Genomic DNA, 72,089 nt, shown 5'->3' with positions numbered 1-72,089 from the left:
TGAAATATGCGTACATACTGATTTAGCAATTTATTCTAAGTAAGGTGTGAAAAAAGATGTCAAAATATGTTCATGGCACTAAGGTCTATAATAGTAAAAATTTGGAAACAACGTAAGTGTCCAGCAATAAGGAAACTGGACAAATTAATTATAACTCATGCATAATGGGACATTACGCAGCTGCTTAACATTACAGAGATTTATTTTATTCAAGTGGATGTCAAAGACATATTTTTGAGTGAAGTAATATGATCGTATCACAAGAAAGCATGGCTAAATCCGTTAATTGATAGACGACTGGAATGACAGTTTACGGCATGTTGAGAGTGATCTCCCATGGATGGTGATATGGAACTCTTAGCAGATGCAGTCAGTGCTCCTTCCATACTTCTTAGATTTGTTTTCCTGTACAAGCTTCACAGTGTTCTGGCTGAAAATGCCTGAAACTCTGCCTTCCATCTTTCTCTAATCCATGTGGAGCAATCTGGAATTAAGGTAAAGTGAAGGCTTGGAGGATAGCCCTCAGCCAGTGATAAGTGGTATTTAGAGAATAAACATTTCAGCTTACTCCCCTTGGGGTAGAGTAGTTATGACTCTGAGGCACAGTCCTTACTCTCAGAGATCTCTAGCAAATCAAGGTCTAGCTGCTCTCAGCAGTCACGTTTCTCATTAAGTCTCTCTTACCGAATGCGTCTCTTTGTCTCGATTCCACACTCCCCTGAGAGTGCTTCCTGTAGTCACCTTCCATGTAAGTCAGTTACACTCAAGTCCTTGCCATAGCTGCTGCTTGGAGAAGCCCAAGAAATGAGCTATTTGCACTTCTTTTCTTCATACTATTTTTTACTGGTAACATCTTTTTCTGTAGGGGTGTGTGTGTGTGTGTGTGTGTGTTTATATGCACTCATATAAAGATTCTGTAGTTCTCAAAATGAGGGACTCACTCTCTTAGGTTTGCATTGGACATTCTTGTCTTATAAACACCCTACCTATGAATGAACTGTTCATATCACACTGCCCTGAAATTCTTCTGGGTCCTCAACTACTACTTCCTAGGAACTGCCTGTATCTGCACTGAGATGCTAGAAAGACATATCTAGAAGCTCCTAAATGTGCTTCCTGGGTGACAACAGGCTTTGTTTCATTTGCCTATTTAAATCTCTCTCTCTCTTTCCCTCCCTCCCTCCCCCTGCCCCATCTCTCCTGTTTGTTTTGGCCTCTATGCCTGTCTTTCTATTTTCTCCTTCCCCAAAACTTCAATCAATATTACCACAGTGCTTGGTGTGCAGGCAACACTTAGTAGTGCTTGGTAACTGTAGGAATGAATGAATGAATGATGCCAAAGCTAGAAACTGCAACCTCTAAACATCTGCTTCTGGAATCTCCTGCATCCATGGAGTAATAAAATTATGCTTTGGGTAGGATATCCTTCATCAAGCTATCTTTCATCAAATGTCTACCTGATCAGTTGGTTGTTGTTAAACACCTGGGTTGTTGTGTGACCCGAGCAAGCTGTTTAAACTCTCCAAGACTCCATTTCCCATGCTTTAGAATGAGGTAGTGTTTACATGAGAGTTACAGGGGTCCCCTATGTTAAACACAGGGCATAGTAGTGTGAGTTCCTGGAGGAGAGAGGTTCATGGATATCCAGTTTTTAAGGGATGTATCTGGACATATGCAGCCTTTGAAGACTGGCCAGTTCTATATTGCACTATATGATGTAGTTCTTTGTTAGGAAAGTGTTCTGGCAAAGCCTAGGTTGGAATTCAGGATCACTGATAATCTGGGAACTGCCTCTGTAGTCTGACAACTAATATAGAAATCTAGAGGCTTTTTGTTCTTTGAATACACTAAAGATGGATTCCCCAAGTTCTCAGGTTCCAAACTCTCTATTCTGTTTCTGTGGTATTCTTACTGTCCTTGTACTCCATTTTTAAAAGAAGAGTTTTTCAAAAAATGTCAGAATGTCCCCTTTGCCTTGAACTATAAGAGACCAAACTTTTAATTATTTTGTGTCATAAAATCCTGTTAAGGAGCTACAAATATGTGTATGTCACATAATTTCAAGAAGCTTATAAAACCGTGTTTATCCACACTTAGAAAAGGCAGAAGCATCTCTTCTCTACTACATAAAATTACCATCAAATAAGTTATTAAATGCCGTCCTTCTCCCTGCAGTGTGTTTAAACTGCTAGATATGTCTTCCATAATATTAAAGGCATCTCGAACTAGCTTGTCTAGAGGCTTACATTATTTGAGAAGCCCCATTGATGGAAGAAGTTCCACATACATAAAAATAAATTGGAGCTCCTAAACATACTTCCTTAGTGACAATAGGATTTGTTTCATTTGCCTTTTTGAATCTTTGTCTCCCTTTCATTTCTTCTTCTCCTATTTGTTTGGTCTCTGTGCCTGTCTTTCTATTGTCGCTTATTTTGACCTCTCTGTTTGGAAATGAAAACTTCTTTGTCACTGCAGATGTATGACCTTTAGAATTGGCGCACTAAGCTTTTTTTAAAATTGACTCTAACTGCATCTTTCAATATTCTTCTCCATTGTCTCTATTTCTGTTGAATATATATATATATATATATATATATATATATATATACACACACACACACACATACCTGAAAATGCTATCTTCATTTCATGGAGTATTGATTTAAACATAGACTAGATGATTCTTTAAGACAGAGAACAAAAATAAAATTATATGTAAGAGGAAAAGCTAGCAAAAACCTTATAAAGCACAATTACATAGCTCTATACAATGATAAAGCGATTTTTATTTTAGGCTTGCAAGATATTCCTGCACTTCATAATTAATTCCATATCTGTGTCCCAGAAATATGGAGGAGCACAAAAGGTTTGGAAAGGATTCAGAGGAGATTATTAAGATGAGCTGAATTTGCAGAAAAGAAGCCAGATGGCTAATCTAATATTGGCAGTGGGTATGTAGAGCGTGGCGAGTGATGGGAAACAGGGGTCACCGTACCTCCAGCTTCACTATTGACATAGTGGAGACATATTCAGGAAGAGGAAGAAAGCAATATTCTGATATTGGTAATTCTAAGTCTTTAAATCTAATTAAATATAAAATTTTAAAAATTTAAAGTTTATTTTATTAGGAAACTAGTATGTTTAGGCCTGCTGAAAGGCAGAGGGACAGACTAGTTAACACCTTAGCAAATTTCCCAGTTCTTTGAACTTGTAGCTGGTTTGTTAAAACCTTGAGAAAGTACGAACACCACTATATATAGATGGCAAATACACAGGGCAGCCACAGGGCCTGAAATGTGCTATTATTTACCTTATTGCCAAATAAGTAAATGACTTTCTTCTTTACCTTCTCTCTTTATGTACTGAGCCCCTGGGGAACCACACCTATTTTAGATCAAGGTTCAAAAAGAAATATAATTAGTGAATTTCATGGTATTTCATGTGGCTTGAATGCAGCAAGTAAAATGCCTGTGTCCATGGTACCTTGCTAAAGGCAGAGCCACCTGGTCTGGAAGTTATATTCCAAGTTCATCTAGGCGGATTTTGTCTTCGTGTGTGACTGAGACAAATTAAATAGCAATTGTATGAGACAGTCTTTTGTCTTCATGGAAAACTGAGATCTCTTTTATGCATGAACTTCTCTTTTATCTTCTGCTCTTGCACTTTAAATTAATGGCCTAGTTAATTATGGTTGAATGCAAGTCAAATTTCTATACAAGTGCTGGTGAGTGGCATCTATATTAATGCTAAAGAGTTCATCAGGATGTGTTTTCTTAAATACCAAGAAAATTAATTATGATTGGGCCATTATTTTAAGGTGTCCTAACTTCAACATTTTTCTCTTCTGAATAGGTGTTTTATAATAATTGGCTAATTCGGATATATTGGATAGGGTCTTGTAATCATAAATTAATAAAATACTAGCAAAGGGTATGGAGATTTCCAAGTTGGCTGACGATCCAAGATACATGTTTTAGGAATAGCTGAGGTCTGAATAGCATTAGGTCACTTTAATTGAAATACCCATGGATTTAAAGCATTCTTGAATGGAATTCCACATCCTCCAAGTTAGAATCACTGTTGGCTGGGGTACAGACAATGGCCATGAGGAAGAGGACGTAAGAAACAGTGTGATTGCTACAGAAACAGATCTTATATTTATTATTATAAGTCCCCCCAGGGCTAACTCGGGATCAGATTGCTGAACTTGGCCTTTCCTGTAAAGAGCATCTGGAACCACCACTTTTAATAGCGTCAAGAGGAAGCTAAATACTGATCCTCCCACTAATATTTTTATAAAGACTGCTTGTGAGTGTCCATCAGTCAAGTGTGCATTTAGCATTGATTTTATGTGCGTAGGCAACAATGGGAATGACATAAATTCAGCTTTCCATGCCATGACTCTCATTGCTTAGTGCTCTCTATAGCTACACACTTTACTTTTGCTCTCCTAATGTGGAAAGCGGCCACCAAGAGAGATGTGTACACTGTGAGAGGATGAGAGAAGGAAGCCAAGATCCTTTCCTACTGTGAAGAGGATAGCTTCACTCATCTATTTAATGCCTCATCATTCTGTATAAAATTGCATTTGGAAAAAAAATTGAAGCTAATTATAATGGTATTTCATGTATAGTACATAAAGTCATTATTTTATTTATAATAATAATATAGCAAAAATTTTGTATGTATTTAAAATATTTATGTATTTAAAGTATAGTATAATATGGTATAAAATAAATTGCATATTATACTATATTGTTTCATTATTTCAAATTATTTATAAATACAAACATATTCATTAATGTGGAGGTTGGTAGACTCAATACAAATGGTTTCATTCACCCAACACAAGCAACTTAAAATAGCAGATTTAAAAAAAGGTATTTAAAAATAATTCAGCCGTAACACCATGGGTGGGAGGGGGTCAGAATGTCATCAGTAGAGCAGAAATTGTGAGAAATTTTCGTAAGACAGAGGCAAATTGGTAAACTTATCCCACCAGTAATCTTACTTGAATTCTTGCTAGTCTAATGCTTTTTCGTCTTTTACTCTCTTGGCTCACCTAATAGAAAAAATATGATGTATCATTGTTATTTTACTTTGCAGAATTTTTTGCTATTAATTTGTATTTCCTATTCATTGTCCCTTTTAAAAATTGGAATCTTTGGGGTTTTCTTATTAATGCATCATAAAATTGTCATTGTCTGTCAATGATATTTGACCTTATTTTCCAACTATTTCCCCGTTTCAGTTGGCATTTAAATTTTACTTGTGGAATTTGTGTTTTTAATCTGTAAGTTGGGAGAAACAGTTTTAAACATATACTGTATCCCTATTGTCTGTGGTTTTAAAACACCTGAAAAAAAAATAAAAGCTGTGAAAAGCATTCACAACTTCAGGGTGGGACAGTATATTCTAAATTCATAGTGCACATAGTTATTATATCAATAATGTCAGTGAATTCCAATAATACTTCTTATTGCATTTGATTCCTAAATTGTATAGAAAGATTAAATTGATCATCCCCTCTTTCAACATTTTTAATTGCATGTTACTATCTAGATTTTGAATACCCCATATATCATAAAGAAATAGATTTAACACTTTAGATTTTTCAAACCTTCAATTTGACAGTATCTTTCATTTTTTAAATGAATATAATTATCTTTGGCTATGAAGTGTGATAATTCACTCATACTGTACTTTGGAATTAAAGGCATTTCAAGACAGTTTTGGGCAGCTCATTGGTTGTAAGTGGGATGCTGATATGAGGAGTAGCTTAATTTAATCATTATTACTTGAATTACCACATGTAGATTGTATAATTTTTCTATGGAAAGAGCTATAAAATTCCTTCAGTTTTTTAGGGAGTTCTGGAGGAAATATGAAAAGCACATTTTTATGTTAAGAGAAACTTTTCACATGTTTAACTATAGTAGATAATCTTACTGAGCTTTGCAGTCACAACTGATATTGATGACCAATAATTTGGGTGGAATCTATGCTGGAATCCACCCTAAATAATAATAATAATAATAGTGATGACAAGAATAGTAATTTATATATTATATTATACATTATATATAATTACATATTGTATAATTATTTTATATTATGTAATATATAATAATTGTGTAATAATATATATTACATAAATTATTATTATTATTATTATGTGTGAATTTTGAAGAACTGTCTGCCAGATAAGTGAATTTAATTTTTGGCCATAACATGGCTATTATGAAGCTTTGGATAAATCAATTCGGCAAACTGTATTTTGCTCAAATCTTTATTTATAAGTGAGATTGGATAATGTCATGTTTTATTTTTTCATAAGATTTTGATCCAATTGGAAATCTTTTCTTTACACTTAGATTTTCTTTATATATATATTAGTTGACTTAGGTATCAGATACTTATAGCTAAAATAATCCAGGCTACCTTAAATAAAAATGAAATTCATTTGTTCACAAATTTCATTTGAATTCTCACTGAATATCACAAAGTGGACCTTTTCTATTTCTTCACTATGCTTTCTTGTTTTTCTGTGTGCTGGCTTTATTTTCAGACAATCAAGGTGGCCACAGTAGCTCCAGGCTTATATCTAACCTTTTAAGCAATCCAGTGGAAAGCACCTCAATTTGGAACTTCTGGGAAAACATCTCAGGAGTAGCTCTGAGCCACCTGCCTGTCCTAAGCCATCACTGTGGCCAAGCGGTTGTGCTGCTTTGATTGGCAAAACCTATACCTTTGACCATGTCTGAAACCAAGAAATGACTGCATGCGCAGAGTAAGTGCTCTAAAGGAAACCTGAGGTCCTGATATCAGAATGGGAAATAGATTCTGAGGAAACAAAATCACCAGATAGTCTCAATAATCAATCAGGAGACTCCCACTAGGTACCGTGCGCTTTATTTAATTTTACTTGCCCTTCCACAGATTGATGAGAAAATGTATCGAGATAACCTGCCCAGGACTAAAGTTACACACACACGTGTGTCAGAGATTACGTGATTTATCTTCTGTGAAAGTCTCAATAAATAGTATTACAGACACATTCTAGAATGCCTCGGTATAAATAGGATCAGGTAACTATGGCATGAATGATGCTATACTGCAGAAATCAGAGGCTCCAAAGATGTGGGTTTGCTTAGATGAGAGGAGACCAGGTTCTTGTTGATGCCATTCACAGCTTTAAGCTGGTCTGAAAACTAAATGACTTGAAGCTGGGTAACCAGTCTAGACCAGAAAGGGAAAGATTGGCAAGAGAATACTAGGTACAATCATTTGTTAGATTATTATATAATCATTGAAAATATATGATCTAATATGTAAAAATTCTGTGAGAAAATATTTGAATTGGTCTTTGATTTTCAAAAACTGGAATTTCAATCTGAAGGGACTTTGAGACTCTAAATGTCTCTAGTTCTTGAGCTGAGTCTTCCATTCCCTCCCGGGCTAGTCTAGCTGGGCTGTTTCCCTTTCACTAAAGTTATCCACCCAGTGAACCCTTTTCCTGCAGATCACTGATTCTGAGCTTTACTTTTTCTCTTTTTGCTATTGGTGGCATTGTATTTGTAGGTGTTATTTACATCATATATGACACTGCCCGGATAATATGCACACCTTCTCTGGTGACTTCAAGAACCTATCTAACCTCCTACCTCTGCCCCATATACACCCTCTCCATCAGACAGTCTAATGTACTTACTTACACCGAACCGCCCCCCCCCGCCAAATATCTTTTATTTCTCAGAGTAGAGCTTTCTGGGGGTGAAGAGGAACCCACTGGACTTCCTTTTAAGAACATTGAATTAATTCATCATTTAAGTCAGAACCCCTCCCCCGCCAGGTTTACCAGCATTTGAGTGTTGACTTTAATGATGAAATTTGTTCTCAGAGCAGTCAGGGCACATTAACCCCTCTTTATGGGCCACATTATTACTTTCCATTGTGACATAAAGACCTGGTTTTCTTGCACTTTTCCCCAGTGATATTTGTATTTTTATCTGTTGTAAAATTTTAAGTGTAAATATTTTTCTTTCCATAATGAGGCTCACAGATTTCAGGAATCTAAGTGACCCAGGGGAAAATCAATCATTCCAATTTAGTTTAACAAGAACTACCTTTATTGCCTATTGATTTTCATCTTTCCCATCAGCTTCATATGGGGAAGGGGGATTGGACTCCAAATGGTGCCGATCACTGCTGATTTCTTCAGCCTCTGGAAAAATCTATACTGCACACCTTAAAAAGAAAATATTACAGAACAGACCTTACCTTCACGTCCTCTTCAACCTGACCCTGGTCTTCCTTTTCAGTCACATCTCCTATGCTTGCCCTACGTGGACCCTCTCCTTCAATCATTCTGACCAACATACTGCAACGCAAGAAAACCATATTTATTTCTCAGAGCAGAGACTTCTTGAAATAGAAAAGAAACTTTGAAGTGAGACTTGAAAGATGGATTGGATTTTGATGTTCCAGCATTGCCCATCTCAAGCCTTTCCTGAGTATTCCAAGTAGCATCAATATCCTGCCCTTGACCTTCTAAACCAGACACAACAATATACCTGTGAGACACCAGTCCCAACTCCAAACATCTTATTGCCAAACTAAAATATATTTATTACATAACCTGTTGTGGGTATTTATTGGCTTATTGACTCTCTCACTAGAATGAAGGCAGGGCTTTTTGACTTTTTTGTTCACAGCTATATCCATAGCATTTAGAATAGTATCTCACATATAGGAGGCACTCAGTAAACGTTTGGCAAAGGAACATGGCTCAGAATCTTTCTCAAGCCGGAACTACTGTCTAGTACTGTCAGTTAATGAGCATTAGAATTGAAGATGGAATTCTATTTTCCACCTGCATTTGCTACTTATCTTAGGCTATGATGTATTTCATTGATTGTCATGAATGTGTCTTATCTGCCCCCCCCCCATTACTAGAGAACTAGAAAAGCTCCATAACTAAATAGCATTACCTATAATTAATTTTTTAAAAAGGGTGGGTGCATCATGAATGATGCAGATGCCGATAGCTATTCAGTTAATGGGTTTCTGCTGTGGAGGTTTTGTAATGTATCAACTTAGCTAGGCTGAAGTACATCTCCAGATTGTACAAGCATTCCCTTTTTTGCATGTTTCGGGTTTGGGGGGACAACATAGAGATTCTCTTGTGAGATTTGGAGGGAAGGCACAAAGCAGTAGCTATTTGATGGTCACTCACATGGCCATTTATCTGTTTGCTTACCTCACTGGCCTGAGGCAGAGACAGGCTGAAACAGTGTCAATTTCCTCACCATTCCCTCTCATTGAACTCTGGGTCAGATATATGAGTTTAGCTGCATGACAAGAGGGCCTAGCTTCTGCAGGACACCTACACTACCAAGGCCATAGCCAATAAGAACTAATACAGGACTTAGTTTGTTCTCCTAGTTCCAGCTCTTGCTTGTGGATGGTAGTATGTTCTTGTTCTCCAAAACTTTACATGTGTTTACTCTTCCTGCCTGCCTGCTGTATGGGCTTCAAGCTCCAGCACCAGTCATGGGGACAGCAGCCTTGCAGAGAGTGTTTAACCAGTTCCTACAGTTGCCTAAAGGCAAATCCTTGTCCAATCACCTATCTATCTATCTACCCAGTTGGACCCTTACTGATACACCTACTATATGCCAGTTTGGCAACTTATCTTCATTTCTTTCAAGGACACTATATGTTATAATTATCCCCCTGTTTCAGAAGATTCAAAATCACATCTGCTTGGTTCCCAAATCTGTTATCTTTTCGTACACCATACAATCTTCTTTAACTGCAGAGTCTTTTCTCAAAATATTTATAAAATAAAACTTTTCTGCAGCATAAATATATTAACAGGATTCCACTAGCTCCTGCCAAAGCATTTTATATTTTGGAGCAAAAAAAAAAAGTTGATGAAAAACAAAACACAAACAGCAGAATGTTTCCCTTCACTTAGGTCCATCTAGGAACTTTTCCAATGTGAGCTTTGAGAGCTTGGATGAATTTTGGTTGAAGCACCAATTTTAACATCAGCTCGGGCTCTTAAAATTGAAAGGCTGATATAGGATTGCCCTTGACTGTATAAAACAAATAAAAATCCTAACTGAATAAGTTCACTATTTATACTTGTACCATGGCTTTTAACCTGAATGTATCCTACTTGGTTTCTAGGAAGTATTTATTTCGGAGTCTTCACTTCAAGAATAAAATAACATCTCTCTTTTGAAGGTGATGGTCTAAAATTGATGGCAAACAACACATTCTATTTTTTTTGTTATTGTTATGAAACTGAACAATGGCTTCTTTCCTACCACAGCACCCACCCTAGATTATAGTCTATTATCAGCCACAGAAAAATCTCCTCAATAGGAAAATGCATGTAAAGTATTTTAAAATCATGCTTGGAACACAGTTTTAACCAATATTAGCTATTATTATTTTCATGTTAAGTATTGTTTTCTACCATTTTTTGTCAGCAGGTAAGAGACTCTTCACTCAATCTCAAGCAAATAAATTCTGTATCCCAAAGGTCCCAGTTGATTTCCATGTTAAGACCATTAAGAATAATGAGATTTACAAGGTGTGTGTTGTACTCCATAGGGCCAGCAGAGGGAGCAAGAAGCTCTTTATAGAAGTAACCTTCCTTTCTGTCTCAAATGGGCAGATTACAGGTCAAGTGCTCCTCCTTGGGGTGGGTCAGCATCACACAGACTAGGATCACAAAGAACTAGTGTTTTCCATTTCCAATCGTGGAATGAAAAAAAAATGGTGTTTCCTTTTGTCTTCCAATTTTATGGACCAATGCTTCCTTTCCATAGAAATTATTGAAAAAGTTAGTTCACCGTGAATAGTTCATTGCTTCAGTAGCAAGCTCATTCAGCTTGCAGATAAGTTATTCACTTACTCATTTATTCATTGATTCATACAGACAGATGTTTAGCTAAGACTTACGAGACCCTAACTCTGGTTGAAAATGTGAGCCATGTTTGGAGGGGTAAAAGGGGGATTAAGTCAAATAACAAAAGATAACAGAAATTAGAGAGGTTTGGATGTATCTTTTGGATGCCAGCCTAAAGCCTTCTCCAGTATGGCGCTAACAAGCCATTTAATGATATGACTTCTCATTGGTGATAATTCATTAGCTTGTCAATATTATACATGTCTGTTAATCACCTCCTGGATACGGCTCCCTCCGGAGGACCACAAAATGAGATTTTCAACTTTTCAAAACAGTTTTTCCCCCTTTCCCCTTGAATTTACCTAATGTTTTATGCTTTTCAAGGAGAATTGACACAGATAATCAGATTTGCTCCATGCGATAGACATAAGAGTCCCCAAGAGTCATTATCGTTAACTTTATTTACACATGAGTCGTCTGTTATCCATCAAGTAGAGGGAGGCTAAGACAGGTAGTTATGAAAGAAACTGGAAGAGGAATTCAGGATCCTGATTTCCAGTGCCATTTGATATCATGGTAGAACTATCCAAAGCAGGTATTTAGTAAATACCTGCTGGTTGCATGGTCTGCCACTGTGATACTTGCTGATTGTCAGTTAGAGAGATGTGGGGTCTGGTATTGAGTCATAAAGATTCTGGCTTTAAAAACAAATGAGATAATGAAAAAGTTCTGGGACTAGATAGTGGTGATTGTTACACAACATTGTGAATGTAACTGACAGCACTGAATTGTACAGTCTAAAGTTGTTAAAATGGTAACTTTTATGTTATGTGTATCTTACCACAATTTAAAAAAAATGGTATCAATAGAGGGTCATTTGCATCTGGGCACAGAAACCACCAAAGAGAGGGAAGGGTACCGGTATCCCAGAAGTCTCTATAAGGAGGAGTTCAACTGTGAAGAAGAGGTGGCCGAACGATTCCTCATAGGCCCTGTCAAAGCTTGCATTCTGTGTTTCTGATATTCCAGCTAATCAGCATCTTGCTATAGGGTGGCATTTCTTCCGAGAGAAAATTTCTTTTCATTCCACTCAAATAGTTTTTGTCAAAAAACTGTTAAAACATGGACTTGATTCTCAAAGAGGTTATAGTCCTTTGGGACTGAGAATATATTCCTATATAATAAGTGTTTAAGTAAAAACAAAACCAAAAACAGAACCCATCAGGAGTGAGGCATTTATTCAGTGAAGACTTCAAGGGGTTTTCCTTGAAAACTGGCTCCTAACTTTGGTGAGAGAAATCCCCATATAGGGCTCCAAACAATCCTGACAACCATATCAGAAGTTACCACATTTGTGTTGAAATAATCTCCATTCAAGTGTTCAGAATATTTCTCTACAGCCAGTTAGGAAGAACCCTTCTTTTTCCTCACCATACTTTCATTCTCAGCTTTCTTCTGCACTCTTTTGCCATAATATACCACACATCACATAGTTTCCAACCTATAATCTGCTTTCTCTGGATTGAAAAAGAAAAATTATGCCACAAGGTAAGGAATCAACATTTGCTGTGTTATTTAATTTTCATCATTGATGAGATTTCCTGCTTTAAGGATGCAGAGGCCTTGGAGCAACTTCCCTGTAGGGTGTTTGAAATGTTTAATGTTTTAGGTGCGTAGCTGTCTGTGCACTGCTCCTGCGGTGAGGTCTGTTCACACACATGGCCCGACTCATTCAGAAAGTCCACCCTTGGTCGGGGGCAGAGAATGGCTTCCCTTTCTTAGACTCACCTGTGACTCTAACTGTGAGAAGTCAGCCAGAATGAATTAGACAGAAACGGACTGATTTAACTTTATTTCATTAGCAATCTGTTTAACGCTCTAGCTTTGCTCTTTTATTTCTCATGGAGAAGTATTGCTATTTTGCATACGGTACATTTGGAGAACCCATATACATTTAATGTCACATACTATTAAAAATCCTTGCAGTCTCCAATGAGGATAGACAGCCTGCTGGCCTAGTAGAAAGTACATTCCTAGAAGGGAAGGTATTTAAATTCATTTTCTGCATCTCTACATTTTGAGCCAATACGTGCTCATTTCCTAGGATGCTTGTGTGCTGAGGTACTTAGCAACAGATGGAGTCTACCAGTGGACTTCAGGTTGCCTGCTAGGTTTCCCATGGTCCTTCAGGAGTTTAACTGTCACTCTCAGCCTGGTTCGTGCAAACACTGGCGTCTCTTTTTGCAGCAGGTCCCCTAAGATTCAACCGCAGACCCAGCAACTCATTAGCCATGTGAAAATGCCTTTCTTCTTCCCATACATTTAGTTACAGCATTTTTACTGGATTAAATGAGAGGAGAGGAGAGGAGTAAGTTGAGGGTAATAAATCCTGACAAACTTATAGATGAGCTAGTCCGCCTGAGCAAAAATGTCTAGGAGGATGTGAGGTGAGCAGATTATAGACACACATAATGTGAAGCTGGTGTTCCTGCTCTGAGCACCATCACAGAATCGCAGTGGCCAGAGCTTATTCTGACTGGTTGGTGCCTTTGTCATCGGATTGGTTACTTTTTTTTTCTATTTTTAAAAATTCTTAACTCCTTTTAATTTATTTTTTGCAGCTTTATTGAGATATAGTTGACATATATAACATTGTATGTATTTAATGTGTACAATATAATGATTCAGTATATGTATATATTGTGAAAGAATTATCACAATAAGTTTAGTTAATATCCATCACTTCAATAGTGATATTTTTTCCTGTGATAAGAATTTTAAGATCTATTCTTTTAGCAACTTTCAAAAACGTAATACAGTATTATTAACTATAGTCACCATGCTGTGCATTAAATTTCCAGAGCTTATTTATCTTATAACCAGAAGTCTACACCTTTTGACCACCTTTACCTATTGCCCTTCCTCCCTTCATCCACCTCTGCCTCTGGTAACCACCAATCTGTTCTATGAGTTGTTTTATTTTTAGATTCCACGTGTAAATAAGATCTTACAGTATTTGTCCTTCTATGGCATATTTTACTTAGCATAATGACCTCAAGGTTAATCCATGTTGTTGCAAGTTGCACGATTTCCCTTTTTTATGGCTGAATAATATTTGTGTGTTTGTATGTGTATCAGTGGACCCTCAGATTGTTTCCATGTCTTTGCTTTTGTAAATAATGCTGCAAAGAACATGGGGGTTTTTGATTCACAAACTTGGGAATTTCCTGGGTTAAATCTGAAACAATCCCCTTTATGTGGAAAACAAGGAGAGACTGAAGAGGCAGACAACTCCAGATTGGCAGGTGTCAGGTTTAATAAGTGAATTTACATATGAGCCTTATCTTAGGTGAGCATAAGATGAGTAGATCTCCGTATCTGCCTGCCGGAAGCTTAAAGTTTGTATAGAGTTCTTAACTGGATTCAGTCAAGTATTCAGTCCAGGTGGCCTCAACAACACATTATGCTCTCAAGGCTACATATTTAAAACAGCTCCAGGTATGGGAATGGTGGGAGGAGCATACATTCCAAGGACAGGGGAGGAGGTGAGAGGCCTCTGATTGCCTGTGTCCAGCTTGCAGGTTAACTGGCAGTCACATCCTATTGATTATCTCCTCCAACAGGGGTATAGATATCCAGTCTGAGGTCGTGATTTTATTTCCTTAGGATATACACCCCAAAGTTGAATTGGATCTTATGGTTATTCTATTTTTAATTTTTTCAAGAACCTCAATACTTTTTTCCATACTGGCTATACCAATTTACATTCCCAGCAACAGTGCACAAAGTTCCCCTTTCTCTATATTGAAATTAAAAAAAAAGTCAACCCAGAATATTATACCTAGCAAAGCTGTCCTTCAGAAAAAAAAGGAAAGAAAAAGACTTTCCCAAACAAACAAAAGGTGAGGGATTTCACCACCACTAGACCTGCCATATAAGAAATGCTTTAAGTTGGACGTTCTTTAAGTGGAAAGCAAAGTTAAATGTTAAATGATAATTAACATTGTAAAAACATATGAGTGTATCTGCAAAACTCACTGGTAATGCTAAATATATAGTCAAAGTCAGATTCTCCAATATTGTAATAGTTTTGCCTAATTCATTTACAACTCTAGTTTAAATGTTAAAAAAACAAATGTATTAAAAATAACTATAACTACAATAATTTGTTCTTGGTTAAATATTTTGAGTGGTCACCTTAACTACTATGGTTTGGTTGAAGTTTTGCCTATCATTTTGTCATCTTCAATAGCCACAGGAAACCTTCTCTAAATGAAGCTGAACAACCTGGAATCAAACTTTGCTCTGGTTTTTAATTAGTTATGAGCCTTGGGACAAGTCATTTTCTCTCTGTGTTGTCTAGTTTCCTAAACTGAAATATAAGAGGGAAGATCAGATAACATTGAATCCAGGTCTAAAGCAGTGTTTCTCTGGTCATGTGTTTACCAAATACAAAAACACAATCTACTTCTAATTACGGAGGGTCAGTCATAATTGAAAGGCACTGTGCCCCCCACCCCCAGAAGGAGATGCAGGTGTAGAGAAGCGTTCATTCCTTGCACAGCTAGGTGAGTTAGGTGACAGAACTTAACAGTGGGCAAAAGCAATCTATGAACCAAATTTAGTTGAGTTCAGAAGATACTGGGTAGATTCATACTCTGAAAGAGACTGTGGGCTTTGGGGTCAAATAGATCTGGTTCTGAATTTCAGGTCCCCCTTACTAATTGCCATTTAGACCTTGGCACCGTGCAAGGTTTACAGGGTATTATTCAGTGTGTTTGGAGGAATAAGATTCTGCACATGTGGCTGTAATAAGACACTTGTTCATTTGTATCTTTCAAAGAAACTCTTCCAGTGAGGAATTTTCATTACTAGTCTCTTCCCCATGAGAAGAATCACCCATTAGTTCTTGTAAATTGGTAATTGTATTATGCCTTTAAGCAGAATAAGTAAGTTAAATGCATTTTTGACTTGTGGAATTATTAACATTTAAGTCCTGGTTAATTTGAGCACATTTTAAAACTAGTATTAGAAGAACAAAGGAAAAACAAGAGAAAGGAGGCCTGTTTGTGAGCATGTGGTAGGAGCAGGTAAGAAGGAGCATGAGATTGAATCTATAAGGAACAAATACTCCTCTTAATTGTGTATTAACCAGACAGCTTTATTATTCGATGAAATAACTTACCCCTTTATATCCCTGTCTTCTGGTATTTAATAACTGATCTGATTGTTGATTTAGTGGTAAACTGTGTCAGGAAACTGTGGTCCCAGAATTTCAAGAACTCATCTTTGAAGGGTTTAGAATAACCAAGAATAGGGACCCCATGTTCTAGGGCATCTCTCAGCAGTGATCTCTCCTCAGGCAGTAGAGGTGAGTAGGAACAGGGGAATGGTGGACAAAAGGAAGAGAAGAGGAAAAAAGCAAGCATTTATGTTCTAAAATATTAACACATAGAAATTTATGGCTGAGGGGAGCAGGGAGGGAGAGGGAGAAAGACAGAGAGAACTCTAATGGTCCAAGATAAATTAAAATAACTATAATGCAGCCTGGATCCTAAAGAAGACCAGAGGTTTTGTTTGTTCTTTGTTTTTGTTTTTAATTTTTATTTTATTATGGTAAGAACACTTGACATGAGATCTACCTTCTAAACAAATTTTAACTGTAAAACACATTCTTGTTAGCTGTAGTAAATAACAACGTCATATGGCAGAACTTTAGAACTTATTCATCACTGTGTTACTGAAACTTTATGCTCATTGATTAGTAGTTTCGCTTTTCCCCTTTCCTCAGCCTCTGGCATCTAGAATTTTACTCTTTCATTCTATGGATTTAACTATTTTATGTTGTGTAAGTGGAATCATGCAGTATTTGTCTTTCTGTCACTGGTTTATTTCAGTGTATTGTTCTCAAGGTGCATCCTTGTTGTTGTGTATTGAAGAATTTCCTTCAATTTTAAGGCTGAATAATATTCCATTTTATGTATGTATATACCACATTTTCGTTATTCACTCATCTCTCTTTGGAAATTTAGTTTGTTTCTGGAACTGAGCTGTTGTGCTTAGTGCAGCAGTGAACACAGGAATGCTAATATGTATTCAAGTTCCTGATTTTCATTTTTCTGGATAAATATCCAGAACTGAGATGGTAGAATCATATGACAGTTCTATATGTATACTTTGAGGAAATTCTATACTGTTCTCAATAACAGCTGCCCCATTCTGCATTCCCAGCAATAGTGTGCAAGAGTTCCAATTTCTCTGCATGCTGGCCAACATTTGTTGTCTTTTGTCTAAGATGTTATCTCATTGTGATTTTGATTTTCAATTCCCTGATGATTAGCCTATTTTCTAATCAGATGATGATGATTCTACTATTAAGTTGTAGGAGTTCCTTGTATATTTTGAAGACTAACTCGTTATCAGATATAGGTTCGCAGTTTTGTTTTCCTGGCTCTATAGATTGCCTTTCCACTCTTTTGTTTCCTTTATTGTGCAAAAGTTTTTCAGTTTTAAGTAGTCCCACTTGTTTATTTTTTATTTTTATTTTTTGCTTTGTTGCAATACCCATGGAACCATCATCATGATCGACATTGTGAAGCTTTCTTTCCCCTTTGTTTTCTTCTACGAGTTCTATGATTTCAGGTTTTACATTTAATTATTTAAACTATTTTGAATTGATTTTTGTATATAAGGGTCCATTTTCAGTTTTTTTGCTTGTAGATATCCAGTTTCCTCAACACCATTTGCTAAAGAGACTATCCTTTCCCCGCTGTGTGTTTTTGACACCCTTGTTGAAAATAAGTTGTCTGCATATGCATGGAGGTACTTCTGGACTCTCCATTTTGTTCTATTTCCAAAGAAAAAAAAGAAGATGCCACTGGGACTTTGATAGGCATTGCATTGAATCTGTAGATTGCTTTGGGTAGTGTGGGTATTCTAACAATATTAAGTATTCCTGTTCATAAATGCTAGGTGTATTTTCATTTATTTACATCTTATTTGATTTTTTTTTTTTGCCTATGTTTTATAGGTTTCAGTGTACAGATCTTTCACTTCCTTAGTTAAGTTTATTCTTAAGTATTTTTGATGCTGTTATAAAAGGAATTGTTTTTCTAATTTTCTTTTAGGATTGTTTTTTGTTGGTGTATAGAAACACACCAGCATTTCATATGTTTATTTTGTATCCTGAAACTTTCCTAAATTTGTTGATTAGTTCTAATAATTTTTGTTGGAATCTTTAGTGTTTTCTCTATATATGATCTTATTATCTATAAACAGAGAACATTTTGCTTCTTACTTTCTGATTGGATGTCTTTTATTGTTTTTTCTTGCCTAATTTCTCTGTCCAGAAATTCTAGTACTATGTTGAATAAAATTGGCATCCTTGCCTTGTTTCTAATCTTAAAGAAAACACTTTTATATTTTCAAAGTTGATATTAGTTATTAATTATGTTAACTGTGGGCTTTTCATATAAAGCCTTTATAATAGTAAAGTGATATACTTGTATTCCTAGTTTATTTACAGGTTTTTTCATGACAATGAATTTTGTCAAAATTTTTCTGCAGCTGTTGAGACAATAATATGATTTTTAATCCTTTATTTTGTTAATATGGTATATCACAATAATTGACTTTCGTACGTTGAATCATCTTTGCATCCCATAGATAAATCCCACTTGATCATAGTGTATGATCCTTTTAATGTGCTGTTGAATTTGGTTTGCTATTATTGTGTTGAGGATTTTTGTATCTATATTCATCAGGGACATTGGTCTGCAGTTTTCTTTTCTTGTGATGTCTGGCTTTCATATCAAGGTGATGCTGGCCTCATAAATTAGGTTTGGACATGTTCCATCCTCTTCAATTATTTGGAAGAGTTTGAGAAGGACTGACAATTAATTCTTTTTAAATGTTTGGTAGAATTCACCAGTGCAGCCATCTGGTTCTGGGCTTCTCTCTGTTGGGAGGTTTTTGAAAACTGATTCAATCAGTTTTGTTTTGTTTTGTTTTCTTAAGCACTTTGAAAATGCCTAGACAAATAGAGCCTGGGGATACATAAATGTGTATCCGGGTGAAATCCCTATAGGAACATTAAAGGAGTATTTTGGAGTTAAATATTAGTGTATGTTCAGAAGAATGGCTAATGGGTAGTTCTAGCATTGCCCTCTGACCTTCTCAGAGGTCACACTCACATACCACAAACATACCTACTACCTTATTTAACATAGAAGGTGAAACCTTATGCTGACACTTCAAGGCCCTCTCTTCCAGTTAATCCTCAGGCACTTAAGCGCCTAGTACAAGGCTCCTGTTATTCTCTATTCCTAGAGTAGTCACTGACTCAGTGTGATAAAGCAGGACATACACACCTAGAAAAGCTTGTGGCTCTGGAGAAATTTGCACCCATCCTAGATGGAAACATTCATTTTTGCTTCTTTAGAGCAGATGTAAGAAAATGCCTCAGCCTGTCTGGGAGGAGCCTTCATGGTTTTCTTCAAAGGAGAATAGAGTATGTGGTCTGGAGTAGGTGCAAGTGACCTAAAAACCTAGGAAGCACTCCTCCTTGTTCCCCATCATTATTGTAGAAGAGGTGAAAGAGTGAGATTAAGCCACTTGTTCAAGGCCACACAGCAAGAGCGTAGAGCTGGACTCAGTCCTTTTGACTTCAAACCCTGTTTTGGTTTTTCCATTATGTCATTCTCAAACCACAGAGAATTAAGTGATGTGGGCCCGAGCCCCTAAGCTGCCTACATATGAGGAACTTTAGCTCTCAAATGTGTTGACATGCCCAGTATTCTTATCATTCATGCAGCCTTCACATGCAAAGAGTCCATTACTGATCACAGGCATGTAGAAGCACAACTTGAAATGTTGTCTAGTGGTTATAAGATAGCTACATAACGCTGTCTGTAATTGTTCAATCTCTAGAGTGGAGACAGATCCTGGCTGCAGATTAGCCAACGAGAGGGAGGGGTCATGATACACAGAAGGGCTCTGCAATGAGTTCAGGGCCTCACCTGGGAGTTAAAACATCCCTCCTTGTCATTAGTTAAATGTTTTTCAGTGTAGGTTTTGGAAATCACTGCAAACTGTAGGCAATACCAGAGAAACATAACTGCATCTAGTGTACTACTACATCAAAAGAATGTCACAGAAAGGTCTAAGGGTCAAAATTGAATGGGAAATGGGAAGAGAGCAGAGATTTAGCCAGCTACTCAGGAAGCAGTCAGCACAGGTCTGGATTTAGATTGCCTGAGCTACAATTGTGCCTCTGCCAATGCTTTAGATAAATTGCCTGGGAATCAGACTCTGATACAGGGAGATGATTGCACTGTTGAAATAAGATCTGTAGGAGAATGTAGGAGTAGGGTAAAGCAGAAGGAGTTGAATAGATATAATGCCAACACAACAAAGGGTCCCATAGGTTGCTCTGGAGTCAGAATGGTCTATTGGAATCACTCCATGAAGTAGGGGTGCAAGCCTTTACATCCCTGTACCAGTCTGTCATTTGACACAGCAATTCCTAGAGAGGAGCATACCTTGGGTTAGGTGTTCACTTCCCTGCTCAGGAAAATCCCCAAGAAGGTCTCAGCTGACAGCTGTCAGTTGTCAACCCTTCCAACAATTGGAGAAAGAATACCTCAGTCTTCAAAAGGGAATCTTGGTGATGGACACACTGTCCTCTATCATTCACCACTAGTGCCACTCAGATCCTATTGTTCCATATAAATTGTGGGAATAGCACCATTAGGATTCTGTTATTCTCACACTATCGCACCTGCTGCTACAGCTGAACTTGAAGTCAAAACTGAAACTCATCATGACTCTCCCCTGCTATCTATTCTGAATTCTTTGCACCCTCAGTGAGCACTTCCGTTGGTATCAGCAGCTCGTTTGGTGACGTAATACCTTCATCAGATTGGAAGGATCTGAGTCTGATTTTAGCCACCCTGCTTTCCTTAAGCCATGGCTGCTGCCCTTGTATATATTTATAATCAAAATTAGTAACAGACATTCTAGTGGATGATATGGTGGCAAACATTTTCTTCCCTGACCATCACGTGTAACAGCTATGCTACCTCATGTCAATGACCGGAATCAGGTACTCCAACCCCTTCCCCTTTCCTGCGGCTCTCTTGGCATGAGGAGACCAAAATAACATGCAACAACCATGACTTGAAATTTATTAAAACTTTTTCTTTGTCCCATGGTGAAAGCATTTCCCTCTGGGAACTAGGATCTCTAAACCTGCAAAGCCCAGAGTTGTGAGGCTGAGAAGCATATATTCTCCAAAAGTGTCACCCAGAATGATGGGGAACACCACTGCAGTGCCACTTCTTGATTCCTAGCCTGATGTGTTTACCTGCTGGAGAAAAGAACTATAAAATGGTTGTTGATTTTGTGTGCACTCTGCATCTTTGATAGTGGTGCTTTATCTCCAAATGGACACCTTTAAGAAGCATCCCAGATGCTTCTGGGTGGTATGGTATGTGATAGGGCCAAGGGATTCCACTATCATGTGCCAACTGCCATATCTTCTTTGCCATAAAGTGGGATTGTTGGCCTGATGTAATGTTATACAGGGTCCTGTATCAGCAAAGGAAGGACTTTGTATCCCAAGAGATCATGGTTCTGGTTGGGAACCTGAGAGCAGGACAGGCAAATTTATAACCAGCTTATGTGTTTGTTCTAGTCAGGATGAATTCTTGTGCTTTCTAGGGTGAAAAAAGTCCAGTTGTAATCAACTTGCCATCAAGTGGCTGGTTGGTCTTCTTGAGAGATGGTGCCAAATTGGGGACTCGGTATTGGTCTCTATTGGTGGAGGTGTGGACTTTTGACATTCATAGTAGCTGATTCAGCTTATGCTGTTGGACCTTTGCATATTCTCCATTTCTACTACCTTTTCCACCTTGTTTGTAAATCCGTTGTGCCAGCACAAAAGTGGCCAGTGACAGAGACACTGATATTAACTGGCCAAGTTATTCTGTCTATTTAGTTGTTCATTGTCTTGTTTGCAATAGATGCCCTCTGGTGAGTGTTGGCGTTAGCACGCGATAGCAGGAAGTTTACACTTTGTGTCTGCTCTCGTAGGTCCACCCACATTCCTTTTACGTGAACCCATTTTTACCAACCTTTCAGTCCTTCTTCTTCAAAGTCGTAAGCAACTAACCAAGCTATTTGTCACTGTGCGTGAGTGTGTATTTATTCCTCTGCCAGGCCACTTCTTTCTTCATACAAAGAGGAAAAGGCACACTGGCCAAACCTTTGCCCACTGGGAGTATTTCACCTCACTGTTACCTTTTAACGTCACTGCTGGCTATGGCTGCAGCTTAGCTTCGTTCCTCATCTGTCAGGAGGTCATAAGTGATTCCCCCCATGTAGCCACTGGGGTGACCTAAAGGAGAGACCTCCATTTAACAGCAGCGGTTGATATGGGGTCTGAATGGTCTGCATACTCAGCTTCCTTGTGCCCTCTCCCAGGTGTATTACTTCTCCCCCCACCCCCATGGAAAGGCATTTTATTTTAAATATAGCACTGTGTGCATGTCAGTCCCAAGCTCCCTAACTATCCCTTCCCCAAAGCCTTCCCCACAGTAACCATAAGTTCATTCTCTAAGTCAGTGAGTCTGTTTCTGTTTCATAGATGAGTTCTTTTGTGTCCTGTTTTAGATTCCACATATAAGTGATATCATATGGTATTTGTCTTTCTCTTTCTGATTACTTCACTTAGTATGGTAATCTCCAGGTCCATCCATGTTGCTGCAAATGGCATTATTTCATTCTTTTTAATGGCTGAGTAATAGTCCATTGTATATATGTACCACATCTTTATTCATTCATCTGTCGATGTAGACGTATTAGTTCTATCTTATGACATGGTGGCTTTGATAGAGCCCAACTCATGGTAGATAATTATGGACACATGGTTACTTGAAGCTCTATTTGTCAGGATCTCTGTAGCTATTGAGGCCTAGTTACACAGTAGGAGATACTTTTCAAATGTGTAATTTTCTACTGCACATGGCATGCCCTTGCTCCAGAACACTACCAGTGCTCCACACCTTATGTTGTGATTCTTCTATTGGAACCTTCAAAAAATTTTCTATGGTATCTTTTCCCACCATAGATATTTCTAATGTCATTCATTAGACGTACAGGATTTACCAATCGCCTTAGATAGATATCTCAGAAATAGACTTTGAGAAGGAGATTTGAGTGTAAGAAATTTATTAGGGATGGCCAATATGGTATGAAGGCTCTAGGATTGAGTAGAAGGAAGATTTGGACTATGATGCACTTGTAACAGAGGCATCAGTCAATCCCTCTGGGAGCTCTGGAGCCGGGACAACTCTTCATAAATGCATCTCTTAGGGTAAGGGGACCAGAACTTCATAGGCTGTCACCAACAAGGCATTGGCAGTAGGCTGACCCCAAGGAGAGGACATGACTTTGGGCTTGGTGGTTTCTCTGCTGAGGATAACACTCAGAGAGAAACTCAGCTGTGAGCAGTCAGTCACCAATGCTCTCACAAGCTGGGGGAAAGAATATCATATTCCTGAAGGTATTCACTACAGACTGGCCTTGTCTTTGTGTCTTATTTCCTTAGCTATAAATTTAAGAAAGTAGGATCAACCTCACCAGGTTTTTAAAAGGATTAGGTAATTTTATTCATGTAAAGTGCCCACTAGTGTATAGTAAGGATTCATGAAAATGTTAAGTTCCGATAAAATATGCTAGTGTTTTAATAATACTACTAACCATGATGTACCTCAGTTATAATGGTATAGGCTTAAAGAGAGACTAGGCATTCCCTGTTGCATTAAATAATCCTCATTGTTTTAAATAATTCAGCTTGTTACCTAAGAGAATCTTTAAATGAATAAAAGTGGCATTAGTGAGGACCCACTCCACAAGTTTCCTTTAAGAAACTTTTTGCTACTGTCTTGCCATATTAGTTGGCAGGCATTTACAGAAGAGTATATACATATATGATAGTCTAGCACCACCATCTAATAGACAATTCCCAAGCCATGTGTTATAAATAAGGATGGTTTTTCTGGTTTCTAGGAGGAGTGAGAAAGTTGAGGGAAAATAGCTGAAATGACTCAAACAAGAGATTAGGGTGGGGAGTTCTGGGCAACTACAGTGGACATTGAGAGGTGCAGCGGGAAAATACTTATTGATGATTGTATAACAAGTAGAAGCAGAATAAAGATAGTTCTGGTGTGAGATAGGCTTGTTTGTGAATCCTGAGTCAGATCTTAGATGTAGGAGTTATCTTAACTGGCACAAGCTTATAAAGCAGCTGCTTCTCATGAATTGTTATAGGAGCCTAATAATCCTACCTAACTCATAGTCTTGTTGTAAGAACTAAATAAGACAAAGTACTTAAAGTGCTCAGCCCAATGCATGGTACAAGGTGAATATAAATATTTATTGGTTATTAGAATTATTATGAAGCATCCATTAAGGGCAAGGCAATCAACTTGGGCACGCAATGGCAGTGATAATGACGAGAAGTGATAGAGCATATAGTTGGGCTACCTAACCCAGTCTTTGTCCTCAGGGAACTTATCTCAGGTGTTTTATAGTGCTTAAAACAGACTCTGGACTCACCTTGATAAAATTCACAGTCAAGTTCTGTACTTGGAACCTAGGAAAAAGGAAATGGTGTACTTTTCAGATGCAGAAAGTTGTTGCAATGGTTTGCTTTTTAACGAATTCTTCTGGCACCTATACTCCCTCTCTTGTTTGTCTCCTCCTTTAGGAAAATGTTAAAACCCTCTTCTTTTCATGACAGGCAGTGAAAAAGGTGCTGTGTTTCTGCTGGACCCAGCTAAGATTTGTTGACATTGAGCTGAAATTGGATAATCCACTCATTATTTATGGACCTGTTCACATAATGAAAGATGTTTCTTTTCCTTTTCCATTTTTTTAAAACAAGCCACACAATAAAAATGTTTAATTAATGGCATGTGCAAGTCTTAAGCAAAGATTTACTTGTTTTGTGGGTTTAGCAAATTCTTTCAGCTGCTTCCTCCCAGATGCTGACAAGCCTATTGGTTTATATTCATTAGCTCTTCTAAAAACCAACCAAGTATTAAGATTAATTTTGAAGTAGCTCAGGTAATCTCGGAGGTGGGGGATAGATGTCTTTATCAGCTCGCCCACATCACATAGACCCTTTATAGAGCATCTCCATGTCATCAAAGAGGGGCTAGATGAACCAGCACCAGCTTGGTGGCATATAAAGAGTAGTTCTTCATTAAATAGAAACTACTTATTATTAACTACTTGTAGACACATCAAAAATGTGTGGTTTAAAAATCTTCCAGTGTCTTCTTACTTTTTAAAAATCATCCTTTAGTCTTGATTGAAAGCAAGACCCATTATTAATTTTAAATAGCTCTTTTCACATAATTAATATTTTATATTTACCAAGTGATTCCCATTGTCTCAAAAAATAGAGACCTGCACATCTGTAGGTAAGCAATCTAAAGTCAGATGGTTATCAGGAGGATTCCCAAAAGCTTTGTATTGCATGACACCATCAGGGAGACAGGGTCCTGGAGATAATCATTTGTGCAAAGGTAGGTCTTCAAATAAGAAATGAAAGTTCATACCATAGCTCACTTTTGGCTTTTTCTTACTGAATTTAAGTTGGGATGTTCTCATAACTTCTTCTTTGTGCACTGACATTCTTTGAAACCTATACTTTCCCAGCTCAACATTGTACCAACCAAATTTAACTTCATTGGTTAAATGGCATATCTAGTATACTTGAAAGCCAGAACAGACAATTTTCTTTAACATTTCCCTCTCCCTTACAACAACAGATTTAATTTTAGTAATAATCATGAATTGAAAAGATTATCCTCTCGCCAGAAATAGTAATAGCTGGGAGTAGAGAGAAGAATGCAAATTTGATATTTCTTTTGTGGAAACTCATATATATAATCATGCTAGTTAACAAACAAAAATATTAAAATAGTATAATATTTAAAAAGGAAAAAAGTAATAATTAACATTTTAAGTACATTAGTTTATGTTTTTAGAAAAAGGAAAATATATACCTACGTATTGGACATTAGAATGAATAATGTTACGGATTCTGGTTTTACACCTACCTTCTGCAAATTAGTAAATGATCTCATTGAAACTGATCCATTTCACATATTCTTCCTCAGTAGACTAGTTGAAGAACAGATTATATTAATTTTCATTTCAAAAGTTTCTTTCACCTGAAGCAATATACATACAAATAATTAAGAAAAGTCTTAAACTCCAGGATAAGTTTGCCAAAGTCATAAAAATTTCATTTCATGATAAATTCCAGAAATCACCATAATTTCATGTCATATTTTTTCAGATTGATTCTGTAAGCTTTTTTTTTTTAATGAGATACAGTTAACATACAATAAACTGCTTATATTTAGAGCATACAATTTGGTATCCCAATCTCCCAATTCATTCCCCCCCAACCCTCCCCACTTTCCCCACTTGGCGTCCATATGTTTGTTCTCTACATCTGTGTCTCTATTTCCGCCTTGCAAACTGGTTGATTTGTACCATTTTTCTATAGTCCGCATATATGTGTTAATATATGTATTTGTTTTTCTCTTTCTGACTCAGTTCACTCTGTATGACAGTCTCCAAGTCCATCCATGTCTCTAAAAATGTCCTAGTTTCCTTGCTTTTTATAGCTGAGTAATATTCCATTGCATATATGTACCACATCTTTTTTATCCATTCATCTGTTGATGGACATTTAGGTTGCTTCCACATCCTGGCTATTGTAAATAGTGCTGCAATGAACATTGGAGTGCATGTGTCTTTTTGAATTATGGTGTTCTCTGGGTATCTGCCCAGCAGTGGGATTGCTGGGTCATATGGTAACTCTATTTTTAGTTTTGCAAGGAACCTCCATACTGTTCTCGGCAGTGGCTGTATCAATTTACCTTCCCACCAACAGTGCAAGAGGGTTCCCTTTTCTACACATTCTCTCCAACAATTACTGTTTGTAGATTTTCTGATAATGCCCGTTCTCACCGGTGTGAGGTGATACCACATTGTAGTTTTGATTTGCATTTCTCTACTAATTAGTGATGTTGAGTAGCTTTTCACATGCCTCTTGGCCATCCATATGTCATCCTTGGAGAAATGCCTATTTAGGTCTTCTGCCCATTTCTTGATTGGGTTGCTTGTTTTTTTGATATTGAGCTAGATGAACTGTATATATATTTTGGAGATTAGTCCTTTGTCTGTTGATTCGTTTGCAAATATTTTCTCCCATTCTGAGGGTTGTCTTTTCGTCTAGCTTATAGTTTCCTTTGCTGTGCAGAAGCTTTGAAGTTTCATTAGGTCCCACTTATTTATTTTTGTTTTTATTTCCATTACTCAAGGGGGTGGATCAAAAAAGATCTTGCTGTGATTTGTGTCAAAGAGTGTTCTTCCTATGTTTTCCTCTAGGAGTTTTATACTGTCTGGCCTTACATGTAGGTCTTTAATCCATTTTGAGTTTATTTTTGTGTATGGTGTTAGTGAGTGTTCTAATCTCATTCTTTTCCATGTAGCTGTCCGATTTAACCAGCACCACTTATTGAAGAGGCTGCCTTTTCTCCATTGTATATCCTTGCCTCCTTTGTGATAGATTAGTTGACCATAGTTTATCTCTGGGCTTTCTATTCTGTTCCATTGATCTATATTTCTGTTTTTGTGCCAGTATCATACTGTCTTGATCACTGTAGCCTAGAAGTATAGCCTGAAGTCAGGAAGCCTGATTCCACCAATTCCATCTTTCCTTCTCAAGATTGTTTTGGCTATTCGGGGTCTTTTGCATTTCCATACACATCGTAAAATTTCTTGTTCTAGTTCTGTGAAAAATGCCATTGGTAATTTGATTGGGATTGCATTGAATCTGTAAATTGCTTTGGGTAGTATAGTCATTTTCACAATGTTGATTCTCCCAATCCAAGAACGTGGTATGTCCCTCCATCTGTTTGTATCGTCTTTGATTTCTTTCATTAGTATCTTATACTTTTCTGAGTACAGGTCTTTTACCTCCTTGGTTAGGTTTATTCCTAGGTATTTTATTCTTTTTGTTACAATGGTGAATGGGATTGTTTCCTTAATTTCTCTTTCTGATCTTTCATTGTGTATCAAAATGCAAGAGATTTCTGTGCATTAATTTTGTATCCTGCAACCTTGCCAAATTCATTGATTACCTCAAGTAGTTTTCTGGTGGCCTCTTTAGGATTTTCTATGTATAATATCATGTTATCTGCGAACAGTGGCAGTTTTACTTCTTCTTTTCCAATTTGGATTCCTTTTATTTCTTTTTCTTCTCTGATTGCTGTGGCAAGGACTTCCAAAACTATGTTGAATAGTAGTGGTGAGACTGGACATCCTTGTCTTGTTCCTGATCTTAGAGGTAATGCTTGCAGTTTTTCACCATTGAGAATGATGTTTGCTGTGGATTTGTCATATATGGCCTTTATTATGTTGAGGTAGGTTTCCTTTATGCCTACGTTCTGGAGAGTTTTTATCATAAATGGGTGTTGAATTTTGTCAAAAGCTTTTTCTGCATCTATTGAGATGATCATGTGGTTTTTATTGTTCAGTTTGTTAATATGGTGTATCACATGGATTGATTTGCGTATGTTGAAGAATCCTTGCATTCCAGGGATAAACCCCACTTAATTGTGGTATATGATCCTTTTAATGTGTTGTTGGATTCTGTTGGCTAGTATTTTGTTGAGGATTTTTGCATCTAAATTCATCAGTGATATTGGTCTGTAGTTTTCTTTTTTTGTAGTATCTTTGTCTGGTTTTGGTATCAGGGTGATGGTGGCCTCATAGAATGAGTTTGGGAGTGTTCCTTCCTCTGCAATGTTTTGAAAGAGTTTGAGAAGGATGGGTGTTAGCTCTTCTCTAAATATTTGAGAAAATTCACCTGTGAATCCATCTGGTCCTGGACTTCTGTTTGTTGGGAGATTTTTAATCACAGTTTCAATTTCATTCCTTGTGATTGGTCTGTTCATATTTTCTGTGTCTTCCTGATTCAGTCTTGGAAGGTTATCCCTTTCTAAGAATCTGTCCATTTCATCCAGGTTGTCCATTTTATTGGCATATAGTTGCTTGTAGTAGTCTCTTATGGTGTTTTTTATTTCTGCGATATCTGTTGTAACTTCTCCTGTTTCCTTTTTAATTGTATTGATTTGAGTCCTCTCCCTCTTTTTCTTGATGAGTCTTGCTAGAGGTTGATCAATTTTATTTATCTTCTTGAAGAACCAGCTTTTAGTCTTATTGATTTTTTTTTGGGGGGGGGGTACACCAGGTTCAATCATCTGTTTTTATACACATATCCCCATTTTCCCTCCCTTCCTTGACTCCCCCCCCTCGAGTCCCCCCCCCACCCTCCCTGCCCCAGTCCTCTAAGGCATCTTCCATCCTCGAGTTGGACTCCCTTTGTTATACAACAACTTCCCACTGACTATTTTACAGTTGGTAGTATATATATGTCTGTGCTACTCTCTCGCTTCGTCTCAGTTTCCCCTTCACCCCCTGCCCCCTCCCATACCTCGAGTTCTCCAGTCCATTCTCTGTATCTGCATCCATATTCTTGTCACTGAGTTCATCAGTACCATTTTTAGATTCCATAGATGTGAGTTAGCATACAATATTTGTCCTTCTCTTTCTGACTTACTTCACTCTGTATGACAGATTGTAGTTCTATCCACCTCATTACATATAGCTCCATCTCATCCCTTTTTAGAGCTGAGTAATATTCCATTGTATATATATGCCACATCTTCTGTATCCATTCATTTGTTGATGGGCATTTAGGTTGCTTCCATGTCCTGGCTATTGTAAATAGTGCTGCAATAAACATTATGGTACACGTTTCTTTTGGGATTATGGTTTTCTTTGGGTATATGCCCAGGAGTGGGATGACTGGATCATATGGTAGTTCTATTTGTAGTTTTTGAAGGAACCTCCAAATTGTTTTCCATAGTGGCTGTACCAACTTACAGTCCCACCAACAGTGCAGGAGAGTTCCCTTTTCTCCACACCCTCTCCAACATTTGTTGTTTCCAGATTTTGTGATGATGGCCATTCTGACTGGTGTGAGGTAATACCTCATTGTGGCTTTGACTTGCATTTCTCTAATGATTAGTGATGCTGAGCATATTTTCATGTGTTTGTTGGCCATCTGTATGTCTTCTTTGGAGAAATGTCTATTTAGGTCTTCCGCCCATTTGTGGATTGGGTTTTTTGCTTTTTTGGTATGAAGCTGCATGAGCTGCTTGTATATTTTGGAGGTTAATCCTTTGTCTGTTGTTTCGTTGGCAACAATTTTTTCCCATTCTGGGGGTTGCCTTCTTGTCTTGTTTATGGTTTCTTTCACTGTGCAAAAGCTTTTAAGTTTCATGAGGTCCCATTCGTTTATTCTTGATTTTATTTCCATGATTCTAGGAGGTGGGTCAAAAAGGATCTTGCTTTGATGGATGTCATAGAGTGTTCTGCCTGTGTTTTCCTGTTGGAGTTTTATAGTGTCTGGCCTTACATTTAGGTCTTTAATCCATTTTGAGTTTCTTTTTGTGTATGGTGTTAGGAAGTGTTCTAATTTCATTCTTTTACATGTTGCTGTCCAATTTTCCTAGCACCACTTATTGAAGAGACTGCCTTTTTTCCATTGTATATTCTTGCCTCCTTTGTCAAAGATAAGGTGCCCATGTGTTTGGTCTTACCTCTGAGTTCTCTATTCTATTCCATTGATCTTCCTTTCTGTTTTTGTGCCCGTACCATACTGTCCTTATTAATTTTCTGTATGGGTGATCTGTCCATTGGTGTAAGTGGGGTGTTAAAGTCCCCCACTATGATTGTGTTACTGTCGATTTCCTCTTTCATAGTTGTTAGCATTTGCCTTATGTATTGAGGTGCTCCCATATTGGGTGCATATATATTTATAATTGTTATCTCTTCTTCTTGGATTGATCCCTTGATCTTTATGTAGTGTCCTTTGTTGTCTCTTGTAAGATTTTTCATTTTAAAGTCTATTTTATCTGATATGAGTATTGCTACTCCAGCTTTCTTTTGATTTCCATTTGCATGGAATATCTTTTTCCATCCCCTCACTTTCCGTCTGTATGTGTCCCTAGGTCTGAAGTGGGTCTCTTGTAGACAGCATATATATGGGTCTTGTTTTTGTATCCATTCAGCCAGTCTGTTTCTTTTGGTTGGTGCATTTAGTCCATTTACATTCAAGGTAATTATCGATATGTTTGATCCTATTACCATTTTCTTAATGGTTTTGTTTATGTTTTTGTAGGTCCTTTCCTTCTCTTATGTTTCCCGCTTAGAGAAGTTCCTTTAGGATTTTGTTGTAGGGCTGGTTTGGTGGTGCTGAATTCTCTTAGCTGTTGCTTGTCTGTAAAGCTTTTGATTTCTCCCTCGAATCTGAATGAGATCCTTACTGGGTAGAGTATTCTTGGTTGTAGGTTCTTCTCTTTCATCACTTGTAATATATCATGCCACTCCCTTCTGGCTTGCAGAGTTTCTGCTGAGAAATCAGCTGTTAACCTGATGGGAGTTCCCTTGTATGTTATTTGTCGTTTTCCCCTTGTTGCTTTTAATAACTTTTCTCTGTCTTTCATTTTTGTCTGTTTGACTACTCTATGTCTTGGTGTGTTTCTCCTTGGGTTTATCCTGCCTGGGACTCTCTGCACTTCCTGGACTTGGGTAGCTATTTCCTTTCCCATGTTAGGGAATTTTTCGAGTATAATCTCTTCCAATATCTTCTCGGGTCCTTTCTTTCTCTCTTCTTCTTCTGGGACCCCTATAATGTGAATGTTGGTGCGTTTAACATTGTCCCAGAGGTCTCTTAAGCTGTCTTCAGTTCTTTTCATTCTTTTTTCCTTATTCTTTTCCGCATCAGTGGTTATCACCATTCTGTCTTCCAGGTCACTTACTCGCTCTTCTGCCTCAGTTAATCTACTGTTGGTTCCTTCTAGTGTATTTTTCATTTCAGTTATTGTGTTGCATATCTCTGTTTGTTTGCTCTTTATTTCTTTGAGGTCTTTAGTAAACTTTTCAATCTTTGCATGCAGTCTTTTTTCAAAGTCCTGGATCATCTTCACTATCATTATTCTGAATTCTTTTTCTGAAAAGGTGCCTATCTCGTCTTCACTTAGTTGTTTTTCTGGGTTTTTATCCTGTCCCTTCATCTGGTACAAAGTCCTCTGCCTTTTCATTTTCTGTATCTTTCTGTGGCTGTGATTTTCAGTTCCACAGAAGGAAATACTGCTGATTCTGCTTGGTACTGTTGTCTGCCCTCTTGTGGAGGAAGCTATCTAGGAGCGTCCTGTGTGCTTCCTGATGGGAGGGACTGATGGTGGGTAGGGCTGGGTGGACAGAGCTCAGTAAGACTTTACTCAGATTTGGTGGGTGGAGATCAGTAAAACTTTAATCTGCTTGTCTGCCAGTGGGTGGGGCTGTGTTCCCACCTTGTTTGATGTTTGTCCTGAGGCTACCTAGCATTGGAGCTTACAGGCTTTTTAGTGGGGCTAATGGCAGACTTTGAGAGGGCTCACACCAATGAGCACTTCCCAGAACCCCTGCCCCCAGTGCCCCGTCTCCTCAGTGAGCCACAGCCGCCCCCTACCTCTGCCGGCAACCCTCCAACACCAGCAGGTAGGTCTGATTCAGTCTCCTATGAGGTCACTGCTCCTTCCCCCTGGGTCCTGGTGCACACAGTACTTTTTGTGTGCCCTCCAGGAGTGGAGTCACTGTTTCCCCCAGTCCTGTGGAGGTCCTGCAATCAATTCCTGCTGGCTTTCAAAGTCTGATTCTCTGAGGTTTCCTCCCCCCATTGCTGGACTCCCAGGTTGGGAAGCCTGACATGGGGCTCAGAACCCTCACTTTAGTGGGTGGACTTTTGCGGTATAACTGTTCTCCACCCACCCAGCATTTATGGGATTTGATTGTAACATGATTGCGCCCCTCCTACCATCTCATTGCGGCTTCTCCTTTGTCTCTGGATGTGGGATGTCTTTTTTGGTTAGTTCCAGTGTCTTTCTGTCGATGATTGTTTAGCAGTTAGTTTTAATTCTGGTGCTCTTGCAAGACGGAGTGAGTGCATGTCCCCCTACTCCGCCATCTTGATCCGTCTCCTGTGAGCTTTTAAATGTTTCTTTAGTTGAAAAATTTTAAACACAAATGAAGAATGCCAAATGGCCAAATAGAGTAACTCAGGTTCTATATCTTGGTCTTTATAATCTCTGTGTTATCATTACGTTGAGTCTACTTTTTAAATGCAGGAGTGTATAATGCCATAGAACCTAGAGATGAACTGTGCCTGAAGTAAGCTTAAACAGTTGTGAACATTAAAAACACACAACTGTTATGTGGGGGTTAGTATGATTACTTTCCTTACGGAACACAATGTTTGTTAAAGAATAAGAAATAAACCTATACAAATTTGGATCTTACACATATATTTAAAAATACAGCAAAAATTGGAGCAATTGTTTAGAACTTAGATCAACAAAATGTAGACTGAGAGATCCCACTTCACACCTATTAGAATGGCTAAAATCCAGAACTCTGACACCAGCAAATGTGGTGAGAATGTGGGCAACAGGAACTCTCTTTCATTGCTGTGGGAAAGCAAAATGGTACACTTTTGAAAGGAAATGTGGCAGTTTCTTATAAAACTGAACATACTCTTACAATCATGATGATCCAGAAATCATCCTTAGTGTTTACTTAAAGGAGTTGAAAACTTATGTCCACACAAAAACTTGCACACAGGTTAATAGCAGCTTTATTCATAACTGCCCAAACTTAAAAGCAGCCAAGATGTATTCAGTGGGTAAATGGATAAACTGTGTGACATACAGACAATGAAATATTATTAGGTGCTCAAAAGAAATGAGTTATCAAGTCATGAAAAGACATGGTGGAAACTTACATTTGTATTATTAAGTGAAAGAAGCCAACCTGAAAAGAATATATACTGTATGATTCTAATTGTATGACATGCTGGAATATTAAAAACTATGGAGAAAATAAAAAGGTCAGTGCTTGACAGGTACTGGGGGTAGGAGGTAAAAGACTGAATAAGCAGAGCGCAGAAGATTTTAGGGCAGTGGAAACATTCTGTATGATACGATAGTGATGGGTACATGTCATTATATTTGTCCAAACCCATAGAGTATACAACACCAAAAGTGAGGCGTATATAAACTCTGGACTTTGGATGATTATGGTGTATCAATGTAGGTTCATCAGTTATAAGAGGTGTACCTCTCTAGTGGAGGATGCTGATAATGGGGGAAGCTGTGAGTGTGTGTGGAAGGGATGGAGCGGGCAGGGAGTATAATGGGAAATCTCTATAACTTCCCCTCAATTTAGCTGTAAACCTAAAACTGCTGTCAAAATTGATTTAATTTTTAAAGTTGTAGACTGGCATCATTTGGTTTTCTTATTGTTTTAAAATTCTCTAAAGACAGCATCCTCCACTCCCAATTTTGCCTGCACTGGGATGGACCACTCCCACTACTCGCCCTTAGTACCCAGCCACTGCTCTGCTTCCTCTGAGGCTTTATCTCCCACCATCTCAGAACAATTCCCTGTAAGCTGAATGATCTTGTGTCACAAATACACCAGGGCTAATATGATAAACTCTAAGCCATTCTCTACATTTTCTGATAAATTTGTCAAACCAAGTAACCATGAAGGAGGACTGTGGGCAATTTTAATTTTTTTAAAAGAAAATGAAAGGAAAAAATTATGCCTGAAAGGAATGGAAAGTGGATGAGATTCAACAATAAATCAGAGAGACCGAACTGCCCTAGCTAATTCTTTCAGAAAGAAGTAAACTGCTGCAGAGGCTTGATTCAGACTATTACCTATAATACATTAAGAGAAAGAGATAGAAGAAGGAAGATGACTAAGTAATACATGTGAATTTCACACTTCACACTTTGTCACTTAGCATAGCTTTTGCCTTGCTCCTGTCATCCTGTACTGATACAACATCTGAACAATAGAGAGAGACAGGAGTGATAGGCTCCTTTTTTGGAGAAATTAATTCAGTGCAACATAAGTGAGTATACTCTTCTAAAAGATTCAAAAGCAAAAAAAAAAACAACAAAACACACAACTTCAGCTAGGAGGGACAGCAAAGAGGCAAACACTGATGAAGGAAAAGAGAATTTGAGTCCTTGAACCATGAATTTAATACTTGCATCTATTCACTTCTGTCCTCAAAACAGATTAATAATTTATTAATGTCACATATTTTCCCAGGTGATGAAAAAATACAAGTGTAAACTAATTTCTATGATCCATGACCCACTGCTGAATTCAACCTGTCACATTTACACAGAATACCGAGTCTCAGTGTTGTGTACCTCTAGCTGTTTAATTAGGACATGGTCCAGTTTTCCCAAGGACATCTCCTCCTCTGTTTTTCTCTCTACACATCATTGGGATGGAGTGGCCATGATGGATTGTCTGCCATCATGAAATCAGTTTTCTTGGAAGATTAGGCAGGATTATCAGTGCTTTTCATGCCATTCAAAGGTGTCTGGCATACTTAGTTAATGGGGAACCACTGAAGGATTTTTAGCCCACAGACAAATTTATGTTGTTTGAGGAATTTAACACTGGCATATTAGGTTGAATGGTGACCACCCCCCTGCCCCCAATCAAAGACATGCCAACACCAAATCCCTAGAATCTGTGAATGTGATCCTATTTGGAAAAAAGAGGTTTTGCAGATATAATTAAGTTAAGGGTCTTGGGATGAGTTTATCCTGGATTATCTGCTGGGGGAATAAATCCAATGACAGGTGTCTTTATAAGAGATAGAAAGAGGAGAATAGACAAACTCTAGAGAAGTCAACATGAAGACTTCTCAGAGGGGAGTGGCTACAAGTCAAGGAGCCAGAAACCATGAAGATACTAAAAGAGGTAAAGAAAGGGTTCTCCCCTAGAGTCCCAGAGGGACTGACAACAGCTGGGCTTCTGACTTCTGACCTCCAGAACTGTGAGAGAATAAATTTATCTTGTTTTAAGCCACCAGCTTGTGATAATTTGTTATGGCAGCCACAGGAAACAAATGCAACTGGTGACATTAAGACTGTATCTGGTATAGGAGTAGGATCTGGTATAGGAGTAGGAGTAGTATATGATGGACGAAACTCCTACTATGGAGAATATCTAGAATATAAACCAAAATGTTAACTTTGGATGGTGGGATTATATAACTTTTATTTTTCCTCTTTATTTTATTTATGTTTTCCAGTTTTTATAGAACTGTATGCATATATTACTATATAAAGATAAATTAAAAACAAGACAAATGAAATAATAAGGACCTGAGCTAAGTCAGTAGAAGAGAGCACTAAGAAGAAGAGATATTCCCTACTTACCTACCTCTCTGATATATATTTTCTGAGTGCTCTCTATGTGCTGTTTGAGGCATTGTAGAGACAACAGTGAATGCTATAAAGAAAAAAAAAAAATCTCTGCCTTATGGAGAAAACCATAGTTTTGAACAGAGGCATAGGTAACTTCGTTTTAAAAGGATTGTTCTGGATGCTGTGTGTAGCCACTGGTATGAATAAAGTGAAACCAGGTGGAACAATTCAGAGGCTGTTCCTATCATCCAGGCAAAATGATAATGGTTTATGCTAGGGTGGTATGGCCTGGTAGGCTAGGGTTTCTTCTGGTAACTGATGCGACAGAGCCAAAGGGAATAATAAAATTATCTTGATGCTTTGACGGCATGCAGTCAGGGTGAGACTATAATTTGGGGGCTTTAAGGAGGGCTCTGGATCTGAAGTTCAGCTCTTCACTGGCTTATATGGAAGCTTGGCAACTAGAAGTGGTAGAGCCAGTCTTATTCTGAGTACTTGAGGCTCTTTCTTGGAGCCTATTGATGAGGTACTCAGTGGTACTCAAAATGAAGTGATCAGAATGCACCTGGAATGGAGAGAAGAACCTCATAGATAAGTTACATCTCTAAATCTGGCCCAACTCTGCAACTCTGTTTCTGAGGATTATGCCCAAGGCATATGTCTTCCAAAAACTTTTCCCGTTGAATGGCACGTCTTTTCACACAAGACTATTTTGTAATAAATTAGGTGGTGAAGAAAAATTATTTCCTGTGTTTAGTTCTAAAGTTGGGGACCTCCGCAATTGCTCCCTAACAAAATGAACACATGACAATCACTGATGATGTTTTTTGTGGTTGATTATCAGGAAATAGTTAGGAACAACCTTAATTACTGGACATTGTTCAGCCAGCTGACAGCGCAGGTCACTGAGTCAGCTAATGAAACTCATTTGCCCTCTTTTCTCAAAAATAACAATGTAATTGAGAAATAGACTGGTTCTATAAAACCTTTCTCCTGAAGAAATCTTTTTAATTATCCCCCAAAGATTTGCCATTGACTTAAGTTTAGTCCATTTCCTAAAATAGTGCAAGAAAATTAAAACCGTATGTAGAATGTTAGAAAGTGGGACTGATGTATTTTCTTTTTGAGAACTGGAAACAGAATGAACGGATTCAATAGCTAATATGAATGAATGCCTCAGGCGGCAGAGACAGAAGTTGTGGGCTAAGATTGAGTTGAGAACATTTGAGTAGCCCATGCCAGAAGGGTAGATTAGGTAAATATTATAATACTCTCAGCTTCTAGAAACCAGCACCCTGCTTTATGAATGTCTACTTGCCTATGCAAATATCCCCACCCCAATTGTGTTTTAAAATTATCTCAAATGCTATTAGATATTGGAAGTTTTTTTTCAAATTCCAGCTCTCTTGAACACACAGTTACAAGGTGTGTTGGAGGGATTACTTGCATCTTCTGCCACTGTCTCTTCAGGACTCCAGATCATTCCAGATTGTCAAGGGGATACATATTACCCTCTAACATCTGTATTTAGGATTACTCATTTTAGAGTTCATGAACAAGCAATTGAAGTTTTGTTTCTGAGAAAAGAAACTCTCGTGTCTTATCTTTCAAAGAAAGAAATAGAGAAGCTAGAAAGGAGTGTTAAAGAAATAGAGTTTCTGCATCCACAGGAAGGAAGACTAGCATGAAGAAACACATTATGTGTGTATAGTCCAGGTACCTGGGTTAAGGAACTAGATTAGCGTGTCACAGGCTGTAGTCTGAAGAGGTTGGCTAAGGGATTATGGTGCCTGTGTGAACCAAAATCCAGGTCATTGGGATTAACTAAGAAGGAGGGTGTACAATCTTCTGTTTCTGAATCTTGGGCCTAACTGGCTCTCCCACTAATTATGCAGTCAACAGGAATATGCATCATTAATTTCATTAACACCATCACACATGGTTCTAGTCTCACTGAACCTCTTGGCAAGTCTGAGTGATTCTCTTAACGGAGGATTTTTGTAAGAGGGAAGCATAATATGGCTTTCTCAACATTCCTTAGATAATACCTTCTGTACCTCTCTGTGTGTTAATGGCCTTCTACAACACTTTGTAATCTAATGGGCATCATAGCCTCTTAGTTGAGAGTAGAAGCTTACATGTTCTACTTAATTTTACACCAAACAAAGGATCTGGTACCTTGCTTTGCACATAGTAGGGACTCAGGTCGTATCTGTAAAATTGAAAGAGGAAAGCAGGGCAAGGACAGGGAACTAAAACCGTACAGTGACAATGACTGCACAATGAAAAGTCTCTCTTTCCCAATTACTCAAACACCACAAGATAAATGGAACACCTGCGTTCTATTTGTCCTTCAACCCTCAGCCCAGATATCTCTCTTTAATATGTGCTCCACTTCTATTTATATTTCTGATAGTTTGATAATCAAGCTGTGATTGCCTGTGCTAACATCAATTCCTCTATGGAAGTTGTGTGATCCATTGCAGTCGTCCTAATTCCTTATGCAGATGTTCCTGAACTATTTCATTCTTCTTAATTACATAGTCTCAAAGGGCTACACCTGTGAGGGGAAGCAATCCAATATATAGAGTTTATAGAGAACTACTTTCCCTGGGGTCTTCTCCCCAAGTGTTAGGGGATGTAACTGATTATTTTAACAAGCAGAATTTCTTCCCTACAAGTTATGACCTGGTTATATCAGATAAATTCAAAGCTTCTGGGCAAAAACCTTAAGGCCTTGTCTTTTTTCCTCTCACAAGTTTTTGGCTTCTTACCTTGAAACTGTAAGCTGGCAGACTTCATCCTTTAAAAGCTTAATAACCTGAAAGCCCACCAGGCACCTAGAACAACTGTAGTTCTCAGCCATAGAGTTTGAGAATGGATGGACTAAAAATCTAATGCATGTGACCTTCTCACCCCCTGCTCATAGCCCATGCCTCACATTACACGCCCTTCAGTCCTCGCTGAATCCAGGAGTAGAGAGGACTTTGCTGACACACGTCAGCTACTGTTCGTGTCACAGGCAATTGGGCCCTCCAGGTCAGAGGTCCTCAAAGTGTAGTAACTAGCAGCAACAGCAGCTTCACCCAGAAATTTGTTAGAAATGAAATTACTGGGTTCTAGTCCAGACCTGAATCAGAAACTCTAGGGATGGAATCCACTACTCTGTGGCTTAAGAAGCTCTCCAGGTGATTCTGATGCTTGCTAAAGTTTGAGAACCATTGCTCTGGGAAATCGAACCAATAGCGTTTGGCTATAAGCCGTGGGGTAATTTATAACACTAAGGAGAAATCATTACCCTTGGTCTCAGAAACTGTGGGAGTTGGTGAGCTTGTTTCAAAGGAATCAGAGTCAACTTTGAAGGTGCTTGGATAGCTGGCTGTGTGCATTTGGAAATACACAGTTTTCTCCTTCCATGTGGCCCAAGAAAGATGAGGAAAATCGGAGAGTTCTAAATGTGAGTTGGTAAAACCTGGGGCTGTCAAAGGAGGGACTGAAGTTACTTTATCCTTTTAGATTTGACTGTCCATACTCAGCTGTTATTTTCTTCCATTCATTTTATCACATAGATTTTGCTTTCTAGTATTTCTCTCATCAAGGGTGGTTCAAAACAAGGATTTACGGGGTCTTAGTGTAACGTATATAACAAAAGTAAATATCTCACAAAATATCTCACAAAAACAGGGGAAGCACTGGGGCTAACTTTAAGACAAACAAAAAGTTACCATATGCAAATGTACCTCAGGGAAAAATTCTTTTGAATTCAACCTCCTGAACAAGAGTGAACATCTTCACGTGGCACCCCTTCTCTGCTGCAGAAGCTGCACAGTGCTGCCATAGTTATCTTCCTAAAATGTAGGATATTTACTCAGAAAGCAGGGCAGCCATTTTATGTTTCTTTTAATCCAAGCATTTAAGCTCATTAGAGGAACTCATTCTCTAAAGAAAATGTCCAGGGAATCTGTTTGAGATGCCCTTAATAGTATATGTTTTATTTTAAGGGGGGTGGAATCTTAGGAGTGTAGTACATGATATATTAATATGTCCTGTGACCATTGACTGAATAACACACATGCCTCACATGATGCTGGTAAATAATGTTCAATCAAAGTCCAGCTACAAGTTAACTGTGTTAAGACCTTTGACGGTCATAGCTGAGTCCAAGCATCCCCCTTAAATTAACATATTTAAGTTTTCATACAACCAAGTTTACATAAAGTGGATTTAATTGATTTAACATTTAGCAGGAAAGAGGCAGAGCAGATTGACACATGATTGGGGATTTATAGAAACTTTCTGGGAGGCTACAGTTTGAAAAGGCAGACCACAACCCTATATACAAACACAGGTGAAATTAAAGTCCAAGTTAGCCTAGCATTATATTAGAAGTAGAGGATTTGAGTTCTAATCCTTTGGAAATCTCTCTATAGAGAGGAAGAGGAAGAGAGAGAGAGAGAATTTATTTATATAATTTGACCTAAAATGCATACTTTTTCCTCTGAGATTTTTTTCTTCACTGATAAATTAGACATGAACTCATGCCAACGTCAGTGGCTTTATTAGTATGTTCTAACAACACAAACTACTTGATCACTATGCAAGTATTCTGTTGTTGTAAAGAATTACTAGAACTGAAGGAAACCTGAAAGTATTCTTAAATCACTGGTACTTCATATTTTCCTTTGTGACCCATGACAGCCCACTTCTCCCATCCCATATCACCCCACCTCTCTGCTTGCCCAGCTACACACCTGCCTCTCTATCAAGTTGAACTAGTTTTAGGGAAAGGATACATAATTGCTGGCAGCTGATAGGGAGGCTATGGAATTTGGAAGTCTTATCATTAGCACATACCCCAAAAAAACTTTTTTTATTTGAAAAAATTTTGAGTTATAATTGACATATGACATTATATTGGTTTCCAGTATACAACATCATGAATCAATACTTGCATGTGTGTGTGTCTATGTTGTAAAATGATCACCACCAGGCTAGTTAATATCAGTCACTATACATACTTACAAATAATTTTTCTTTTAATGAGAACTTTCAAGGTCAGCTCTCTTAGCAACTTTCAAATATACCATACAGTTTTAGTAACTATAGTCACCTTGCTGTACATTGCTTCCCCATGACTTATGTTAGAACTGCAAGTTTGTACCTTTTGACTGCCTTTGCACATCTGTGGCCCCCATCCTCTGGCAACCATACCAATCTGTTTCCTGTGTTGATAAGCTCATTTTTTGTTTTTGTTTTTTGTTTTGTTTTTGGATCCTACTGGTAAGTGACATCATATGATATTTGTCTTTCTCTGACTTATTTCACTTAGCATAATGCCCTCAAGGTCCATCCATATTGTTGTAAATGGCAAGATTTTCTTTTTTATGGCTGCATAATGGTCGCGTGTGTGTGTATGTATCATATTTGCCTATCCATTCCTCCATCTGTGTACACTTAGGTTATTTTCATATCTTGGTTATTGTAAATAATGCTGCAGTGAACATGGGGTGCAGGTGTCTTCAACATGGCATTTTCATGTCCTTTGAATAAATACTTAGAAGTGGAATTGCTGTATCATATGGATCTGCTTTAATTTTTTGAGAAATCTCCATAGTGTTTTCCACAGTTGCTGCACTAATTTACATTCCCATCAACAGTGCACCAGAGTTCCCTTTCCATCCTTGCCAACTCTTGTTATTTCTTGTCTTTTTGATAGCCAATCTGACATGTGTGAGGTGGTATCTCATTGTGGTTTTGATTTGCATTTCTCTGATGATTAGTGATGTTAAGCACCTTTTCATATACCTGCTAGCTATCTGTATGTCTTCTTTAAAAAAAAAGTCTATTCAGACGGAGTTGATGGAATTAGGCTTCCTGACTTCAAACTATACTACAAGGCCACCGTAAACTATACTACAAGGCCACAGTAATCAAGACAGTATGGTACTGGCACAAAAATAAAAAGGAAGATCAATGGAACAGAACAGAGAACTCAGAGGTAAACCCAAGCACATATGGGCAAACTTATCTTTGACAAAGGAGGCAAGAATATACAATGGAAAAAAGACAGTCTCTTCAATAAGTGGTGCTGGGAAAATTGGACAGCTACATGTAAAAGAATGAAATTAGAACACTTCCTAACACCATACACAAAAATAAACTCAAAATGGATTAAAGACCTAAATGTAAGGCCAGACACTATAAAACTCCTACAGGAAAGCATAGGCAAAACCCTCTGACATACATCAAAACAAGATCCTTTTTGACCCACCTCCTAGAATCATGGAAATAAAATCAAGAATAAATAAATGGGACCTAATGAAACTTAAAAGCTTTTGCACAGTGAAAGAAACCATAAACAAGACAAGAAGACAACCCTCAGAATGGGAGAAAACACTTGCCAACGAAGCAACTGACAAAGGATTAATCTCCAAAATATACAAACAGCTCATGCAGCTTCATACCAAAAAAGCAAATAACCCAACCCACAAATGGGCGGAAGACCTAAATAGACATTTCTCCAAAGAAGACATACAGATGGCCAACAAACACATGAAAAGATGCTCAGCATCAGTAATCATTAGAGAAATTCAAGTCAAAGCCACAGTGAGGTATCACCTCATACCGGTCAGAATGGCCTTCCTCAAAACATCTAGAAACAACAAATGTTGGAGAGGATGTGGAGAAAAGAGAACTCTCTTGCACTGTTGGTGGGAATGTAAGTTGGTACAGCCACTGTGGAAAACAGTTTGGAGGTTCCTTAAGAAACTACAAATAGAACTACCATATGATCCAGTAATCCCACTACTGGGCATATACCCAGAGAAAACCATAATCTGAAAAGAAACATGTACCATAATGTTCATTGCAGCACAATTTACAATAGCCAGGACATGGAAACAACTTAAATGCCCATCAACAGATGAATGCATAAAGAAGATGTGGCACATATATACAATGGAATATTACTCAGCCATAAAAAGGAATGAAACTGAGCTATAAGTAATGAGGTGGATAGACCTAGAGACTGTCATACAGAGTGAAGTAAGCCAGAAAGAGAAAAACAAATACTGTATTTTAATTCATATATACAGATTCTAAAACAATGGTCCTGATGAACCCAGTGACAGGGCAAGATAAGGATGCAGATGCAGAGAATGGACTGGAGGACATGGGGTTGAGGGGAGGGGCAAAGGGGAAGCTGGGACAAAGTGAGAGAGTAGCATAGACATATATACACTACCAACTGTAAAATAGGTAGCTAGTGGGAAGTTGCTGTATAACAAAGGGAGATCAACTCGATGATGGGTGATGTCTTAGGGGGCCAGGACAGGGAGGGTGGGAGGGAGTCACAGGAGAGAGGGGATATGGGGATATATGTATAAATACAGCTGAGTCACTTTGGTGTACCTCAAATCTGGTACAAGAGTATAAAGCAAGTATATTCCAATAAAGAGCTTAAAAAATGTAAGAAAAAAACACACACACACATACACAAAGTCTCTTCAGATATCCTGTCCATTTTTAAATCAGATTTATTTTTACTTTTAAGTTGTATGAGTTCTTTATATATTTTGAATATTAACTCTTTATCAGAAACACGGTTTGCAAATATTTTCTCCCATCTAATAATTTGCTTTTTATTTTGTTAATTGATTTCCTTTGTTGTACACAGGCTTTTTAGTTCGATATAGTTCCACATTTTTATTTTGTTTTTTGTTGCCTTTGCTTATGGTATCAAATCCAAAAAATTATTAAGACTGATGTCAAGTTGATTATGAGTGTTTTTTCTTCTAGGAGTTTTAAGGTTTCAGGTCTTACATTTGATCAATTCATACATCTGTGTACATCTTGCTCAGGGCCATGCTAATCTTCTCTGTATCATTCCAGTTTTGGTATATGTGCTGCTGAAGCAAACATAGCAAAGTTTCTTTTAGCATCTCAATGTGTGCCTGCACTTGTATGTATATGATATGGGGCAGTGAGGATTAGAGTAAAGCTGAGATACAACCTAATGTACTGAATATACTGCTACATGACACATGCTGTTGGAATAAACAGCTATCAACTAGTAAAATCACCTAATCTGTGAAGTGCAAAGCTATATTCACAGCATGAGCAATGGGCTTACTGTGCTTTGCCAACATATACACTTCCCCCCAAGGGGAAACTCAAATTGGCCTTCTCCTCTGCTGGTCAAGGTTGAAGAACATGGGTTTGTAATCTCTCTTAGTTTCCCCTGTCTAAACTCAGGACTGAAGTTCAAGATCATTTTTCCAAAGAGGATGTTTCCTCTAACCATATTCTGTCGTCTTCTCTGTACAAGGAGTTGTGGGATATTGTCCCTGAGAACACTGAGGACAGGCTGACAGTCACAGCACTCTCAGTGTGGTTGACCTGGCATTTCACAGGTCCAAGCCCTTCACTCCTGGGCCAAGCCAATAGAGGTAAACACTTCATAGCTTCATTGTGGAGATCACATTAAAAGTGAGGAATTGACCTTGTTGCCACAGGACATTACCCCAGCTATTTTCCATTCATGATCTGGTTCTGAGTAGACCAAGGAAAACAGAGAATGAGTCTGTACTCAGGCTCAATTATACATTCAAATTGCCTGTATTTAAAAACCCCTAAAAACTGTAATAGCTTAATTAAGCTGGTAACTTTATGGCATGCTTCTGTTTACAGCCTAACTCTGAAACCCTCCTCTTTCACTGAGAAATCAGTGACAGTTCTGCTATGCTGGGATGTCTGGCTGCCAGAAAGAGGCGGGGGGCTTTAGGGTGGGAAAATGAAGAAAGTGGATCTTGGGGGAGCTAAATTCCCCTTGTGGCAGATGGTCTACAAATCTCCAGTCCTTTGGAGTACATAAAAGAGAACTCTGGGGGAAGAGTGGGCATTAATTTAGGTTCTAGAAAGATCAGGGTGAGTTTTTACTTGGCCTCTGGAATCCCGCAACTAAAACACTATTTCATAGAAGAGAAAAATGCAGGTTATGACTTGCGTGTTCCCTGAAAGGAAAAGAAGATCCTCCTATTTGTAGCCCCATCCCCTGTCCTAATCTAAATGGCATCCTTCTTGCTTTTCATACCCACAGGATTTATAACCTTGGAGGAGCATTTAATGTCATTGAATGGGCTATCCACCTTCATCTAGAGGTGGCTGACCTCTGCTGAGAGGTGGGCTGTTCTTCTGAGTCAGCACCATCTGCTTTCCTGAAGGAGCTTGTTAGGGCTCTAACAGTTTCATTATCAAAACATTCAGGTCTCTTGATGTTGTTTGAGAAACGCTTTGTTAGAGATGGTGAAGCATTTGTCCAATGCAAGAATTCACTTAAGAAAATTAATTGCCGATCACTTTTATTTTCTCAAGTACAGTTAAGGATGTCGGCTAAAGAATCAGACTATTTTTTCCCTAATGCCACCTCTATCATCCACCAGTAATGGAGACTTAAGTTAGCAAGCCTAATAGAATAATAATACTAGTTCCGACCTCATAAGTTTAGTAGGATTTAATGAAATAATACGTATAAGACACTTAGCACGGTGCCTGGTTCTTAATCACTAAATGTTAGTTTATGATATTATTGTTGTTGTTGTTATTAATTTCACCAAGCTCACATTCTATAGGATTTATACATATGGGAACACCCAACAATTATATATATCATCACGGGTCAGATAAAGAGAGAAGTAGACATATTTGCCACCTTGACTTTTCAGGGTTATAGGGCGGTGACTGGTGACCCAGTTTCACTAAGTTTTGCTTATTTGGAATTCTGGTGTCTGTCTGTTTATTTCTCCTTTAACAGTTGCTTGCATTAGCCTTTTGGGAATTGTGCAAAAGAGTTTTTCATTTTTAGGAAGCCACATGTTCCCTATCTTTAAATCAAAGCTGAAACACAGCATGCCATGGCCGTAATCCAGAGTTTGGAGGCCACATGCACTTTCTGGCTTAAACTCATTTTCTATGAAGTCAACACTCATCCTTGGCTTCGGAAAGCACCGAAGGCGATTAGCTGAGACAGCCGTGAACAGACATGGGAAGGAGGCCCCTGGTGGCCGAGAGAAGGCTTCTCCCTCTCAGCTCTTTAATGGCATGCGAAAGGCATTAATCCACACTTTCATTTCCTATTAGCCAAATAGAAATGTCTTGAGGTAATATAAATACCTTATGGCATAAGTGACTTTCTAAAGTATCTTATTAGAACGCCTTATCTGTGTAATTTAGGCAGCATTGGGGCTTGACAGCCAGGAACATACTTCTTAAACAGTGGCTATTGGGAGCAGCTCACAAAAAGCCAAATACCACTAGGGAAACTTCCGGGGGATGTGGCAGCTGTAGCATTTTCTCAAGCACAGGGCCCTTCTGTCATGTCACATGCAGGTGACTTCCTTGTGTGGCAGTTTCATCCAGAGATAAAGTCAGATTTCCCAAATGTCTCTCAAGAACCATTAGAACAAATCATGCTATCACAAAGGGAAGTTGGGACATTACTGCAGAAAGCAAAGCGAGAAACTCCATCCTTGAAGGGTATCCAATGTGCTTTTGAGAATGATGTCCTGGGTTTCAGAAGCACCCTTTGCAAAAGGAAGTTTATAGACTCTCTAGGCTGCTTTGCTGATTTTTAAAAATATTTATTTTTTTATTTATTGTCTGTGTTGGGTCTTCGCTGCTGCGCACGGGCTTTCTCTAGTTGTGAGCGGGGGCTACTCTTCATCGTGGTGCGCAGGCTCCTTATTTTGGTGGCTTCTCCTGTTGCGGAGCATGGGCTCTAGGCACGCAGGCACAGTAGTTGTGGCTCACGGCCTCTAGAGCACAGGCTCAGTATTTTGTTGCACGGGCTTAGTTGCTTCATGGCATGTGGGATCTTCCTGGAGCAGGGATTGAACCTGTGTCCTCTACATTAGCAGGCAGATTCTTAACCACTGCGCCACCAGGAAGTCCTGCTTTGATGATTTTTAATGTAAAAGAGGCTAACATGGATTGATATTGGAGAAAATTCAAAACACAGTACCCCCTTCCCCAAAAAATACCCCCAAACCCAAACATGCACAAACAATCCCTCTAAGGTGTTTCTGTCTCTTCAGAATGGAAGGTTATGTTTTGTTAGAAGAAAGTGGCTTACCTGAGGATGTGCAAGAGCTGGGGACTTTTCATTGCCCACCTCCAATCTCCACATCCTACTCTTCTGCTCAGATATACTTGCAATGAAGAGTCCTTTTCCTTATTTCCCCAGGAGACTTCCAGAAGCCCATAGTGTCCACCGTCAACATTGTTTCCCTTTATTTTTCAGTTTCTCCTTATAAGACAGCCTCTCAGTAAATTTGTATTTGTTAATATGGGCAGACACCATTTTTCCTTTGAAAACTGTTTCACTTGCTCCATGAAGTTTCACTAACCTTAATTGTAAAGCTCAGTATACTTCCATCATAAAGACAAACTTTCCACATTCAGATTTTTCATGTAGGTGTTTTTTTGGCATCTGAGTGTTAAGATTTAGGCTTGTTTCCTAAAATGCAAGTGCATTTGATTTTTTAAATGCTGCCCATTTATCTTGCTACATGAATCAATTTTTTCCCTACTCCTCTCCTCATCAATACTGTTGCTTTTCAATTCCTCCAACGTATTTCAGGTAAATGGTTAAATCAGTGTGTCCACCGTCAAAGACATATCAGATGTTTCCTGCTGAGGCAGAGAAGATGAACACAGTTAATGGGTAAATGATAGGCCAATGATGAGGTCAATATTTACCCCATGCTGCAGTAAATCTTGATAACTGGATAACTACAAAAACAAGATGTCAATAATCAGTGTGGTGTGCTGTGTCCTTCCAGAATAGTTTCATTTGAAAGGTATGGAGATTCTGGGAATAAAGCTTCCAATAATTTTGTGGTATGCTTTTGGTCCCAAAAAGAAATCATCCTTTATATCAAGGTAAAGATCTAGAATCTCAGTGGTTTTCAAACTTTAATATACATTAGAATAACTTGGGGCACTTTTAGATAAATACAGATTTCTAAGTTCCACTCATATTCTGATTGAATAATTATGGTCTTGTGCCCATCTAGTGTTTCAGAAAATACTAGGCAAATCTGATGCAAACAAGCTAGGGAACATACTTTGAGAAACACTGATATAAATTGTACTGCTATTCACTGTGCCTGAGAGGTAAGTGATTACTTAAGTAATCAACCCATCAACTAATCAACATTTATTTAGAGATAACTAGTTCATAACAATATGGGCATAAAGCCGTCATGAAGTGCTCACTTGTACTTTTTCTCTTGCTACTCTGCTCTATCTAGTAAAATGGTAACTTTTGATTCTTACATATGAAATTGAATAAGGTAAGAACAAAGCTTATTGGCATAATTTATCAGTGATGATTATTAAAAGAATCTCTTAAAATAATTGCTCATACTTGGAGACATAGCCTTCTCCTAAATATAAATGCAAAAAACAATCATCACATTTTATTTCCTGAACTTAATCAAGTTGTGAAGTGCCAGCAAACTTTTGGGGGAAGACTGAGATTATATATATAATTTTGTGGTAAGTGTATCCTGATCAGTAAAACACATTTCAAAATGAAACTCTCAGTGCATTGTTTGTTAAAGACTATATATAGACATTAAATTTTGCTAATATCATGTAAATTAGCAGTTAAGAAAAATGTTATAAATTTAAAATAGGATAAATTTGAAAACTAGAATTTCAATATTTTCTTCTTACACACCAACCAAATAATAAGGGTTATATTGTCAACTGTCCTAGTAGCCTTGTTTGTCTAGCCTGGTTTGCACATTTTAACTGACTCTCTCTTAGGTGTAAACTAACGTTCTTAGTTGGCACATAATTAAAAAATAATTTTCTAAAAATGAAACAAGAATGTTCTTTTTCCGCTCTGACATAAACTAGTGTTTCTCAAGCAGTGATTTTTGATTGGTACTTTCCAGGTACACCTTTAAAATAGTTTTTGGGCTACCTTTCCCCCAAATGGCAGGGGAAAAGCATTAATGGGTAGACTAATGTATAGACAATTTCAAGTTTATATTCCAAAATCTGTATTTAAACCATTGGTCCCTTGGTGGTACTCATCTATTTGATAGTCTCCGAAGTATGCATGTACATCTCAGGATCCTGTTTTGATTTTGTTGTATTTTGATGTCACTGCCTGTTTTCTTTATAACTCATTGAAATTCTTTGGTACACCTAGAGGGTCCTCTAAGCATTTCTAACCTCCCTGGCTTCATTGAGTGCTCTCTCCAGTGAACAATCTCAGCATATATTTGCAAGTGCTTTCAAAATTGATGTGCAAAGGAATCACTTATGGATTTTGAGAAAAGCAGATTTTTACTCATTGAATCTGAAACAGGGGCTGAGTTCCTGTATTTCTAACAAGCTCCCAGGCATATGCTTGATGGGGCCAGTCTCTGAACCAAGAGTGCTGCACTGCACATTTGGCTCTCACCAAGTGCTAATATCTGTTATTGATCACATTTCCAGACATATGCCCTACATATTCAACTGTATATATTTCCCAAGAGGGTGGCAATCTCCTCAGAAAATTCTCATTGGCAATGACGATAATATGCTTGACATCAACTCTCCAGTCATTAAACATTTTTTATTTCTAAACTCTGCTTTCAAGACAACATCTTATGATCATGAATTGATCTTGGAAGAGTGTCAGCACAATAAATATGCCAAATTTTTGTCATTCTTCAAAGAGTTTTAGAGACTATCTTAAGCATTATTGTGGCTCTTGTTGTTTACTTCTGAGAGCATTCAATAAGCGTGGAAAGACAAAAGGAGAATGAGAGAAAATATACTGAAATGATATTCACCGAAATGTTGAAACTGAAGATTTCTGGGAGGTGTTATAACAGCAATTTTATCTTCTTCATTGAAAAATCTATGTTTTTCTGAATGTTTTATTGTTCATATGTATTACTTTTATAATAATCATGATTTTTTAAAGGCCTTTTGAGATATAATTGACATACAATAAGCTACATATATTTATTTTTTAAGCTCTTTATTGGAATATAATTGCTTTACACTGTTGTGCCAGTTTTTTCCTGTACACCAAAGTGAATCAGCTATATTGATACATATATCCCCATATGCCCTCCCTGCCACGACTCCCTCCCACCCTCCTTGTCCCAGCCTTCTGAGTCATCACCCATCATCGAGTTGATCTCCCTATGTTAACTGCATATATTTAAAGTGTACAATTTGATATTTTTTTCTTATTAGTAATGTATATATGGCAATCCCAGTCTCCCAATTCATCCCACTCCAACCCTCCCACCCCTGCTTTCCCCCTCATTATGAACTTTCAATATCCCCAAATAACTTGTATCCTTTTTCTTTAACCTCATGGAAAATACCCACAATTTGGCTATTTGCCATGATTTCTTATTCCTTGTTCCCTTGTTATTTGTCACATTTTGTCTAACAGTATTCACTGGAGAGACATTTTTCTAACTTCACATTTCTTAGCATGTTGTTAGTGACCTGATGTATACTCAGGGTCTACCTGTTGATTGATTGCCAATTTTCTGGCTTTAATGAATTTACATATAGACTGCATGAAAAGAAGTTTAACCCATCAAATCAAATAGCTTAAAATCATCAGGGTGTGTGATATTGTTACACAGGTTTATATAAATATTGACGTTTACATCCCAAGTAAGAGCATAGCCCCATGGCTTAGTATGTGCCAAGAGAAGATAGATGGCAAGATGTCAGTGGAAGCCCACGTAGAAAAATTTAGTGGCTATTACTCATAGCTTCTCATCTCTTAACTCACCTGTCCACACACATAGAAATGACCATAATTCTGACTGGTGTAGGGTATTGATGGGCTGGCACTGAGTAGGTTCTAGGATGACAAATTAAATGGTGCTCACACTCTGGAGAAGATGCTAGAGAAAAGGTGGAAATTACGTGGGATGGCTGTAAATCACACTAAATATCATTTCCTTTGTTTCTGCCAAAATTTTGCCAATATGTTCAGCTTGATTTAAAGGACATATGATGAAAATGGAAAACAGTTTCTAATCACAGCAATTAATTAATCAGGACAAAATTCAAAGAGATTTCCTAATTAAAATTTGAAAGTATCCTAAATATAATGTAAGATTTGAAAGATGAGGCTGTTTCTTTAGAACAGCCTGCAAGGCAGCAAGGAAAAAGGGATATTCCCAAGTATACAGAAGAGTAAGTTCTTGTTTAAAATGTTCTCAGAGTCTTCATCCATTGGAACAAGCCATTCTTATCCTAGTTGTAAATACAACAAAATCAAACGTGGGGCTGCTGCGAGTCATCCAAGAAACTGGTGGAGACCCATGTGTGTGCGGAATACAAACACAGACTGGCAGAACATGATGGGATCCAAGAACCACCAACAGAGATAAGCAGTAAACGAGTTGCACGGGTCTATTCGTTCAACAAATATCTACTACCCACATATTACGTGTCATGTACTCTTCTAGGTACCTGGCATATATCAGTAAATACAATGGACATATTCCTACCTTTGTGGAGTTTATATACAAGCAGATATAGAAAGAAGGAAATGGTATACCAAATAAGTAGGTACATTGTATTTTTGTATGTGAGAAAATAAGTGATACAGATAAAAGGAAGGTAGGAAGATGGAGAGTGCTGATTATAGGATGGGAGTGACATGGGTTGCAATTTTAAGTAAAGGTGTCAGGGTAATCCTCATTGAGAAAAGGGTGTTTGAAAAAGAAAAAGTGAGGGAATGGGTCACGCAGCTGTTTGGGGGAAGAGCTTTCTTTTCTCTAGTGCAAATCCCTTAATGCTAGAGTATGCTTGCCACGTTCAAGGGTCTTCAAGGAAGTCTGTGTGTTTAGCATGGAGTCAGTAGGTGGGAAATGTCATAGGACTTGGAATTATCAATATAAAAGAGGCTCAGATCACATTGGTCATTGTAGGCCAAAGCAAAGGCTTTGGCTACTTGACATAGGGTCAAATTTCAAAGGCAATCTTAATCTTCATTCTCTCTAAACTTCCTTTGGTCATTCCTTTTAACATGACTTAAGATCTTCCAGTCCTGTTTCTACTGTATCCTTTCTTACTACCTGTGCTCTTGCAATAAGAATAAACCTGATTTATGTCTTTCTCATTCAAATTCATACTAAGCTCTGTGGGCAAATTTGTTTTCCTACAGTACAAGAAGTTTTTCCTTGTAAAAACATCATCTAAGCTTGTCATTGCTTCTAGAATTCATTCAAAACTTCTCTCTTGACCTTGCAGGAGCTGGCTCCTACCTACTCTTCAAAAAAAGTTTCCTGTGCGCCATTCAATTGTTCTCTCCAATTCTATCTCTTTGTTTATGCCACTTTCCAAACATCCTCTCTCCTCAACATCTTTCTATTCTTCATATCTCCCCAAATGCCATCTCCATCTTTATCACCACTCCTAATCTCAACAACAAGTGGCATCTCACTTTTCAAAATCTCCAGCACTTTTATTTCTCCTAAGATAGATGCATGTTTTCAAATATTAATTGTAAGTGGACTCAAAACCCATTGGGAGTTAAATCTGTGTCTTATTCATGTTTTTATTCCCCACAGAATGTGGAAATATTAGTGTACTGATAAATATTGATAGAATGAATTTCAGCACTCAATCTGTAAGCATAGGTGGAAAGTTTTTAGCACTATTGACACAAATCCATTCTGAACACAATGGTCAGTTCTCCATCACGACCCGTGGGCATTCAACTTTGTGATTACAGAAACCTCTGTGCTCTTTATGACTGCCCATGCTTCAAGCCCAAGACAAGGAATACGGGATTAATTTAGGAATCCATCATATTTTTAAAGCCATGACAACTTGCTGTATCATAAATATAGCAGATCACCCAGCAGCATAAATAATGGAAACACTGCCTTGGGGGCAATAAAAGTGATTGATGCTCTGAGTTGCAGTTAACCCTGGTTATCCTTGTTGCATGTGGATCTGTGTTGCCTGCCTTTCTCCCTGAGATTAGGACTGCAGAAGCAGTACCTGTGAAAAAAAATCAGATGTCAGGCATCCACTGTGCTTTCCTGGTATGAATTTGCAAATAAGGGGGAAGATATCTGATACAAAATAAACTAAGTTCACACATACAGATGTGTTCTTTTTTTTTTAAGATTTATTTTACTATTTATTGATTTTTGGCTGTGTTGGGTCTTCGTTGCTGCACATGGGCTTTCTCTAGCTATGGAGAACAGGGGCCACTCTTTGTTGTGGTATGCGGGCTTCTCATTGTGGTGGCTTCTCTCGTTGGGGAGCACGGGCTCTAGGCACACAGCCTTCAGTAGTTGTGGCTTGCAGGCTCTAGAGTTGTGGTGCACAGGCTTAATTGCTCTGCAGCATGTGGGATCTTCCTGGGCTAGGGCTCGAACCCATGTCCCCTGCATTGGCAGGCGGATTCTTAACCACTGTGCCACCAGGGACGCCCCAGATGTGTTCTTATCATATTCATATTATTCATTGAGGAACACTGAAAAAAGTTAAGGTGTAAGATAAGGAAAATTAGGCCACCCTGGCTTTAGTCTTATTTTAAATATAAAAAGCTCCAAAAGAACGCATCTTTCACTTGAATGTCATAGGTAAGAATGAGTTTTTCCTAATGTTCTATAGACACATGTTTAATGAATTCCATTTGGGTTCTGACATGCTGAAAGTGAAAATTTTGCTGAAAATTTTGTCCAAGAAGCTTCATGTTGGAAAGGAGAGAATGTCATCTCAGGACATGAATACCTGATTCTTATTCTATTTTGGTTACTAATGGTTTCATTAGCTGGTGTGAGTTTCTCAACCTCACTCAGCATGTCTCTGACCCTCTATGTATGCAAAAATGTAGAAAAAAAGGGACAACCGTGTTATGAATTACATGCCTACTTTATGCAAAACACTTTACCAAACTTTTCTGCTACTAAGCTTTTCATTGATATTAGGTACATTTTACAGATGACAAGATTGGGGTTCAGAAAGCTATGTCATATTCCTAAGGTTATGTGAGATAAATGGCAAATCTGAATTCTGGTCAATCTAAATCCAAAGGTTATATAATGACACTGCACCTATGAAAGTTTAAAAAATGAGAGCTTCTTCCTGTTCTAACATTCTGTGGTTGTCATCCTAGAGTAGGGTAGAGTTTTCATACAATTGCAAGTATTAAGACTAGAGCAATAGTTTTGCTAACTCCTAATCTCTAGTCAATCTCTAACTCCTTTATGGAACAGGACATGCTTCCCAAATCAAGTCACACCAGAAAGGATAATTGTTGTTTGGCTAGTCAAGAAGAGCACTTCCATTCTGGGTTAAAAAAAAACAGAGCGTGTCAGAATAATATTCAGTTTCATCGATGTGAATTCACTCACTTGGGCCTTCTGCAGATTGGAATTCTGGTTTTGGGAAACTTCTATATCTAGAACAGTGGGGATCTTGAACTTTGTTTTCTTGGAGGTCTTTTAAAATGAATAGTTTTCATTGCTGTTGTTGTTTTCTCTGTTATAGCAGCAACAAAGCATGTGCTTTTCTATCTTTAGGTCTGTGTTCATATTAGTACTGCCTGAAGTGTCATGCTTTATACCCCTCTATATCCAAAATATTTACTCATCTCTTAAGACCCTGTTCTATGTCATCTTTTCCAGGAGGTTTTCTCTGGTCACTAAGCCTTTTATGCCATTCTAGTCCCCATCAGTTATGTTTTACATTAGCGTTATCTATGTACTATTCCTATAACAACTAAATCCTTAAATTCCCAGAAGGGCCTAATGCAGTATCTTATAAAGAATAATATTTAATATAAATTTGTGTTAGGAATAAATGAGTTTAATTCATAATTTATCAGGATTAAATGGTGAAGGAGGGAAGGTACCACCTTCGACTCACTAACAAATAAGCCCATCAGAAGCAGAGTCCAGCTGTGGCTCAAGCTTGACCTGCTAAGTTCTTCCTCCATGTTGTTTTCTATGACTCCCCCACAGCATTCATCCTCCATCACAGTGAATGCAGCTCACAAACCCACCTACCTGCGCAATTAAATTAGACAATTTGACATAAAGTAGATTGAGAGAAAGTGGTAGGCAGGCACATGAAAATATCAGTTGCCTAACAGGGTGATTGTCTGGGTGTCTACAGACTTACTTATGCTAATCACTCATCTCTCTTAACTGGGGAGGCCAGGCTATTGCCAAGAAGCCTAGGGAGAGTACTCTTTTGCTAAAAATGCTTACCTTTCAGGAGTGGGGATGTCAGTTCCCCCTCTGCTTTAGGATCTGAGGTTCAATTTCATGGCATTTAGAGATGATCCACACCAGTTTGGACACAGTCACAGCTTCCCATCTGCATTGTACTCTCTGGCACATGAGACACACTGTTTAGCCTTTGAACTTTATATAGCAACACATTGAAACATAGGAACACACAGAGACCAAAATGTCTCTTTGAGATGAAAGTGGGAACAAGAGAAAGGAGAGGTGGCTCAAACAATGTGGGATGTTCACCTCCTGCTCATGTATCAGCTTTAATGTGCTTCCTAGAGAGCTCACTTACTCTTCACATTTTCATCTAGTAATTGCTCAAAAATCTTACCTGAAGAAATGATTAAGATCCTCAGGCTATTCTCAGTTAAACCACATGGGGCAAAAGGCAACAGTTGGTCAAAGTAAGGACTTAAAAAAAAGTTTGTCAGCAATAAGTTTTAGACAACTGCATGGTTTAAAAGCTCTGAAGTGGGACAAAGCAAACCCTTGTGAATTGAGTCCAACACTCTGGAATGAGCCTCCCCTGATGCTGACAGTTGTTTTCCTTCTTCTTGATGGAACTCATTTTGGTCTCAGTCTGACTCCCACAGTAGATCAATCCTGAGACCCAGTGTACCCCATCTGTGTGTTATAGCTCAGAGATCAAGAAATGAGCACTGTTTCATGTATCATGCGATGATCACAGGAAGTCCCTTCTTCACGGCCCTTCCTTCTCTCCCACTCCAGTGAGAGTCAGAAGGACAGTTATAGAGAGGAAAACTCAGAAGCAGCAAGTGGCTGTTTGAATACATGTTTGTAGCTTTGGGGATGATATAGGCTCCTGTCGTAGGTGAGCAACTAAGGATTCTATTTCTGGCCTGCAGCTGTCTTCTTGGTCTCAGAGAAGTCCTGAAAGTCCCTTACAGAGACAAAAACAAGGGGAGGGGAGTCTCCTTTTTCATACCTATAACAAGAAAAGTGCAATTACAGGGACTCTGCTAGTCATAAAGTCATGGGTGGCTCAAAAAACTCTGTGCCTATAGTAGGTTATTCAGGCCAGGATTCTAAAATGTCTTTAAATGTGTGAGATTTTCTTGGCTTTCTTTCTTTTTAAAATTTATTTATTTATTTATTTATTTTATTTTGGAAGCACAGGTATAGTCCACAGTCACCCGTAGTAAACCTGTCTGCTAGCCTAGAATTTCTGCTTTTCTGAATTTGTAAGGTTTAATTAAAAGCAATAGCCATTTCCAGAGGGATTTTCTCTACACACCAGAAGCTGAGTTGGAACAACTTGCTTCATTAGCTTTGTAACTTTACAAGAGTGTGGGGAGTTAAGTCTCCCCCAAACATGCTGTATTACTATGTGATTAAAGAGCTTCCAGACTTGCTCACACTCAGAGCCAGAAACATAAAGGAGCTTCCACTGTCCTCCCAGGCCTTGAACAGGCATCCATTTCCATTTTTAGACTGGGGGGGGGGGTGGGGGGAGGAAGTCCAACATCCCTTGATAAGAGGGATTTAAAGGATATCCTTGCAGTACAAATACACTGAATTCCACAAAAGCATTGCCTTCTTTAAGATTACATAGGAGCAGCTTAAATTCATCATCAAGAGGACATATTCTACAATAGGAAAAGGAAAATATTAATCAATGGAAAACAGATCTATAAATCCAAATGTTATAACCAAAGTCGTTGAATAAACTACTGTTGTAGAAGAGGGATAAGTTATGTAGTTCGAATTTCTTTCCACGTTTATTTAGGTGGGGATAGTTATCTATTGTGCAGGGGGCCTTTTGAAGATGATCGAATCCAACTGTTTCTCAAAAGAATGCGGAGTTACAAAGGTCTTCTTGTGTCTTGTTTGCTCTTTTGAGTGTGTGACTCTCGGTGTCTTGTGGATAACCTGTCTACTTGCTCATGCATTCCGTTATCCACCCCTTGCTCCATGACCTTGAGCATTTGTTTCGTGTCTTGAAGCATCTATTTCTCATTACAAGATAATAAGATATACCAAAGTGATCATTAAGTTTTCTTATACCAGTGTTTCTTAAACTATTGTCATTGTTAAACTATCTTCATTGATTTTTTTTCTATGACTGTGTATGTCATGTACTATATTTGCCAAATATTTATCTCTAAACCAACTCATTTAAAAATGATCTAAAATACTACTTAAACTTCATCTTAAATACTACCTATGGAAGTATAAGCTTTTTAAAAATACACATAAAAATAAATGTTTTTAAAAATGTATTTATGCATCCCAAATTTCATGTGTGACACTAATCTGCCTCACAGCAATTCAAAAGGAAAACAACTAAATCCTATAATCAGAATGTTAACTTTGTAGAAGATTTTTGACATTTCTCATAGTGTTTTTAAAGTAAATATGCAAATGTTCAGATTATAATACATAAAGTGAGAAGAGGTAGCTTAATACTAATTTGCTTTCTTCCAGTGGACCAACAAACCAGTGTAAACCAAAGCAGCCAGAGATTCTTATTTCCTATATAAAGGCTAGAATCTCTGCTCGTTAAGAGATAAGATTTGACAATAGTAAGTCATGGAAACTTAACCCACCCTCTCCACTGCTCTTCCTGAAGGAGGCTTGAAAGAAGAATTACTGACTTTCAGCTCCAAAGTTAAAAACAAAGCAAAACATGATGTTTCAGATTGAATTATTACAAAAAATAAGAAGGAAAAAAATACATGCCCTAATAACAAGGGACATATAATGAAATTGCTCCCTCAACCATAGCTTTAGCAGAGCTTGTGAGAATGCTGTAATAAATCCTTTATCTGGAAGGGTCCACCTATAATTACCTGAAAGAAAGAGAACATTTTCTATAATAATTAAAGCCAATTACCTTCACTTCGGGATCAAAACAAACATTATCTACTGGGCTTATATATTCTAATTTCCATAAATCTAACATTCTCTAACATTGCCATAGTAATTACTGGATCCATGGTTACTCCACACACACCCAAAGAAAGACATTAAATCATGGGTATCTGAGTGCTAGGTGGCTTTCCTCCTCAAAAGCTCTAGAACTTATTGTCAGTCTGAGGTGAATAAAAATAATTGGACCTTCCCTCTTCGTAATTAATATATACTTTTTCAGAGAGAAAATGTATCAAACTCTGAGTGAGCAGAGAAATAGAGCTATTGGTGACAATATTTTTAAACTGAAAAATATAAACCTTGGTTTCAACTTAACAGCCTGGCATGTTGCATGTCATATGCCTATTTGGAGCTGTAAAAGATGTTTAGAAATTTCTAACTGATTTCGGAAAGGGTGGTGCACATCTAAAATCCATGTTTAAAAGATAATTTATCTTGAATGTATGGATCATCCCTCTATGTCAAGCATGCTACCAGATTACTAAAACTTTGAAAGGGTGTATTTTTTTGCAGATAGACAGAACAGCATTCACAGAACTACTGGATACCCAGGAAGGACAAGACAAGGATGGTAGAGAAATCTCCAAAGTTACATCACACACTTGCTTTAAAGGTAGATGTATGCTGCCCATGTTCATTCAGGGCAGGGGCTTCAGCCCTTCTAAAAATAAAGTCACATTTCACAGATAATGCATTTTAAATGATTATGTAATGGATAGGTATAATGGGATGTGTAAACATCAGGAAGGTTTCCATGGGTTAAAACCAGGACTCCTTACTTAGAAACATAGAGACGATGATCTTCAGTACTTAATTCTGGAGGGAACGTAGAGATCATTTAATCCACACAGCTTCTTTTAAAGATGAGAAAACAGAAGCCTGTAGAGGTTTGGTAAATTGCCTGAGGTTTCATGGATGAAATGTGAGACAGGGTTTGAACCCAGATCCCTAACAAATTATGTGCTTTTCAGAGTCCAATGTTGGTGCTGCACTTTGATATCACTCTGGTTTATAGAACCAGAAAGCACAATGCAGCAAACCAACACGTGACTGTACTGGAAGGGCATGGAGTTAAAGATAGTGACTTTCTCTGATTAGAAAAAAAAACATTATAGGTGCTTTGGCTGTGATTGATTTGTCCATTGCTAACAATATAAATATGATAAAATAGGCTTATGTGCTTATTGATCCCTCAGAAAGGACATTCCTAATAGATAAGCACCTTTTATGTTGTTGTTGTTCCTTTAGGGTAAAGAGTTAGTTTCATTGCTTTGCTGGTCTTTCGGACAAATTTTTTATGCTCCAGTTGCTGACTCAATGAAAATGTCGACCTAGAGAATCAACTTAGAAATTTATAATGTGAATCCCATTTGAAAAATTTGCCTGTATGTTCATTAATGTGTTTTCAAGAAATCTTACATATTTAAAAACTTCTAGCTCACTTATATAATGGTATATCTTCAAGATAAGTTTGAGCATAGCAACACAGATGCATTTCCATGTTGCTAACTCTTTTCAATATAAATAAAGCTGTGCTGGAAGAAATTTTCTGAAAGGATGTTCCTTTTGGTCTCTGATTTGTCTGGTATTTATCTATAAGCATGTCTGGGTACGTTGTTTGTTTTTTTTTCTTGTTTAGCATTGAAAACTATATCATTAATTGTTTTCCACATGAAAGTTTATTTATGGTGATTATACAATAAGAATAAAAAGGGGACCCATATAAATCTCACATTGTATATGGTTTGGAACTTGCACTGTAGCCTCTAGGTTTGATGTGACAAGTACTCTTTGGAAGACTGAAGCTATCAGCAAAATGTCCTGGAGGATAATAAAACTCTGGGAGAGAGGATAGTGCGTATATGAGATGATGGATCTGTGACCTGCAAAGTAGACTCTATAAATTTTGGCCATCAAAACCACAGTAGGTGGACTTCCCTGGTGGCACAGTGGTTAAGAATCTGCCTGCCAGTGCATGGGACATGGGTTCGATCCCTGGTCCGGGAAGATCCCACATGCCACGGAGCCTCTAAGCCCATGTGCCACAACTACTGAGCCTGCGCACTAGAGCCCATGAGCAACAACTACTGAAGCCCGCACACCTAGAGCCCATGCTTCACAACAAGAGAAGCCACCACACTGAGAATCCTGTGCACTGCAATGAAGAGTAGCCCCTGCTCACCGCAACCAGAGAAAGCCTGCATGCAACAAAAAAGACCCAATGAAGCCAAATCAATTAATTAATTAAAAAAAATCACAGTAGGAACAATTCTCCTTCCCTAGTGAACTTGGTGCCCTCTTATGAAATAGCTGGTCCTACAAGCCCATTAAGAGGCATAGAGGTCTCTGAAAATGTAGTTCACAGAGTAAAAGCAACTTACCCGTGTGACTGAAAGATCCGCTGGGAAAGGATAGAAGGACACATTTGACCTAAAATTTCCAAGACCATAAAAGAAAGGGAAGAGGTAGCTGTAATTGGGGACCATGGCAATGAGGCACAGAGGAAGAACTAGGACTCCTCAAATTAAGAAATGCTGTATATTTCAAGTGGAAACACATAATGAACTGAGTTAATATTTGTATTTATTTTTAATAGGATTGAGATTTTAATTCCCTGATTATTAGTATACTAGATGCATGTTTATATTTCAATCAGCTTTTATTTGATATTATGTGGAATAATTTGTAAAAAATAGAAACAAATTCAAAAGAACCCTAAAAAATAACTTTTAGATTTCCTTTAAAGGGATAAATGAATTACAAGTCCTCAGTTTATCACCTCATATATTTAAATATTTTAAATTGTAAGATGCAAATTAAGATTTATAACATTTGATATTAATTGTATTAATAATAGTAATAGTAATAATAATAGGCATATATCCCCCCACTTAACGAGAATAAACATCAGTAACACATTCACCATGTGCTTCTCCCTGATTTTGTTTCAGTTTCCAGTTGAGTTTTGTGTTTCTTATTCTGTAAGAATTGTTATGTGTGGTCAATATGATATATACATCTTATTACATTTTACTCTCTGTATAAAATATGTGTATGTGTAATATTTTTCTTTATATATTCCTAAATGATAGATTCTTTACTTTTCTACTTTTTTAACTTTAGGTGTTATTTTATCACGTTATTAATTCAGCATTATATTAGTGAGTTACATCCATACTGATATGTGAAGAAGCAGTTCTCCATTTTCACTTCCTGGATATAAATTTTTTTTAATTTGCCATAGTATGTTTATCCGTTCGCCTATTTTTCCATGAGGAACACCTAGTGTTCCCAGTATTTTTATTTTGCTTTCTTTGTGTGCATGTATAATATAAACACAACTACTGTAATGTTTCTTACAGTATATGTTTCCAGGGATACATTTTTCCAGCATATACACCCAGAAGTATAACTGTTGGAATGTAGAATATGTACATCCTCACCTTTTAGTAGATAATGCAACTTTATTTTCCCAAGATTGAGAAACTTACCCACTGAGCAGCAAGGAACAAGAGTTTTCATTGTTCTTCACCCTTGCCAGCACTTGGTGTTTAAGTTGTCCTTTTTTACCAAATTGATAGATATAAGTTGCTATCTTATTTTGATTTTGAATTCACTTTTTCCTGATGCTAATGGTTTTGAGCAACTTTTCATGTATTTCCTCATTACTTGATTTATTATTTTGTAAAATTCTGATTCTTGCATGTAGTCGATTGATTTTTGCTTCAGTTTTTCACTCCTCCATAATAATGTAATAGATGTCCTTGTTAGATGCATATAGTCTCTTGGTGAAAGAGCTGTGTTTTCTTCTCTCTTAACTGTGGGCTTGGCCGGTCCTGTTTGGGCCAATAGGATATGAATGAAAGTGATGTGACTAACAATTTAAAATGTGTCTTTGTGTTTGAGCTGGCCCACTTGAGTATTCAGCCATGCCATGAGATAAAAACTGCAAGCAGCCATTGTTTATCATTTACCAGCTTGAGCCCTAGAATGAAACACAGTAGAGCTGGCCCGGATGACCCAGAGATGTGAGTGAGAAATAAACAGTTACTCTTGTAAGCCATTGCGATCTGGCTCCTGTGTGTTATGCAGTATTATTGAAGCAGTGACTGAGAGACATTTGCCATTATTTTCTATTGGATTGGATGTCCTTTTCTTATGAATTTGTGGGAGTTCTTAATTTATTCTGAGTTCCAAATATTTGTACTCCCACTTTGTTGCTTCTCACTTTTTTTTTTTTTTGATGTACAGATTTTTTTTCCGGTTTTATTGAGATATAATCGACAAATCTCACTGTGTAAGTTTAAGGTGCACAGCATAATGATTTGACTGATATTTATCATGAAGTGGTTAACACAGTCATTTTAGTTAATATCCTTCATCTCATAGAAATACAAAAAAAAGAAAAAATAATTTTCCTTTTGATGAGAACTCAGGATTTATGTACTTAATAACTTTCATACATACCATATAGCAATGTTAACTATAGTCATCATATTGTACATTACACCCCTAGTCCTTATTTATCTTACAATTGAAAAGTTTTTACTTTTGAACAAGTTCATTCAATTTCCCTTTCCCCCACCTCTGGCCTCTGGTAACTACAGACATGATCTCTTTCTTATGAGTTAATTCATTTGTTTTATAGTCCACACATAGGCATGTAACTTCTTTAACCGTTCATCTTATTCCCTGAGGTGGAATTGTTAGATCATATAGTTCTGTTTCTAATTTTTTGAGGAACATGTATACGGTTGTCCATAGTGGCTGTGCTGATATTCAATCCCATCAACAATGCACAGGGGATCCTTTTTCTCCACATCCTTGCCAACACATGTTCTCTCCTGGCTTTTTCTTTTTTCTTTAAGAACTTTTATTGAGATACAATTGACATACAATAAACTGCATATATTTCAAGTGTACAATTTGATATTTTTTTTTCTTATTAGTAATGTATATATGGCAATCCCAATCTCCCAATTCATTCCGCGCAACTGCCCCGCACCCCTGCTTTCCCCACTTCGTGTCCATATGTTTGTTCTCTACATCTGTGTCTCTGTTTCTGCCTTGCAAACCGGTTGATTTGTACCATTTTTCTATATTCTGCATATACGTGTTAATATATGATATTTGTTTTTCTGACTCATTTCACTCTGTATGACAGTCTCTAGGTCCATCCATGTCTATACAAATGTCCCAGTTTCATTCCTTTTAACAGCTGAGTAATATTCCATTGTATATATGTACCATGTCTTCTTTATCCATTCTTCTGTTGATGGACATTTATGTTGCTTCCATGTCCTGGCTATTATAAATAGTGCTGCAATGAACATTGGAGTGTATGTGTCTTTTTGAATTATGGTGTTCTCTGGGTATCTGCTCAGCAGTGGGATTGCCAGGTCTTATGGTAACTCTATTTTCAGTTTTGCAAGGAACCTCCATACTGTTCTCCATAGTGGCTGTATCCATTTACATTCCCACCAGCAGTGCAAGAGGGTTCCCTTTTCTCCACACCTTCTCCAGCATTTACTGTTTGTAGATTTTCTGATGATGCCCATTCTAACCAGTGTGAGGTGATACCTCATTGTCGTTTTGACTTGCATTTCTCTAATAATTAGTGATGTGGAGCAGCTTTTCATGTGCCCCTTGGCCATCTGTATGTCTTCTTTGGAGAAATGCCTATTTAGGTCTTCTGCCCATTTTTTTATTGGGTTGTTTTTTTTTTTTTTTTGATATTGAGCTGTAGGAACTGTTTATATATTTTGGAGATTAGTCCTTTGTTGATTCGTTTGCAAATATTTTCTCCCATTATGAGGGCTGTCTTTTCATCTTGCTTATAGTTTCCTTTGCTGTACAGAAGCTTAGAAGTTTCATTAGGTCCCACTTATTTATTTTTGTTTTTATTCCCATTACTCTAGGGGGTGGATCAAAAAAGATCTTGCTGTGATTTGTGTCAAAGAGTGTTCTTCCTATGTTTTCCTCTAGGAGTTTTATAGTGTCTGGCCTTACATTTAGGTCTTTAATCCATTTTGAGTTTATTTTTGTGTATGGTGTTAGGGAGTGTTCTAATTTCATTCTTTTCCATGTAGCTGTCCAGTTTTCCCAGCACCACTTATTGAAGAGGCTGCCTTTTCTCCACTGTATATCCTTGCCTCCTTTGTGATAGATTAGTTGACCATAGTTTATCTCTGGGCCTTCTATCTTGTTTCATTGATCTATATTTCTGTTTTTGTGCCAGTACCATATTTTCTTGATTCCTGTAGCTTTGTAGTGTAGTCTGAAGTCAGGGAGTCTGATTCCTTCAGCTCCATTTATTTTTTTCTCAAGACTGCTTTGGCTATTCAGGTTCTTTTGTGTCTCCATACACATTTTAGGATTTTTTGTTCTAGTTCTGTAAAAAACACCATTGGTAATTTGATAAGGATTGCATTGAATCTGTAAATTGCTTTGGGTAGTATAGCCTTTTTCACAATGTTGATTCTTCCAATCCAAGAACATGGTGTATCTCTCCATTTGTTTGTGTCATCTATGATTTCTTTCATTAGTGTCTTATAGTTTTCTGAGTACAGGTCTTTTACCTCCTTAGTTAGACTTATTCCTACGTATTTTACTCTCTTTGTTGCAGTGGTGAATGGGATTGTTTCCTTAATTTCTCTTTCTGATCTTTCATTGTTGGTGTATCAAAATGCAAGAGATTTCTGTGTGTTAATTTTGTATCCTGCAACGTTACCAAATTCATTGATTAGCTCAAGTAGTTTTCTGGTGGCATCTTTAGGATTTTCTATGTATTAGTATCATGTCATCTGCAAACAGTGGCAGTTTTACTTCTTCTTTTCCAGTTTGAATTCCTTTTATTTTTTTTTCTTCTCTGATTGCTGTGGCAAGGATTCCCAAAATTATGTTGAATAGTAGTGGAGAGAGTGGACATCCTTGTCTTGTTCCTGATCTTGGAGGGAATGCTTTCAGTGTTTCACCATTTAGAATGATGTTTGCTGTGAGTTTGTCATATATGGCCTTTTTTATGTTGTATCTCCTGTATTTTTGGTGCTAGCTAGTTCAATATATATGAGGTGATATCTCAGTGGGTTTTGATTTGCATTTCCCTGATGACTCGTGATGTTGAGCAACTTTTTGTGTACCTGTTGGCCATTTATATGTCTTCTCTGGAAAAATTCAGGTCCTTTGCCCATTTTTCAACTGGATTAATTGTGTTTTTTGCTAATGATTTATGTGAGTTCTTTATATAGTTTAGATATTAACCCCTTATGAGACACATGATTTGTAAATATTTTTCCCATTCTGTAGTTTTTTTCATTTTGTTGATTATTTCTTTTGCTGTGCAGAACCTTTTCAGTTTGATGAAGTCCTGCTTGTTTATTTTTAATATGCTGCTGAATTTGGTTTGATAGTATTTTATTGATAATTTTTACATCTATCTTTATCAGAGATATTGGCCTGTAGTTTTTCTTTTCTGGTAGTATCCTTTTCTGGCTTTGGTATCAGGGTAATGCTGACCTTGTAAGGTGAGTTTGGGAGTGTTCCCTTTGGATTTTTTTGAAGAGTTTGAGAAGGATTGACATTAACTCTTTAAATATTTTGTAAAATAAAAAGTGAAGCCACTTGGTCCTGTGATTTTTTTTAGTGGGAAATTTTTGATTACTGATTCAATCTCCTTGCTAGTAATTGGCCTAGTTAAGATTTTGTATCTCTTCCTGATTTGGTTTTGAAATGTTAACCATTTCAGAGAATTTTTACATTTCTTCTAGGTTGTCCAGTTTGTTGGTGTATCGTTTATGGTAGCTTCTTATTAGCCTTTGGATGTCTACGATATCAGTTGAAATGTCTCCTCTTTCATTATAATGTTGTTGATTTGGGTCCTCTCTCTTTTTTCCTTCTTTAGTCTAGCTAAAGATCTATTAACTATGTTTATCTTTTTGAAGAACACACTCTTAGTTTTGTTCATCTTTTTTTTGTTTTCCTGTTCTCTATTTCAGTGTTTTGTGCTCTAATTTTTATTATTTTCTTCCTTATTACTTTGGGCTCAGTGTTTTGTTGTTGTTGGTTTTGTTTTATTTTCTTAAATCATAGTTAGGTTATTTGAAATCTTTGTTGTTTCTTGATATAGGCATTTATTGCTATGAACTTCCCTCTTAGTTATGCTTTTGCTACATCCCATAAGTTTTGCTGTTGTTGCTTTTCCTTTTTTGTTTGTCTCAAGATATTTTATTTCCCTTTTAATTTCTTCCCAATCCATTGGGTTTTTAGGAGAGTTGAATTTCCAAGTATTCATAAATTTTCCAGTGTTCCTCCTGCTATTGATTTCTAGTTGTATATCAATATAGTCAGTGAAGACACTGTGTATGATTTCAGTCCTCTTGAATTTGCTAAGAAATGTTTTGTGACCTAACTTATGGGCTATCATAGAAAATGTTCCATGTTGCCTTAAGAATGCTGGCTTTGTTTTTTCCCTAAGTGAGGCTGTAGGATGGGCTCCATTGTTGCCTGGGTTCTCTCAAATTCTTAATATAATTCATTGATCTTTCTTCTTTTGGTTAGTCATTGTGTGTGTGTGTATGCCTTGGATAAGAATTCCTTCCCTATTCCAGTTCATAGAGACAGCTCATCTTTTACACTGAAAGTTTTATGGTTTACCTTTTATATTCAAGCATTTGACTCACCTGGTAATACATTTTATTTATGCTGTGAGGTAGGGGCCCTGTGTTTTTCTCACTAGGATAGCCAAGTGTTGCAACATCATTTGTGAATTGATAATCCCTTTCTCACTTATCCTTAGCAACATCCTAAAATATGTCAAGTTTCTATGTACCTGTGCTCTATCTGGCTATCCCTGTGGTAACAGCCTATCTTGATACTTATAAATTTATAATAGTCTTGTTATCCAAGAGAACAAATCATTTTACCTTATTTTTTTTCGTTAGGATTATGTTGGCTCTTTTTTTTGCCTTTTTCTTTCTAAGTAAACTTTTATATATAATTCATCCATATTTCCCTACCAGTCTACTTGGACTGAATTACTACTTTAATTTTCAGTCAGCTATAATACAAATCTGCTGTAAGTAGTGGATTTAAACAAATCAGGATAGTTTTCATTCAAAGTAGCTGTGTATTACAAGTTAAAGGCTGTCATAGGATAGACCCTTAAAAATAGATATATTAAAGATCATCTAGGGAGAGCATCATTATGCTCTGTCCTTTACTTAATTGTTTCAAAATTATTCATTTATATTTGTACCTTATTTTTCCTGATCTCATTCTTTGTTTTAGATATGTTACTAGAGCCTAAAGTTTTCTAACAAAGAAAACAAGTTACATTACCTAAAGGAATTTACAGTCTGCTAGTCGTTGATGCACCAACATATGATATCATAGTGAGAGGCCTTAAAAGAGATTGAGCTTTGTGCTGTTGTTGTTGTTTAGTTTTTTGTAGCCAAACTGTTACCAGAAATTTGCCTTGATAATTTGAAAAACACAAAATAACCTCCAGCCCTAGCCATGAGTAGTAGTCTTGAGGTCATGAGGATGTTGGAAAGCAATGAGAATATCTGACCATAGGAATGTAAGCAAATGACTCTACCTTCCAGCAAATAGCCATCCCTTTCACTTTGAAGTTTAAGAAAGGGAAACATCCAGACTGAAGGCAATAAGGCAACTGCCCTTAGTATTCAAGGGTCCAAAGAGAAAAGAACTCAGGCCCCTAGGAAAGTGGAACAAAGGACAGGATCGTTAGACTTCTGATACCATATACACATACTCAGCCCTCAGTTCTGAATTCTATCCCCAGTGTTGCAATAAGTTGTCTTGTGAATGAAAGATGGACTTCTTTGAATAGGCCCTGAACAAATAGTGTCAAGACAGGAACAGGAATAGATAACTCAAGATGACCTGCCTATGTGTGTCTCTGATCAGCTGCTGTATTTGTCAATAAAGATCCCCCTTACAGTAACAGCTAATCATCAGGCACTGAATGAAATTATGTCTTCCCTATAGGTCTTTGAATATATCCTGCCCAAGCCAGCTGTGACTCAGCCATCAGCATTCCCTAACATCTGTACAGCAAGAGAAGCCTCTTATTAGTACTCCCAAACACTCCCTGGGAAAAGTCAGAGAAAGATTTATGGAAAAGGTAAGCCTTGGGATAAGAATTGCAGAAAGAATAGGGATTTTTGAGATGGTCAAAAGAGGAGGAAATGCTTAGTAAAGGAAACAGCTTATAAGAAGTTCAATAGTAAAAGAGAAAAAAGTGAAAGCAAAAGAGGTTTACTAAGAGTAGTGAAATATGAGAATGACCAAGTAAACGAAGCCACATTTTGAAGTACCTTGTTTGTCATGCATGCAAAGGTGAGCTATTAAAGAATTTTGCACATGGACATGAATATTCACATATGCATTTGAGAAAGTTTACTCTGATAATGGTTTAGAGAATGAATGGGAATACAGGGTAGTATGGTAGGCAGAATAATGGCCAAAGATGTCCACATCCTAGTCCCCTGAACCTGTGAATATGTTACCTTACATGGCAAAAGCAACTTTGCAGATGTTGTTATGTTAAGGACCTGGAAATGGGGAAGTTATTCTGGACTAACCAGGAGGGAAAAAGAGGATTAAGAGTGATGTGATGTGAAAAGAATTCAACTTGTTGCTGGAGTTTAAGAAGGAGCCAGAGAGCCATGAGCCAAGGAGTGCACGTGCCCTCTAGACAGTTGAAAAGGCAAGAGAAGAGATCCTTCCCTAGAGCCTCCAGAAAGGAAGTAGCTCTCCTGAAACACTGGATTTAGCCCAGTGAGACTGATGTTGGCCTTTAACCTAAAGAACTGTAAGGAAATAAACTTGTGTTTGTTTAAGCCTTAGTTTGTGGTAATTTGTTACAGCAGGCACAGACAACTCATACAGATGATGAAACTGCTGGCAGAGAGATAAGTGAGGAAGCTACTGTAATCCATATCAAAGTAAATATTTCATTGAAAATGGTCATTCATTTTGACAAATGTAAGATTTCCTTAGAAAGAGTAAATGCAGGCAGAATTTGCCCTAATGATTACATTTTCCAGAAGGACATGAAACATAATTTGCTTCGAACAAAGATAAATTATCCATTTGTGGTCAACAGCCTTCAATGAAGAACAATGCTCTTTTAGATCTAGAATGAATGGGGCAGCAGGAGTAGAATGATAAGCTGTATAGATCTTTGAGGCCTAGAAGAAAATGTTTTTTAATCAAATTAGTGGACAACTTACCTGATCTTTTAAAGATGTAATTCTTTTAATTAGCTATTAAGCAAAGATGTACCATTATTGGTTAATAGTCTGTAAAGAATTATATTTTCCGATCACTTGACTTTAAAGGGGTTTCTATACATTTTGTGTCATGAACCTTAGGTCATAAGCTACCAATTTAATTCTGCCAAAGACTATTTTATTGATTCAATTTACAGATTTTAAGGAAAGAAATATAATAAAGTTTAGGAATCCTGACAATCTGGATTCAAATTCTGGCTTTACTAGTAGCTCAGTGACTTTGTAGCTGAATCTTCTCAGGCTGTTTTCTCATTTATAACATAAGAATATTGATAGCACCTATCCTGTGTGCTTATTGGGAGGACTAAATAAAATGGTTACTTAACATATTGGCTGTGATATCTAGGATATGTAATAAACATTCAGTAAAATTTAACTATTATCACCTTAATGTTTAATACTTACATGCACAAGCACATGGCAGGGGGTGACACTAAAAAGTTAGTGGGAGATACATGAAACATACATGACATTCTGAGTGTTGTATTAGAGTTATAGGCAATATTGCTGTCCTCCTATGCTAAATTTCATGTTCCTAGGCAGTAGACAGAGACTATGTGGTACCAGTTTTCTAGATAGCCTAGAAAGGTAAAGACTGTTATTTCTATATTGGTACAAAATGTGAGGTACAGGAAGAAAGACTTCCAAAGGGTCTATAATTTGAACTGTAGTTTGAAAGGCAGTAAAGATTTCAGAGACTGAATACGGTGTTCAAGTTAAAGAGAAGAATTTTGGGAGAAAAAAATTTTTTAAAGGTGGGGATAGAATTTAGTTTGACTAAAATGTAGAAGGTTCTTATGAGGGTGAGTGGTGAGACATCAAATTGATAGTTTTCAAAAGGCACCAGATCGTTTTTTCTTTTAAGAACTTATAACTAGAAGTTTATACCTTTTGAGTACTTTTGCACATTTTGCCCATTCCCTGGCCCTGCTTCCGGCAACTGCTAGTCTGTTCTCTGTTTGTTTATTTGTTTAGATTCTACACATAAGATCTTATGGTGTTTGTCTTTCTCTCTCTGACTTATTTTACTTAGCATAATGTCCTTAAGGCCCATCCATGTTGTTGCAAATGGCAATATTTCTTTTTTTTTGGCAGAGTAATATTTATATATATTCATATTTTCTTTATCCGTTCATCCATCGATGGACACTTTGTTTCTATGTCTTAGCTAAGTAAATAATGCTGCAATAAACATGAGGGTGCAGATACCTTCTTGCAATAGTGATTTTATTTCCTTTACATAAATACCCAGTAGTGGAACTACTGGACCATATGGTACCTCTATAATTTAATTTTTTCAGGAACCTCCACACTGTTTTCCATAGCAGCTGTACTAGTTTATATTGCCACCAACAGTGCAGCAATATTCCCTTTTCTCCACATCCTTGCCAACACATTATTTCTTGTCGTTTTGAAAACAGTCATTCTAACAGGTGTGTGGTAATATCTCATTGTGTTTTTATTTGCTTTTCCCTGATAACTAGAGATGCTGAGAACCTTTTTTTAAGGAAAGGCATTTTATTTTGAATATAGCAGTATGTACATGTCAATCCCAAACTCCCAATCTACCCCTCCCCCTCACTCCCGCCACCGGTAACCATAAATTCAATCTCTGTCTGTGAGTCTTTTTTATTTTGTATATAAGTTTATTTGTATTATTTTTTTAGATTCCACATATAGGTGATATCATATGATATTTGTCTTTGTCTGACTTACTTCACTTAGTATGATAATCTCTGGTTGCATCCATGTTGCTGCAAATGGCATTATTTCATTCTTTTTAATGGCTGAGTAATATTCTATTGCATATGTGTACCACATCTTCTTTATCCATCCATCTGTCAATGGATATTTAGGTTGCTTGCATGTCTTGGCTCTTGTAAACAGTGCTGCAGTGAACATTGGGCTGCATGTATATTTTTGAACCATGTTTTTCTCTGGATGTATGCCCAAGAGTGGGATTGCTGGATCATATGGTCGCTCTATTTTTAGTTTTTTAAGGAACATCTATACTGTTCTCCATAGCAGCTATACGAATTTACATTCCCACCAACATTGTAGGAGGGTTCCTTTTTCTCCACACCCTCTCCAGCATTTACTGTTCGCAGATTTTTTGATGAAGGCCATTCTGATTGGTATGAGGTGATACCTCATTGTAGTTTTGATTTGCAATTCTCTAATAATTAGTGATGTTGAGCATCTTTTCATGTGCCTCTTGATCATCTGTATGTCTTCTTTG

At 37.5% G+C, this 72,089-nt stretch overlaps 1 pseudogene; it reads right to left on the bottom strand.

Moving 5' to 3' along the window:
- Positions 1-44,164: 44,164 nt before the first annotated feature.
- LOC130854684 (U6 spliceosomal RNA) lies at positions 44,165-44,264 on the bottom strand (annotated as a pseudogene).
- Positions 44,265-72,089: the final 27,825 nt, after the last annotated feature.

This window comes from Hippopotamus amphibius, chromosome 5 (assembly GCF_030028045.1).
Source record: "Hippopotamus amphibius kiboko isolate mHipAmp2 chromosome 5, mHipAmp2.hap2, whole genome shotgun sequence".
NCBI lineage: Eukaryota > Metazoa > Chordata > Mammalia > Artiodactyla > Hippopotamidae > Hippopotamus > Hippopotamus amphibius.
Note: the sequence above shows the minus strand (reverse complement) of the source record. Positions and strands in the feature narration are given on the sequence as shown.